At 43.3% G+C, this 61,365-nt stretch overlaps 2 protein-coding genes across 3 annotated transcripts; both read left to right on the top strand.

The window, feature by feature from the left end:
- Positions 1 to 4,620: 4,620 nt before the first annotated feature.
- si:ch211-161h7.5 (uncharacterized) lies at positions 4,621 to 14,670 on the top strand. The gene is made up of 7 exons (XM_063206266.1): positions 4,621 to 4,720; positions 5,426 to 5,570; positions 7,877 to 7,990; positions 8,280 to 8,424; positions 9,227 to 9,375; positions 10,485 to 10,624; positions 13,716 to 14,670. The coding sequence occupies exons 1-7, from the start codon at positions 4,621 to 4,623 to the stop codon at positions 13,868 to 13,870; spliced, it is 948 nt and encodes a 315-aa protein (XP_063062336.1). The 3' UTR covers positions 13,871 to 14,670.
- A 2,690-nt stretch (positions 14,671 to 17,360) lies between these two features.
- Positions 17,361 to 34,445, top strand: si:ch211-161h7.4 (titin). Of its 2 annotated transcripts, XM_063207469.1 has the most exons (17): positions 17,361 to 17,456; positions 17,792 to 17,835; positions 18,009 to 18,067; positions 18,167 to 18,258; positions 18,484 to 18,571; positions 19,331 to 19,471; positions 19,720 to 20,380; positions 21,904 to 22,143; positions 22,508 to 23,580; positions 25,599 to 26,066; positions 26,453 to 26,956; positions 27,300 to 28,053; positions 28,682 to 28,755; positions 28,942 to 29,088; positions 30,309 to 30,472; positions 31,214 to 31,307; positions 32,576 to 34,445. In XM_063207469.1, exons 1-17 carry the CDS (start codon positions 17,433 to 17,435, stop codon positions 32,674 to 32,676), a joined length of 4,728 nt encoding a protein of 1,575 aa, XP_063063539.1. In that variant the 5' UTR covers positions 17,361 to 17,432; the 3' UTR covers positions 32,677 to 34,445. The 2 variants fall into 2 exon arrangements, with proteins under 2 accessions (XP_063063539.1, XP_063063540.1); XM_063207470.1 differs by lacking the exon at positions 18,009 to 18,067 and having other exon boundaries at positions 18,183 to 18,258.
- Positions 34,446 to 61,365: the final 26,920 nt, after the last annotated feature.

Raw genomic sequence — 61,365 nt, 5'->3', positions numbered from 1 at the left:
GCTGTCGTCCGCACCTTTGTCTTTCTTCAGGAGTTTTGCTCGGTGCGTTATTCCAAAAGAGTGATTCAGGGAGGAGAAGGAGCTGAACGCAATTCAGAGAAACTGCATTTGTTCTTTCTTTATTCTTGTCTTTTTAATGCAGTTTCTCTGAATTGCATTCAGCTTCTGTGTGCGACGCCTTCTCCTCCCTCCTGATGTCAGACCTGTGAAGCTGTACTGGCAGTGACATCAGTAGCCGCTGAACTGAATACCTTCACTTGAGCTCAATAGCTGCTGTGTGAAAGTAGAAACGAGACAAGGCAAGCTTGGTGGTGTCTTGGCTCATTGTTTGTGATGGCTGTCCCCTTAGGTTATAATGCATAATAGTTTCTCAATGGGACCTCTACAGCCTCACAGAGGGCGTTAGGGAGCCCTTGGGGGGTGTTGAGAAGAAGACAGCTGAGAGTGAGATAGGGACACTCAGTTGCAATTGGGGGGCATTCATCTATTTTATTTTTAATATGAAGGGGGTGTTGGCAGGTTTGTGATGAGGTCAAGGGGGCTGAATAACTCGATCTGTTGAGTTCAATGGCATGGTTTTGAAAAGTAGCAAGACAAGCTCAGTGATGTTCTTGGTGTTGATGGCTGTCCCCTAGGTTAAACCAACGAAAATGCATGACACCCCCTTCCCTTACCCAGGCCAAGTGCAGGACACACATGTATTCATGAAAAGAGAAACTAGATGTTAGCCCACAGAAAATTCCAACGACCGTCAAGATTGTATCTAACACTGTGTGTTTCAATAAAACCTTATTGATAAATCTGTGTGTTTTAATAATATCTTATCAGGTGTTTGCAGTGCACTGGGCCACAGACTTGTATTTTCTTTCAGTCCCCTCAGATCTGCCTGCCCCTGAGTTCAACTTACTGCTTTAAGGCAAAGGTTACATTCCCAAGGTCTTTTCTACTCAGGTATGTGGGGGAAGGCATCCGGCTGGGAAATTATAACTGTATAGCTGATATCAGAGTAGCCATGGGCTGCATACAGGGCCAGGTTAACACACAGGCTAGGCAGTGGATGGTAACTGCATTACAGAGGCGGTGGGGGGAGGGGGGTGTCTACAGCAACCTATAGCCTAGGGGCCCAGTACCATCTTTATCTGGCCCTGGCCACAGGCCGCAGCAGATCTCTCGTCTCTCTATAGCCAGAGGTCTCTTTAGCCAGAGGTACAGAGCTGATAGACTATCAGCATACATGATAGGGCATACTCCTCTGTGTATCCTAAGGTCAGATGTAACACACACACACACACACACACACACACACACACACACACACACACACACACACACACACACACACACACACACACACACACACACACACACACACACACACACACACAGAGGCGGAGTCTGGAGTTCACAACAATACTGTGCGGATGTGTAGGATACAAAAAGAGTAGGTCATACGTGCGATGCGGGATACATTTTTACTGTTTCATTTAATTTGTTGTGTTTTTTTCACATTAATGACACGTTATAATTGCCGTAAATATATTGATTGAAAAAGAGTTTTCAATCCATGGGGATACAGGTTCAAATCCAGCCTGGGTCATTACCAACCCACCCAGTCCTATGGCGTAAAGGCACAAAAATGCATGGGTGCCAGATTCTAAGGGCCCGACAGCTCTGTCAGGGCCCTGGAAGAATGCTGATAACATAATTTGTCATTTTGGGGGCCCAAAATTTGAATATTTCATGGGGCCCAATTTTTTTATCAGTGCCGCTGCAAAAATGAAATTAGCCTACAATATTTTTGTAAAATTTAGTTTGTAAAAAATAGAATAAATTCCAACTCAATTCAGTTCAGAATAACATGGTCAGCGTTTACAATGGCAGGTCAAAGAGAGGCTAAATCTCGTGGAAGATAACTGCCTCTCTTTGTTGGGCACTCCCTGCCCAAACATTTATACATGTTTTATTACCAAGTGTTACTCTTACATCAAGGGTATTTTTTCATAAAGGCGGCTATAGGCCTACTGTTTAATATGCGTTTCATAAGTGCCCTAAACCGCATGATAAGCTTTCATAATACACATTTATTATCGGGATGTCAGATCCCTCACGTGTGGATGAACCGCCCCTCCTCGCAACTTACACAACGCAGGTGTTTAAATAGCCAGCCGCACCACCTTCCACAGAATAGCCTATCCAACACACACAAACTCTGCGAACACCCGCTTCTCACGACGAGACGTCTGGAACACAAGGTAAGGCATTCCTATAAAAACTCACGCAGTGCTTAATATTAATATGAAATGTTTACATTAATGTGACTACCGGCATTACCTGAGGTTATGAAACTAGCCCTGTCCATTGCTGCACGTGATACTATTGAACTTGTTGCGGCTGTCAACAGGTTACGGAATACATGCGTTTGACATGGAAGTGTCCTGGGGGTAGGTGTAGGCTACTTGGCCTGTTAGTTATCCGAGAGTTGACTAAAATATCAAAACTATAGAAACGTAGGCTGCAGAAATGTGTGTCTCTCGTAGTTCACGTTTTGATGTTGGGGTGTTACTTTGTATACTGACAATAAAGGCTTTCTATTCTATTCTATAACAATAGGCCTAGGCCTATGCATTTTGTTTTAAGTTGCCATTAAATGAAGCAACGTGTTGAATGAACCGTTAGCCTACTTGTAGGCCTAATCTTAATACACAAACGCAGGAAATACTCGGTATTCTGTAGGCCTTCCTTTTGGAATAGCTCATCATGTGCTCATGTTGGATATCATGTCTTGGGGGCAGAGTCAGACCACAGCTGTGAGGGAAAGGCTTTTTGGCTGACACATGCTTAAAAAGAAGGGGCAAAATAATGGCAAACATGCAAATCAACCCATTGTGTAAATATTGAAAGATCATAAGCATTAACTTCTACATGTTGTTGACCTTTTGTGAAATCTACCTGACTCTGGGCACATCTGCATTTTGCACTTTGTCTCCAAGTGCCGTCTTACAATGACTGCTGTGTGAAAATACCTCTACTCTTCTTGTGTCCTGAGTGGATGTACAAATGACACCTCACAATGCTGGCATGTCCAATAACCTGTATTTGTAGGCGACTACAGGATGTCTCCTTACAACAGGGATGGGCGTTTGATCATAAAGAGGGCCGGCATCTTTTTTTTTAATCACCACCATCGCAGGGCCACATAACCACGACCTTGAGAGAATCTCAATAACATTTTCTTACAAGATACAAGATATTTTAATTGTCATGTGTATATATATGAAACATATATATATATACAATGAAAAGCTTCCCTGCTCTGAGAGTCATCTGCATTTATACCTGAATGTTTATATGAGTGATTCATCAGGTTGGGACGCATGTGGCCCCCGGGCCTCCAGTTGCTCATACCTGCCTTACAATGTAAGAAGCAATACCAACCTCTTGAATGGGTGATCTGATCACCACTGTAGGTAGCTGACGTAGAGCCTTTGGAGAACCTTTGGCAGGCGTTGAGAGCAAGACAGCTCAGAGTGAGGACTCAGTCAAAAAATTGGTGTGTTGGAAAGGCCCATTCAAAATGAATGGAAGCCGTCACATAATTCAAGAAATCTGTGCATTAATCATTCAGAAAAGTATTGTTAGGCATATTAGTAGGCTGTGCTGTTATCGTAATCTTTATCATGCTGTTGGTATGGGCGTTGGAATGTTAATGATTAGGTCAGGGGGGCGTTGGCGTGTTTATGATCAGGTCAGGGGGGCCTTGGCATGTTTATGATCAAGGACTGGTGAGGGGGCATTTCATCAAAAAGTTTGAGAACCATCTACAGACCTACAGTCATGTCTCTTGTCCTCCTCTGCCAGGATGGGTAGATGCTACACTGTGCAATACAAAGTGCAGTAACTACGTATTGTGTCAAAATTGAGTTTTGACCGAAAATCCATTTGCCTTTGTAGGGCAGTACAGTCTCTGGTCCTCTTTACAGTCTAATGTCTCTTGTCTCATGTTCTGTCCTACTCCTCTTTACCAGATGGGGTGGGTGCCTCGCTTCCACCACCATTCCCATCTGCTTATTCACATCTCACAACACAGCAAAGTAGCTCCGCTTTATTCTATAGTCGAAAGTCTCTTGCACTCTTCTGCACAGGATGGGGCACCACATCAGTGGTAGTGTTGTGGTGTTCATGAACAAGTCGATTCTTTTGAACAGTTCCTAGAAGTGAACGATGCGAACAGATTCACGGCTGGGGGAGCCACTCTATCGATTTTTCGTTCATTTTTCAGTCGTTTTAAGCATGTGACTTGGGGGGAAACTGCCTCAGACAGTGACAGAAACAGTCTTTAGAAGGAGTAGGAGAATCAGTTGTTGTTTGGACAAAATGGCCTAGTGGTGGAATAAAAAAAGGCTATGTTCTTAACACTGTATAAATAATTTAAAAAACATGCAAAAGAGCCAGTTTTTTAATGGATCTTTGAAAGGAAGAAGCTACTATGATCCATCTGGATCCTCTCAAAGAGCCAGGAATCCCATCTTTAGTGGTTGGCTCGCTGGGTGAGATATACCTGTAGTCATCTCAGTCTCATCATGTCTCTTGTATCATGTCTGTCGTCCTCCTCTTTTCAGGATGGGGGACCACAGCTACGGGCGGTTGGCGCTCATCATCATCTCTGTCTGTATATTCATCGTGGTGTTGGGACTTAATGGAGCAGCCGGACCTGGACTGCGTAAGTCACGATATAAAGAAAAACATATTATTTGGTTTCATTGGACCTGGACTGTGTAAGTCACGATATAATCAGAGCATGATTTGGTTTCATTTGACTTTGACATCGAGTGCTTAGCCCCCTCATGTAGTTTGGCACTTACAATGATGTCAAGTCACAAGTAAGATTCAAGAGTAAAGCACACACACAATACCTGCTGACACTAACCTACTCTGTATCTCTCTCTCTGTCTGTCTGTCTGACTGCCTCACTAACTCAGCTCTGTCTGTCTGTCTGACTGCCTTACTAACTCAGCTCTGTGTCTGTCTGTCTGTCTGTCTGTCTGTCTGTCTGTCTGTCTGTCTGTCTGTCTGTCTGTCTGTCTGTCTGTCTGTCTGTCTGACTTACTAACGCAGCACTGTGTTTCCCCAGCTCGCTTGCTGAATGGCACGGGGGACATACAGACGTGTATTGCTGCATCTTAAAACAGCACACTTGTGTCAGTGCACAAGACGTTAAATGCATAGTGCAAACAATGCTCTGAGGTCTTCAGTGCGTAGAGTCGTGTCGAGGGAAAGATGGACTTTCCATGCACTGAATTTTCACTGTGAGCGCCCTACACACTGAAATATAGTGCCCGCAGTGCACAAGTGCACCATCTGAGACACAGCATATGACACTAACTGCTGTAAAATGTATTTCTACCTGATGTGTTTCCCTATGCAGCTCCCTTCCTGAACGGCACGGGGGACATATCGGACGCCTATGACACCCAGATCACCCCGTCCGGCTGGACCTTCTCCATCTGGGGCGTGATCTATACCTGGCTGACCCTCATGCTGGCGTACATATGCAGCATGACCTGCAGGAGGTAACAGATGCTGTAATAGTAACGATAATAATGATGATAATAATAATAATAATAATAATAATAATAATAATAATAATAATAATAATAATACATCAACGTCTGGCTGACACTCTTGCTGGGATACCAGGGAGCATAACATGTAGATATGCAGAAGGTACTCTATATCAGGGCTGTCAAACATAAGGCCGGGGGCCAGATGCAGCTCGTCAGACAGTTTAATCCAGCCCCACTTGTAGAGAAAAAAAGAATGTCAAAATAAGAAGTAAATCTCTAGCCCATTACACAATTTGCTGCAGTTGCCTGAGATTTTAGGTCTTGAGAACAACTTTCTTTTTTTTTGGGTCACCATTTGCAGATGATGCTCCTGATATACCCATTGCCATCCACGTTGAGATGATTGACTAGCAATGTGATTCCATAACGAAGCAGAAATTTGGGACATTGTGCAGTTACATTGCTGGTCCGGCCCACTTGAGATTAATTTGGCTGTATGTGGCCCATGAACCGAAATGAGTTTGACACCCCTGCTCTATATGACTATAATAATGATTGTGTACTGTAGACCACTCTTCAGCTATCTCTACTGTGATATGCAGGTAACAGATAATGATTTCAGCCTTACAAGAGGTCTTAACTGCACAGAGATCTGCTGACTGATAAGAATGGAGTAGTTAACAGTCTTGAGCATATGCCCCTCACCCCTCATATGCTGCAGTGGTCCAGCTGCCTGTAGAAGTCTATGGTTATCTGTAGTCCTCTATGGCTATTCCTTGGACTGTTATGGTCTGTAAAAGTCTGTGGTTATCTGTGGTTCAGATTTGCATCACTGAGGTGGACATGGGTGGCCCCCTTACATTGCCTTGGTCATGACCCTTTGACCTTCTGATTATCTTTTTACCTGCATGGCCTCTCCTTTTACCTATGTGGCCTCTACTTTTAGCTCATTAGTAAGGAATTGTATTATGGCAGTAAGTGGTCTGGTCTTTGATGGTTGTGTGTGTGTGTGTGTGTGTGTGTGTGTGTGTGTGTGTGTGTGTGTGTGTGTGTGTGTGTGTGTGTGTGTGTGTGTGTGTGTGTGTGTGTGTGTGTGTGTGTGTGTGTGTGTGTGGAGGGTGTAGCATCACATCTATAATATTTATTCATTTTTAAGTAAGGGGTATATCTATCCAATAGGGGTAGTATTACTGCTGAATGGTGGTGTGGCAGGGCCAAGAGGGAGGGTTGTGTGCACTAAACAACACTGGGCTATATCTATGTTTACATGTTCCCTAGTTCAGTATTGTATGTTTCTTGTTTGTTTCCATGTGGTCCTTATGTCTTGTCTGTTTTTTTTTGTTCATTCTCATGTCCACACAAAATCTCTCTCCTGTACAGACAATAAAGGGTAATCTAATCTAATCTAGTCTATAATCTAATCTAATCTGGTTTTACTATATCTGCAAACTAATTTTGTATATACATATGTAGAGGGTCTGCACATACGTACATAATTGAGCACATGCATAATACCTAACATTTGGCCCAATGTCTTCCATCCCGATTGGATTTTTAAAATTATTATTACTATTATTATTATTATTTTTACCTTTATTTAACCAGGGAACAAAATCACATTGAGAATAGAATTCTCTTTTTCAAGTGAGCCCTGGCCAAGTCAGCAGCGCACATTACATTGTTACAGACAGGACACAGACAAAACAGAAAAGATAAAAATGGATGAAGGGATACAATTTCGCAATAAAATAATAAACATAAAACAAGATTAGAAGGAGATGACAAGATTAAAAACAAGTGCAGACAGATTTGATAGTGTCATTAAGATATGATTTAAACTCAACTACAGACATAAAAACAGCAAGCTTAAGTGATTTCTGAATCTCATTCCAAGCAGTTGAGGCACAATGAATAAAAGCATTTATTTGCAGTTATTAATTTGATTGCACCTAAATGCTAACGATAGCTAAAGAGGTCAAGTCCATTGGATTCAGGCCCAGACTAGCATGTGCTGTATGGAAGAGGGGACACTTGCAGGCAGGGCCATATTATCGCACAGGCTAGATATGGCCACAGCCTATGGGTCCCCACCTGCCAGGTCAATAATAACAATAACCAGGAAAGCACTCAGAGAGCAGCCCCTTGTGGCCGGCCACACACTAAGCAACACACAAATACAGATAAATACACAACAAACTCAAACTATCACATAACCTCCTTGGCGAAGGTAACAGCAATAATATTAATTATGGTAATAATAATAATAATAATAATAATAATAATAATAATGATGGTAATAATGTGTGTTTCAGGAATGCCTATGGGTATATGTACTGCAGTCCTCCTCTGCTGCCATATGGGTTCTTCTGCTGCTGGCTGTTCAATATGGCAATCAACATCGCATGGCTCCTGCTCTGGGACAGACAGTAAGTGTGTGTGTGCGTGTGTGTGCATGTGTGCACGTGTGTGTGCATGCTCCTGTGTGAACAGTGTTTTGCATTTACAGTATACTGTGTATTTAGCACTATATATAATATAGTGTACTGTATACAGTGTATAGTGTATTATTTTATTTACGTTTTAGTTCAATTTGTTTCCCCAGATTAGAAAAAATCATTCGAGTCTTTGTGACGCCCATTGCCATTAAAATGTTGGCAAATGTATAACAGCTATGTTGGCTGCAGTGACGTGTTTAACCCTTTATTTACCCTCCAGGGAGATGATCGCGGCATTTGTGGTTTTGGCCTTGGTGGCCTTCTCCAACTACTCAATGATTTTCTTCACCTGTGTGGGGCTGAACTCATACGGAGCCTGGCTCAACAAGTACCACAAGGTGGACCTCTGGCTCATGAGGATACTGGTTAGAGATTACATTACATTACATTACATTAAATTACACTTAGCTGACGCTTTTTTTCAAAGCGACTTATTATTATTTGCAGGGTATATTGGTGACAGTCCCTGGAGCAATGTGGGGTTAGGTATCTTACTCAAGGCCACTTCAACCATGGCTAGAGGTGTAGGGAGAGCTAATGGTGGGTTTCAAACCTCTAACCCTCTGATTTTAAGAGCATGTGTTGAAAACATTAGACCACGTCTGCCCATAAGTTGATGGCACACACTAGCATAGGGGGAAAGGGGTCCATCTGATCATGTAACTTCCCATCCTCGTGTTGTGCCTCGTTATGGATGACCGTCTGTGAGTGTGTTTTTCTGTAGATTTGTTGCCATAGAAATCCATAGGATTTACGCTTGGGAGACATACAGGGGAAATGAGCGGGGCGAAGAGAGGCGAAATTCAGTCTACCATTCTGACAGCTCAACCGTCATCAGGTCGTCGCGGCGAATCAAATGGAAGGAAACAGTTATGGTGTTGATTTGATTAGCCACCACAGGCAAAATGTCCTCTTCATTTGCATAATATTAAACTTGGTTGAATATTTTTGCATCGCTTTGCTGCTGTTCGCTTGCCTTCACCTCCGTCATAGGACTAAATGGCACTAAAGTTCGCTTCGCTTGGCCAAATTCATGTGTCCCTGGCATTAGTTCAATTTGGATGGTATTCAGGGTTCTTAAGCCTTTTTGGGCTGGAAATCATCAGTCATATCTGCAACCCTGACCGTATGGATGATCTAATGTCTAAATGATGTTTCGTTTCCCAGGTCCTGAATGGCATTGGGGTGTACACCGCATGGACCACGATAGCCACCCTCATCAACATGACCATCATCATGGACTACAATGGAGGACTGACGTCATTGGATGCCGGCACCGTGTCCCTCTCGATCCTATCGGTGGAGGTCCTCCTTTGGTACATGTCTCTCTCAACCTGCATTTCAACCTTAGAAGTCTTCATCAGATTCTACCAGCACAGACTGAGTGACTAGAAATCCAGCTGTGATTGTATAGTCACTCAGGGAGAATCTGAAGAAGACCCCGATGGCAATCAAAAAACGAAAACAACATTTTGATAACTGCGCATTTATAAATGTATAACCGTGTGTGTCAGGGTGCTGGATTAACATGTGCCTTACCTCCTGACCATCTACCCAGTGATCCTTGTTACCTCCGCCAAGAAGGTTATGTTTTCGGTCGCATTGGTTTGTTTGTCTATTTGTTTGTTTGTCAGCAGGATACCTCAAGAACTCATGAACTGATTTGGATGAAACTTTATGGAGTTGTTGGAAATGTCCAAAGGAACAAGTGATTAAATTTTGGTGGTGATCTGGATCACGAATCGGAACCAGGATTAAAAAAAAAAGATTCTTCACCATTGCTAGCCTAGAAATCTGGACGCCCCTAGCGACCGCAAATTGAATTGTGGGACAGGGCGAATTTTGACATTCCAGTTTTAACTCCACAAAGACAAGGCAGAAAGACATAAAGTTAAAATAGGGTTTAACATAGTCAAATGTTCTAGATCAGTGGTTCCCAACCTTTTTCTTCAGGGACCCATATTTTTACCATTGTAAGCTTTGGTGACCCAATCGCGCGAGCACACGCACATGATACTCTGTTTCCAGTGAAAACTCCTTAGTTATCATGTTATTCCTCATTTTATTCCTTATGTCTTCAGTCAAAGATAGAATAACTGTTAAATGTATCCCTTACATTTTGTTGCTTCTAAGCATATATTAGTTTAAATGCTTTGTCATTTATTTAACCTGGGCTATATATGGTATTAAAATGAAACCCCTTAAAATCAAGAGGGCTCCGCGACCCACTGTGGATCTTTGGCGACCCATAGGGTGGGTCCCCCGACCCATAGGTTGGGAACCACTGTTCTAGATAACCGTTTCCTTGGCGGAGGTCTGCACTCTCTGAGTGCATTTCTAGTCCACTATAATTTAATGGGATTCAATGTATTTGTAATGTACTGTATAATGAATATAATAATATAATATAAATTATGTGTTTCAGGTTTGTCTTGGAGAACACGATATTGGATAAGCACGTCCGCTACCTCTTGACTATCTACCCCGTTGTCATTGTGGCGCTCACCGGAAACATGACCAAGAACTTCAACCCAGAGGCCCCCAGCCGCAATGGCATCTTCATCGGTAAGTATAAATACACATACTGTAACGTTTCAACACAGGCCGTAGTCTCATAATGACACAGGCGTTAATACTTTAAACTGAGTCTTCGTGGGTGCATAGCAACAGAGTATAAACACACATACGTATAAACACAGGCCTTTATACTTAAAGTTGAATCTTCATATATAATAGGGTCAACAACATGTTTTTGGACTCAGACGCCAGGTTGTACAACCACATGTAATTCCCATGAATTACTTAGTAATTGGTAATTAATGTCTTTTAAAAATTACCTTTGAAATGTTTTGAAATTGTGAGGTATTGAATAATAAAACTTATCATCAATAACATCTTGCCTCACATCACGAGGCCACAAGCAAAAGGGGAGGAAGGGAGGTACGATACTGAGTTGCCCTTTCTCCAGACTGGCCCCACCTCGTGGCTACTCTAGCCTTGGTCTCATTAGCCGGGCTTCAGCGGCCCGGGGCCGCCCGGGGCTCAGGAGAGTGGCCGGCTCGGAGCTGCCGGCCCCGGGCCATTTTTTGCCTGATCGGACTCATAGCCGACCCCAGGCACATTCAGGTACACGCCTTGTTTGTGAAACGTCAGTCGGGCACAGCCCACTTTCGCCCCAAATCACAGAAGGACAACAACAGAACAACGACAAAGAAGGAGAAGAAAATTGAGCAAACTCTGCTGGAGCAGGTCGCCGTTTGGCTCGTAGCCTACGGACAAAGACGACAAGAACTGCAAAGAAAATGGCTTGCCTTTCAAGAACAGTTTTATTACATGGCAAAGTTGTCGATTCAGAAGCTGTATGGGACGCAGCGCATGTTAAGAAGACAAAGACGCATGAAAATACGAGCAGCTCGACAACTGAGAGTGAACAGAAGGAGACGTGCGAACATGCCCAGTTAATCCCCCCAATCGCGCACAGAAGCATGAGCCCCGGACATAGCGAGACATGAATGTGCAGGTAATTGAATAAGTTACCATGTGAAAGGAGACCAAATCCCGGAGACATAGCACCTTCATCAGTTGCTATAGAAAATTATGAGCCCCGGACATAGCGACACACCCCCTCGTTGCGGCGTGCCACCTGTCTATTCATTCATGTTATTTCCATCCATTTGACATTAAAGCCCTTGTGTAAATTTCAAACTGTGTTTGGCGATCTGTCTGAAACGTGCGATATAGCCTACCAGACCTTCGGCGATAATAGCGCAAAAGCTAAATAAGCTAAATAATAAATGTCATGTGTGAGTATTTGTGAGACACTTTTTATTGGTGTCCAGTGGAAAGCATGCCAAATCACGATAATGGCACAAGAGTTGGCGGCTAAAAGCAGAAAAAAGCCGACATGACTTAGCTATGACATCCCAAGTTTAAGTGTAGTGGTGCCCATGATGCCCTGATAACAACAAAAAAAGTTATGTTGGCTAAATAACTTTAAAAACACAAACAGAAGTGCCAAGGTTGCATCTTATGAAATTATGCCATAAGAAAGCCAAACACCCCAAACTAATGCTTAACCATAATTTGCCCAGAATTTAGCGATAAGTCCCCCATGCAGCCACATTATTACACAGAGGTTGACCCCGCCTCCGAGCCTCGGCGGTGCTTGATGGCCCCGGATGGCCCATCGAATTCGACGGGCCAGGGAAAGCGGCCCTTAGCCCCACAACCTGGCCCGGCGGCCATCTTTAGCACCTAGCCCCCTTTTGATGAGATCACCGTCAGCCCCCTTTTGTCCGGGCCAGCCCGGGGCTGGCCCTGCAATGAGACTAAGGCTAATGTCATTGCAGTCCAGCATTCTCCATTAGTGACTATGTATATCAGGCTAAGTTACAGGGTTCATTTCATTGTCCAAACTCCCTTCCTCCATAGTGCTTGTGGCCTCGTGATGATGTCGCAAGACGTCATTGACGATAGAAGTTTAATTAAATCTCTTGCACAGGTCATCTCCTCATTTGCAATCAGGATATTACATTGAACGGGGAATTGTCCTCCAAAAGTTGTTCCTGCCTCCAAAATTTGTTTCTGGGCAGTGGGGACAGGGAGACGGGGTGTCAGCGAAGCACTAGTCCACAAGTGCAAGTTAAGAGCAAGAGTTTGTGTATTGGAATGTACCCACTTAGTTGCTTTGTGCTTCATGTCTATAGCTTCCAACCCAAACAAGTGTTGTAATAGAGTGAGATGCAATCTCTGTCTGCTGCTGCCCTCCCACTGCCCTTCGCCTATTTACTATATATGCGTCTTCCTACAGACCCGGTTCTGAGGGTTTTGCGTTCTACCGAGGCGTGGCTTCACTTTTTTTGATCTTTACTCCGCCCATCTTCAGTTCTAACAGGGTCGGTTTTAGAATCGCCTCAGACGACACCTCAAGACAATAACACCCTGACCAATGAATATGCAACTGAATATGCAGAGAAGAGGACTTTCATTAGATTTTATAGCGCGTTTCAGAGGGTGTGCATGCTTTGAAATTATGATAAACATCTCCCCGAAAGTACTATTTGGAAGACGGGACGTCTTGCTATGAATTTGCGTTTGCAAATGCACGTTGGCTAGACAGAGGGAAGGAAGGCCTAGTTACTATGGATAAAATCTAGCCTACAGTCCTACCTCAATGTCAAATAGCCTGCAATTCACAAGAAGACTGACCTTGCCATTTGAGTGCGTAAGGAGTTACTGTTATCATTTTGATGAAGACTCTTTTGCTCCTGCTATTAGCCATGGTGTGAAAGCCATGAACATGGTGTTATCATGGCCACTCGCAGCGACTGCTCACTCTACCTATGGCCCAGGTGAAGATCCTTGTTGTATGTGAATGCATTCCAGACAGCTCTGTTAACCCTCTGCCAACTTTCATGAATATTCATGAAGCCTAGAACAGAACACGGAACTCAATATAAAAGAGACTTATGTCACAGCACTGTGTACAAACAGTAAATGAGTCTATTAGGGTTGGAATGACTGACCAGTACTAGATTTAATTTGGTTTGTAACAACTCTTTTTAAAAATCTCTCTCTCTCTCTCTCTCTCTCTCTCTCTCTCTCTCTCTCTCTCTCTCTCTCTCTCTCTCTCTCTCTCTCTCTCTCTCTGTCTCAGCTGTGCTGCTGGCTCTGGCGTGCAGCCTGTTCCTGGTGCGTGTGGTGCTGGTTATCTGGAGGCATTTGAAGAGGCCAATCTATTCCAGCATGGCCACCGCCGCTGACCTGTCACCCTTGGACATCGCCGAGAAGCAGAAGAAGATCTATGCCTAGAAGATGGGTTGACCACTCCAAGGATATGAACATACCACGTTGACCACTCCAGAGATATAAGCACTAAATGCCACTTTGACCACTATTCCTTTGTATTGGAGTGAATGCTTCAAGTCCGATAGTCGCTATGTTTAGCCAGTATATTGCTGCCATCAGTTGCTGTCAATGTGATACCCACAATATCCTGTAAAATATCATGATACTGGCCCAAGATGGTGGTGCCCTGGGTTGGACCATGCCAAAAGTTTGAACATGGGCTGGATCTCATTAATGGCACACTTGTGCACTTCGGGCACTATGTTTCAGTGCACAACTAATACGGCATACGCACTGAAACATGAACACTAAAGTGCACAAGTGCACCATTTGAGATTCAGCCATGGACTATAGTGTTCATATCTATGGAGTGGTGTGGAGTGCTGCGGTGTCAGTGTGAGCTACCCGTCGACAGTGATGATGGGCAATCTGGATTCAGAAGCTACAGTCCAGTGCCACAAATTAATGTTTTGTTATATGTAATAACTGACAAAGGTAATGACAAAAAGTATTTTATTGCTGTATATTTTGTACACAAGCTATGATATTTTTTTGAATAAGTTCTGTACAGACGTGACCACAGGAACAAAAGTGGTTGTTATTGTTGTTGTTTTTTTTTTGCCCAACCTTCACTTTTTTTGCTGTGGTTGTGGAAATGCTACTGACTTCTGACTACTGGTTATGTAAGTTTGAAATAATTAAAAGATTTTTTTTATTTGTATACATGAAATGTGTTTTATATGATCACCTGATATTGTGTTAAATAAATTCAAATGTATTGCTATTTTATGTGTGGTGTTTATTATTACATGTTAACAAAAGAGAGAGAGAGAACATGGCTGTGTGTGTGTGTGTGTGTGTGTGTGTGCGTGTGCGCGTGCGTGTGTGTGAGAGAGAGAGAGGGGAAAGGAAAAAGGGAGAGAGAGAGCTGTGCTAAAACAATGTTTATTTCAAATTTCTGTACGAATATACAAGCCCAAATTTGAGGCCGAAATAAGTGTTCTGTGTCCTGTAATTGTGTATTATATTTTCCATTCAAATATATGGAATATTTTTTTCCTATTTAAAAATTGCAGTCTGTGATGTATGGACCAGCTGAGAGATTGAGACTTCAACCCAGTGAGAGTGAAATGCCAGAAGAGAAGCAGGCAGACAACTAGCCTATGTGATGGTTGTAGATATATGAGTCATAATTTAGCAATGAAATCAATGTAGTGACATAATAATAAGTGCTCATTTGAAAAATATTTTACTAGTAAATCAATTCACTGAATATGTATGCATAATCTATAGTCAAAATATATCAGAAGTATTATTTGGGTAATAGAATACTTTGTATTGGACTAAGGAGTATGGTCTTAGACAGGATAAGAATTTAAGAGAAATTGAATGCTTCGCTAAGTTTCAGAGTGTGTAAGAGAACAGAGCATGTGTTCTTATTTGTGTGCTTGAGTGTGTGCCCAGAGTTTCGCTACCCCCACTGTCTGTGTGTGTGTGTGGGGGGGTGTTTGTTTAAGTATGTGTCTCTGTGTCCCAGGATGTTTAAAACTACTGTGTGTTTGTGTGTTGTAATAAGATACTTTTGTTTTATAGCTATATGTGATTAATCTGATGACTTGTAGACTTTTGGATATCTTTAAGTTTGTGGGATGTGAAAACTTGATGATTTGATGCTAAATACTTAATGAGTGCCTTAACTGGTATGCCCCCACACTGACCACCTCAAAGGTCAGAAAGGTCACAAGGAACTGCCAAGCTCTACATGATGAATAGGCAATTGGTCTTAGAGGTTTGGGCATCTGTTTTTCAGTATGTGTAAGCGTTAACCAGGAAGATGGACCAAGAACCAGACCCCACCAAGCGAATATCAGGATGACTACAATGGACAAAGGCCCAAGGGCTGGGCCAGACACTCAGACACACCCAAGGAAGCAGTTTTAAGCAAGAGCACAGGGAAAGATAGAGAGTTCTGATCTGTTGGTGGTTAGGGTAAGATGGAAACTACAGAACTCTGGCAATGCTTTAATCATTTAAACATTAATGTATGACCTTGTATTTTTTATATTGGAAGAATAAACCGGCTTAATTCGAAAATTGGACACCGCGCTCTCCGATTCTTTTTAAAATGAACACACAGGACTCCGGTTAGCACCATAGCCTTTCTACCTATAGCCGTCCCACAGGCTATTCGCCCCATTATACAAAATTTGGCCGCAGTTCAATGGATTTGCATTAGGGGCGCTGTTCAGACAGAGCAGATTGGGGTTCCCCTATTGGGCTGGGGCTAATGGCCCACAATAAGTCCTCCCTAGCAACTGAAACCTGGACATATTACGGTCGTCTCTGACTGCAAATTAAACATTACAATTTAAAACACAGTAACCTAGGAGTTATATCCGTCTAGTTTCTTACAGCTTCGACATTTGTGAGTCAGTCTTCACTAGCTTCTAGCTAAGGAAATGACGACATCCAATTGGTGAATGGGGAACTAAACCGGATGCTAACGTCGGCGAGACGTAGCCTAGCCACAAGCTAACTGACAAACTGACAAACGTGAGGCCAACAACTCGGCCGATCGTGATGTACGCCACAAATAGACCAATCGACCTCATATTTAGACACTACAATGTTGATTTCTGCCTTCGATTTTCATCAGTTAAGAAATCTAGCGTCGGATTAACACATTTTTAAGGTAGTAAAAGCGAGTTGTCGCCATGTTTGTTTTCCAGAATCACCCGGGTACAGAGCTCACGTGCAGCATTCTGGGTAATTGAGTTTCACGTTATTCATGCACAAAATGCGTGTTTTTAAAAAAATGCAATGACTTTAAAAAATCAAACCAAATGCCATTTGGAAGGGCAATTTACACTTCCTTTAGGAAAAATAAAATGAAAACCGGTGACCTTCCATATCGGACACATCAGTTGCGTCTATTGTGGAGCTTCATAGGACCCCCATTCATTCTGACGGCTCTCCTCTGCTTGAACATGCCGCCCCGTGGACAGTACCACCCGGAAGAAGCTGCCAGTTTGGCCTCTCCTCTATAAATCCTCTCTGTTAGCACATAGTAAGTTTTAAGGATGGTTTACAAGATAATATTCAAGATTTTGAGTAGAATAGCTGGAATCCAACATGGGTCGTGGTTTTTGTTTTGTTTTGTGGTAGGCCTACAGAAATGCACATCAGATATTTGTATATAAAGTGCTACCCTGACAGGTCAGACCATTCATTTTGAATTAGCAGGCTTTCTACTTACCCCCCCCCCCCCCCCTCCCCCTCCCCCCCCCCCCCCCCCCCCAAAAAAAAAAAAAAAAACTTCTACAAAATAAAAATAGGCCTCCATTTCAGTAAATCTCCAGTAGGGGGCCACAGAGCATTCACGTGGTTCGGCACTCGGAAACTGCGCGACATGTAAGCCCTCGAAGAAGAATGACAAAAGTAGGCGCCAGTGTGGTAGCTAGGCGCGTTGTGTTGAAATGGCGGTAGTAACACAATAAATAATTCGCACCACATGTAGTTTTAAACAATGGACATCAAAGCTTCAAACATGGTGAGAAATATGCGTCACATTTTTCATTTTGCTCTGGAATTAATCTAGCATGGTGGACGTTTTAACAACATGAGCTAACTTTTGGGAAACTGTTGGCTAACTAGCCATTGCTAGCAATTTACAACGACCAGTTTGTTATTGTTTACATTTTAGCGCCCTATGTGAATGACATAGGATTGGAACTGATAATGCATTCGACTGCTTATTACAATAAAGTAATAACTGTGTTTGATATTGACGCGTGTTGCTATAATATACTAATAAATCTAATATCGCTACCTATGTGTTGTTGGTTTGGTTCTAACTTTGAATTCGCCATTCATATGTGCTTGTAGATTAGAGGGAGGAAGAAACTTCGCTACTTCGCGGAAGAGGAAAGGTAACATCATCCTATGTGCACTAAATATTGAACTACATCTTTTAAAATAAACTGCTTGGTGTTATTCTGTCAGCGAACTTTGACTTTGCATCTGCTGTTTTAACTATTCTTGCGACCGTCAGATGGAATTACGGAATCGCATTGAGACATGTCTGTCTGTCTATCTGTTTCAGGTTAAACGTCCCGAAAATTAATGATGTATTTTCATTGCGGGACGTTGACGATTATTTTGGTAAGGAAACCGACTGGGGTCTCTCTCATTATTGCAGCCTACACTAACTTGCTTGCTTCTACACGTGATAAACTGGGATGCTATTGTTTGCCACTTCAGATTTCACCTCAAATAGTTCCCAAAAGCTGGACAGCGGGTTCCTCTCCCCTCCAGCCAAGACCACAGTGGAGGAGGACGAGGAGGGTGCACTGGTATGCGTTCAGCCGTTTCTTGTCTCGTCTTGAGTGCATGTAATTGAATACTTTCTCTGTCAAGAAGTTAAGATATTTTTTTTTAAATATTGATATTATTTACAGGTAGATGCTAACTGCCTTTTGTTACTCTGTGGCACTGTCTTATGACAATAACATTGTATCTCATTTTACTTTTACCAAGTGGCAATGTGTTGATTATTCCTCTCATTTCCGCTGTTGCAGCAGGAGGATGATGAGGATGAGGCTCCATGTGCTCCCTGTCCAACAGACATCAGCAACACTGCAGCAGATGTAGACCTCATGGAGGAAGGTAATGTAGTAGAGCTACTTGGTGTGCTGTTGAAAGACTGGGTGAAATCACATCTTTCTTTTTTTTACACTGAGCTGATGCTTAAATCCAAAGCGATTTACAGTTCATTACAAGCTATTGGTTACAGTCCTCCCTGGATGAGCAATGTCAGGTTAGGTGCCATGCTCAGTCACTTCAGCCATGGCTAGGCAAGATAGGGATGTGCAAGGGTGGTTTCGACCCAACAACCGACTAATCTTAAGGCCAAGGCTTCCCCTTAAATTAGGTGCCGTGGAGATGCGGGGATTGAACCCTGGGCTTTGTACATGCAAAGCATGCACTCTACCAAGTAAGCTACCCCCATAACATATGTGTGAGCTGACCTGAATGGCATCATCATGGAGAAGTCTCGCATGAATGATAGGGCCCCATCAAGCCGTCAGACAACTACAGTATTCCTGTGTCACAGTAAGCATTTGTAGTTAAATACCAGTGAATCTCAACTGGAATGGTCTTGGGACCCACCGGTTTTCTATGGACATTACGTTGTGACCCAATTTTTATGCTGTCAGAAACTGGTTAATTTATTTGTCAAAAATATAACCATGCATAGCATACATAGCAAACAGTATCTTTTGCAACAGCATTGGCTGACATACAACATGTCTTTCAACTAGTGGAAATGAGTTTTAACAATATCTCACCCTCTTAGACATAACAGTAATTTATTAATTAGGCCTGCTGCTGCTCTTGTCTCAAGTTTGTTTGTGTTGTGTGCAGAGATTCCTTTCCCGCTGAAGACATCCAGCCCCATTGTGGCCCCGAACCTGCCGACGGTGAATGGCCAAGACCAAGACGAGCCTCGGACTTCAGCGGTGACCGGTCAAGACAAGCCTTTGGCTTCAGCAGCAACGGTCCAAGGTGAGCCTCTGGTGTGACAGGTTTACTGCACTGATGCCTGGGCTGGCCCAGACCCGGGGTAGGCATGTTGCGTGGGTGTTTGTACTCTACTTAACCCTATGCTAATATACTTTAAAAAAAAAAAAAATGCAGCAGTAACCCTACCCTGCAGTTTGTATTTGCAAGTGTTGCTTGCTATGACTATTTCCTCGATTGTAAGTCGCTTTGGAGAAAAGAGTCTGCCTAATATAATGTTATTGTGCCTGCAGCATTGGACCGAGACAAGTGTTTGGCCTCAGCAGTGGTTGGTCAACGCAAGTCCCTGGTGTCCGCAGCGAGGGGCCGAGAACAGCCTCCATTGCCAGCAGCAACGGTTCAAGAAGAGCCTCCAGTGTCCACAGAAAGGGGCCAAGACCAGCCTGTGGACTCTGCTGCAACAGCGTTACCAGCGCCGGGCCAAGACAAGCCTCTGGCGTCCGCAGCGAAGGGCCAAGACAAGCCTCTGGCGTCCGCAGCGAAGGGCCAAGACAAGCCTCTGGCGTCCGCAGCGAAGGACCAAGTCAAGCCTCTGGCGTCCGCAGCGAAGGACCAAGACCAGCCTGTGGTCTCGGCTGCAACGCTCCAGGACCAGCCTTTGACATCTGCCCTGGGCCAGGAGGACAATCAGCTGACATCATCTTTGGAACGAGACGATCAGCAGACGTCATCTCTTGGCCAACACGGGCAGCTGATGTCTGCCATCCTGCTGTCTGAGGACGAGGAGGATTGCGTGGAACCAGATCCCCCAGCCAATCGCAAGAAGCAGGAGTCTGTACCAGCCAATCACAAGGAGACTGCACGACAGCAGGAGGAAAAGGAACCTACACCAGCCAACCAGAAGCCCATGGCAGTTCGGGGAGAGGGGCCTGCAGCCAAACAGCCCCCTTATGGGTAAGAGCTGTTCTCTTTTGACTTCTTTTTCTTCTTTTGCATGTTTTATAAAGTTTTAAAGGAGCAGTTGTGTAGGTGTGCATTGTCACACAAGCATATTTCCTACCTTGCAAAGTCAGGTGGTATGTGATATTAGCCAGTCAAACTTGTACCACCACCACGATACGCTTAGCAATCACCAGGTGACAAAAATATGTCTGTGACTGCATGCATGCCTGCGTGTGACGTGTTCAGGACTGAAAGATTTGAGCCCTGGTTCATGACACAAGCAATAGTGCAGTAGGATAGATTTAAAGAACAAGTGCACCATTTTGAACATTAAGCCCATTTTCTGAGTTGTCTGTGATGCTTTAGAGTCCTCTTCACCATTTATTTCATGTTTGCTGCTGTGTCTGTTATTTGGCTAATTTGAATTTGATCTCAACCGGATTTAGAATGGCCGTCTATCAGCATGTCCAAATCCGTTTTTGAAAGCACCCTGAACATTAGTTTTCAAGAATATGCAATTCACCAAGTGTTCATGAGTATTCACCGGTATTCCATGACAATTTTTGTAGTGAAACATGGCTTCTGTCCTGTTTTATGTAGCATTTTGTAGATTTTTTCCCTTTCATTCACAAAATGCAACAAAATGACAGAAGCCATATTTTGCCTTCAAACTTGTTAGAGAATTGCAGTGAACAGCCGTAACCAGTAAGTGATACTTTTGATAATAAATATTTAGGGTGGTTTTTAAGAACCTATTTGGACATGCCCGTAGATGCCCATTGTAAAGCCATTTGAGACAAAATCCAAATCAGCCAAATAATGAAGACGGCAGTTATCATTAGGGGTGTAAATAATCATCGAAATGTATCAATATATCGTGATGTAAGCTTAATCTGACGATTGAATCGAATCACATCGTATGGTGGGGCATTCTTAAGTACCGAAAATAATTGAATCGCTTGCTCCTGCCCAATGTCTCCATAATATAATAGAAGTGGAAAAGAAATTGGAAAAAAGTTAAATCGTATTGTATCGTATCGTGGGGCATTCTTCAGTATCGAAAATAATCACATCGATTAATAAGATATCGATATTGAATTGTATCGTCATGGAGGCTGTGATTTACATCCCTAGTTATCATCAACAAACCAGTAAGAGGGGCTCTAAAACATTGCAGACAACTCAGAAAACGGGCTTGATGTTCAAAATGGTGCACTTGTCCTTTTAAGGTGTAATATTTTTAGTACTGTACTTTATTTCCAGAATTCATGCTGCCCATTCACAGATGTTGCCTTTTACATTCATGGATCTTTATGTCTGCCACTTTGACATTTTTAGCTGCAAAACTGAACTTTGGATGCAAGTAAATGTTAGTTTATTATTACTTTGTAAGAATTCACGAAAACCTCAAATTTGCCAACGAGCAGCACAGTTTCAGTGAACAGCATAGTTGCAATACCTACTCTGGCCACAGTCCTACATGGTGCACCTTTTTAATATTACTCCTGGCTAATAATCACCTGTGCCACCTCTAGGGGCGGCTATCCCAGGAATGTTCTGCCCACAGAAATCCATACCAGGGATGCACAACCCAGGGACCAAGCCAAGGCTAAGGAAGCACAGCCCTCTACCTCCAGGGACATCAAGTCCAGGGATCAAGCCAAGTCCAGGGACTTGCAGCCCACCACCTCCGATGAGGCACAGCCCTCCACGTCCAGTGAGGCTGACTTCCACAAAAGACTCTGGGAGTTCATGATCCGGAAGGACAAGACAAGGTGAGGGGGAAGTAAGGGAGGCTGTTTGGCTTACTGATGACTGTGTAGCATATGGCTTTGCATCATCTGTTAGTTTCAGGCCGACCAGAGCAGTGCCTGTGCCCGCATCAGGTACGGTCAGCACTAAATGATGACCTGCGAACCATTTGCATTCAGACGGGGCTCTGAACTTTTCGGCACCTGACTGTGTTACCTGTATGAACTTGCTGATGTCCGCGTTGTCTGCACAGTTCAGAGAAAAAAACACGGCACGGTTCTCAGTCAGCCTGAATGCGCCATGTGTGGAGTAATAATCATCAGTGTGGTGTTGTTTTAATATCAGCTGGCTCTAATCATCAGTGTGGTGTTGCTTTTTTTCCATCAGTAGGCCCCCGCCACCCCCCAGGCCTCCGTCCCCTGATGACAACGACGACGACGATGACTTCCTCATCCTCGATGACGCACCGATCATCTTCAGCCTCACGCGCAAGACCAACACCACCCACAGCCAAACCTCAAGAACCCAGATCCAGAGTAAGACCAACACTCAGGGACAGAGTGACGATGAGACCCAGGGCCAGAGTAAGAGCCAGACGAGTCGTGCCAAGCAGCCCAGCAAGAAGGCTGACTCTGGAGACCACAGCGGGCCAGACTCTGGGTCTGGATCAGCAGCACCCGAACTCGCCACAGCTCCTGCTTCGAAGAGTAAGAGCCGGGGACAGCTTAAGAGCCAGAAAAAGACGAGCCAGGCCACCAAGGCCAAGCAGCCCAGCAAGAAGGCCAGCGCTGCGGACAATAGAGGGCCAGAGAGGTCTGGGTATAAGGCAGTACCCGAACCGGCTCCAGCTCCCGCATCCAAACCTCGATCCAAAGCCCCCGCCACGGAAAAGCCAAAGGACTGCGCACAGACTGAAACGCGGGCAGAGGAGCCGGAGGGAGGAGGAGAGGAAGCGGGAGAGGAGTCAGAGGAGCCACACGGTGATGACTGGGTCAGGCTTGCGGAGGTGAGATCAGAGAGACAGCCGTCCAAGACTCCAGCTGGTCGCAGCAGGATGGGCAGCAGCAACAACAGCAGGAAGGGGGGCAAGTGGAGAGGGAGGCAGGAGGAGGAGCAGAGTGATGCTGCAGTGCCTTCGCCCCCCGCAGTTTCATCCAGAGTCGCCAGTGTCACCCAGCCCAGGAGAGGGCAGCAGAGGCGGAGGGCTGTCATCGAGGAGGAGGAGGAGGAGAGTGGCGCAGAGAGTGAGATCACCGCATCCAAGGCAGCGGCACGCAAGAGAAGGCCTGCCCCTCCTGTGTCTCCCCCTGTAAGTCCTGCCCAGGAGGAGGAGGAGGTGGAGGAGGAGGAGGAGGCGGCGGCGAGTGGAGGAGGAGGAGAAGGAGAAGGAGAAGGATATTATGTTGATGCGGCTCCACAGTCCATTACGGAGAACTCGGAGGCAGTCGACTCTGACGCAGGTAAAAGGGTTCAGTTCAGTTTTGATCCCTTGTTGGGTTGAGTAGCAGTGATGTGTATTTGTGTGTGCGCGAGTGCATTTCCATTTCCAACAGATTTCCATTCCAGCTTTTCATTGCACGTTTCAGTTCATTCAATAGGCCGGACCGCAGTGGGAAGGTAGAAGGTTTTTAGCTGTCAGTGTCTGCAAGCAAATGCACACAGATTCCAATGGCTAGAGGCAGAGTCACTGCTGTTCACTTAAGATATTATGAATGCTGTACAATACGAATGAGTCAAAATGAGTCAATGAAGGTTTTTTTGGGCTCAGACGTCAGGTTGTACAACCACAGCTCATGGCCATTCATTAACTTGTTATTGGTAATTAATGGACTGCAATGACTATGCTTCTTAGATAATCCAGTAGAAACTAGAAAGAAGAAATATATACTTTAAAGGGGCACTTGTAGTTTGCGCGGTACCTGTGGCATGCCTGTCTCTAAATGAAAGTGAAACCCCAACTGGGAAACTCCAACTCCCATTGTCATTGTGACACAGCACTCCACAGCACACAAGTGTTCACTGCACACTGCACACAACGAAATTGCATTTATGCTTCACCCGTGCCAGCAGGAAGCCCCCAATGGCGCCTCAAGGGGAGCAGTGCGGCAGGACGGTACCATGCTCAGGTTACCTCAGTCATGGAGGAGGATGGGGGAGAGCACTGGTTAATTACTCCCCCCCCCCCCACCAACCTGGCAGGCCGGGAGTCGAATCAACCTTTGGGATACGGCAACCTTTGGGCTACAAGTCGGACGCTCTAACCGCTTACCCATGACTGCCGAGTCATCTACACAGTCATGAAAAAACCCTGTGTAACGAGGCTCGCTGTGAATGTTTTTCATCACATAATGCTAGCATTTGATACAAATGTGAATATGTATCTGGCTGTATGTAAAGCAAATTTTTGTATGAGAGGTGTTTCCCTCGATACTCGTTCGGGTTGCTCTGTCAAAAGTTACATTTGGGGCTCTCTGACAGCGAACCGTGAAGGTGGTCGCGAGAGTCATTACTCACTTACTAATTGTCTCAAATAAGCATCGGCTGACTCGGGACAGTGATTAATTAAACTTTTAATCCTACATATTGCCCCTTTAATCCACCCAATAGTGGCACCACCCTTTGTGCTACTACTAAAACGTCTTTGGCCCAAATGCATCTAGTGAATGCACTTAAGCATTACTTGTGTGGGGTAGAGGCAGTCTGTGCTTTCATGCTCATATGGTGGTAAGAGGGGATAGTTTACTGCAAAGGGAATTTGGTGGAGCGGTGACTGTATTGGCTCAGGTGGTGCTGTACCTTAAATCCAGGGATCCGGGATTGAGGGTTATCCAGGTTGGACCCTTAATCATTAGGCCATGTGGAATATGTGCGCACATCCGAAATCTCTTGTTTGAGCTGACACACAATACTGTCAGATAGTTGTAGAAGGTCGGTCTGCACACTGCCAAGCAAGCTCCAAAAAGGTTAAAGGGACACTGTGTGAGATTTTTAGTTGTTTATTTCCAGAATTCATGCTGCCCATTCACTAATGTTACCTTTTTCATGAATATTTACCACCACCATCAAATTCTAAGCATTCATTATGACTGGTAAAATTGCATTTTTCATACATGAAAAGGGGGATCTTCTCCATGGTCCGCCATTTTGAATTTCCAAAAATAGCCATTTTTAGCTGCAAAAATGACTGTACTTGGACCATACTTGAAAATATTAGTTTATTACTCAGTAAACTTTCATGTAAAGATCAAATTTGACAATAGGCAACACAGTTTCAATGAGCAGCATAGTTGCAGTACCCTTTTTGACCATTTCCTGCACAGTGTCCCTTTAACAAAGCTCCAGGGTGATCGACACGTTGCTGTTGTAATTGAAAAAAGTTTATTTTTTGGAGCTTATTCGGCAGTGTGCAGACCTTCAACAGTTCTTAACATGTTCCCTGTGAGTGAGACAGCTCAAGTGACTGTGTGTCTGTCCACAGGCAATCAGAAGGCCAGGAAGGCCCAGCTGCGGCAGAAGCAGCTGAAGGCCAAGCCCTTCTTGGCAGGCAAGAAGAGACGGCGCCGACAGCACCCCTCAACGCCCGCCTCAAGACTCCACCCATCCAAGCCAGCTGCCACACTGCCACCCAAGCCTACAGCCGCCACCCAGGAAACCAAGCAAGCTAAGCCTACAGCCGCCACCCAGCATGGACACACAGACACCGCTGCGGATGACACGCCATCGCTGCAGACAGATGCGGAGACAGAGATGGACGGCAAGACAAAGAGAGTGGAGGAGAAGAGGACGAAAGAGGGCAAGGGGAGGAAAGAGGGCAAGGGGAGGAAGGTGGAGGAGAAGAGAAGGAAGAGGAAGGGTGTGAACGTGGTGGCATCTGAGGAGGAGACGGAAGAGCAGGATCTCCCTCCAGCCGCCTGTCACCCGAGAGAACACGCGTCTGGTCCTACAGGTAAGAGTCCGCATTGCCCTCTGTTTACTAGGTCAAGTCTGTATAACCACGTCTGCATGCTTCATCATCTGGAGTGGTGCCCAAATAACGAATACAAAACAAAACCATCATGTACAGAACATAATTTCCTGAGATTATCTGTGAAAAGTGATGACCTTGAAGTGAGTTCAGCTGTAGGCACCCCCTGTGCGACCTTGATCTATCCCATCAGTCCTGTTTGACCTCTGCTTGACCCCTCTTTGACTTCTCCCTGACCCCTTGTTGACTTCTCTCCGACCCCCTTTTGACCTCTCTCCGACCCCCTTTTGACCTCTCTCCCTGACCCCCTGTTTGATCTCTCCCTGACCCCCTGTTTGATCTCTCCCTGACCCCCTGTGTGTCTGCAGGTGTGGGCCAGCAGGACTCTCCTGTCTCTCCTGTGCTGGGGAAGCGGAGGCGTAGGCGGCCGTGCATGTGGTGGGAGAAGGAGAGCGATGCCGACAACCCCCCTCCCTGCAGCCCCCCCAAGATGCATAGACGAGAGCAGCAGCAGGAGGGTAAGAAGGAGAAGAAGAAGGGGAGGAGACGGGAGGAGGAGGAGAAGGGGATAAAGAGGAAAGGGGGAAGGGCCTCGAGGAGAGACGCGCCATCGCAGGTTGGGGAGGCCACTGAGGCCCGGGAGAGAGACTCGGCGGAGACTGAGACGGACTCTCCACAGCCGCACAGCAACGCTGGAGGGGCGGAAGGGAGGACTGTGGGCCATGCAAAGCAGAGTAGAACAGCTGAGACTGCCAAGGAGAGGAGGAAGAGGAGGAAAAGGCAGCAGCAGGAGGAGGAGGAGGAAGCATCAGCTCCTGCTCTAGACGAGGCCGACCAGCCTGAAGCTCAGCTGCAGGTCAACATGTCAGCAGGTGAGATGAGTTTAAGACACACTGTGGTACTCCAATACTGACTACACTGCACCCTATCCTCTGGTGCTTAAGTACAGAGCATTCAGCTGATATGATGCATTCGTATGACATGTTGATGTGTGTGTGTGTGTGTGCGCGCGCGCGTATGTGTTTGTAGTGTGCGTGTGTGTCCCAGAGTCTTCCATTGTCCCAGAGCTGGAGCATTAGGTAGTCTTCAAATATAATGCATTCAACTGATTGCTTTGATTTGTCAAAAAATGTGTTTAGTTGAAGTAAAATCTACAATATGTTTTAAGTTGCAATAAGTGAGTGGTGCACATTGTGGTGTGTGTGTGTGTGTCAGAGTGTTCTCCAGAGCCGAAGCAGGTTCATCGGTCCGTTGCTCCCCAGCGGAGGCCGCAACTTGGTAACCCCGGTAACCGACGCCAGAAGAAACCTCAGCCACAGGCAGAATATGACATCATCATTGAGCCCTCTCCCCGCTCCTTCACCCTCACCCCGCACCCCTCTCGCCCGCCACAGTCTCGGCCGCGTGTCGCCACGCCAGGCCTGCCCTCTGCCAACCTCCTCGTCCCTCTGCAGTCCCGATTAGCCAGGACCAGCGCTGACGCTCGCGGTGGCACGGCCCCCCAAAAAACCCTCAATGGCTCCCGGAACCCCCTCGCCCACTTGTCCCACCCAAACCCCCTCGCCACCACCCCCTTCCTGACACGCTCCCCCAAAGGCCTCAAGGCCTCCCTGGACGCCTTCGCCGACATCTACCACTCCGCCAAGCCCCACTCCGGCAAGAGGACCGGGGCTGCGGCCAATCAAAAGATGGCGGGTGGCCGGAGGAGGGCAGCCAATGGGTTGAGGGAGAGTGGGACGCTGCAGAGCTTTGTGGCGGACGGCAGGGATGGTGAGAGCCAGTGGGGGAGCAGCGTGGTGGCGGCCCTCACCCCATCCTGCGGGCAGGATGGGGTTAACCCGACCGCCTCCACCCCAGTCTCCATGTCAACCCCAGGCTACGCCTCCGTCATGAGCGCCACGCCACCGAAGGACGCAGACATGGACTTGGAGCTGGAGGAGCAAGACTCACCTCTGCACAACACCAACAGGTGCCTTTTTTAAATGATGTAAAAACATTGTTTTAATACTCTTTAGAGATGCTCCTATCGATCATGCTGTCTCATGATTGGCTGATATTGAAAAAAAGAGCTTTATTGCTTATATTTTATATATATACTTATATTTTTATGATTTCTTTTTTATATCTTTTTATGGACATTTTGAGCTTTAATACTGTGAGAGGGGATGGGGCAGAGAGAGGGAGACAGGGAGGGGGGGGTGAGAGATGTTTTCTGTATAGGGCTGGGACTCGATATCCGATATACATTTGAATTTACTTCTTTTGATTTCCAAAATTCCAAATGTCGTTGTAGAAATCCACACTCACACAAATGAAGACCCCCACATAAAAATTCAGTATGGGCCAATGAAGCGACAATGAAGATTAGTGCAAAGTTTCATTAAATGTCTAAATTTGCCCACACACCCTATCTGACTCCATTGCTGAGGTGCCCTTGAGCAAGGCACCTAACCCCACCCTGCTCCAGGGACTGTAACCAATACCCTGTACCTTGTACTATAACTGTAAGTCATACGTGGCATCTAAGTGTAATATGTAACCTCATATAAAAGATGTGCTTAGTATGAATGGTGACCTCCACCCTTTGTATTGCACAGTGCTGGATTCCGAAGTGGGCCATCCTCTATGGTGGAGCTGCGGAGCTTTGAAGATGACGAGGAAGAAGATCAGAGTAAGAGTGTGTGTGTGTGTGTGTGTGTGTGTGTGTGTGTGTGTGTGTGTGTGTGTGTGTGTGTGTGTGTGTGTGTGTGTGTGTGTGTGTGTGTGTGCGCGCACGTGTGTGTGTGCACATGTTCCCAGCAGGTGTGTGTTTACAACTATGTGTGATCCTCTACATGTCTGTGTGTGTGTGTTGTAGCGTTGCCGTCCTCCCTCCATTCGCCATGCGTAACCCAGTTGACAGTGGGTGTGTGTGGTCCCGAGCTGCAGCTCTTGACTCTGGACCCGGTGGACAGCAAAAACTTCACAGCATGGATACGCCAACACTGGGCTACCTCCCGCATAGGTAAGAGCACACACACACACACACACACACACACACCTCATAGTTACACCAACACTGGGTGACTTCCTGCATACGTAAGAACGCACACACACACACACACCTTGTAGCTTTGCCAACACTGGGCTACCTCCTGCATATGTAAGGATCATTGACAGTAAATAGAATGGACGCCAAATCAACGCTATTTGCCATTCAACGCTTTGAAGCCAGATTTGGGAACATTCCAACTTACATTCCACCTTAGCAACGCCAAACGCAGGTGCTGATTGGACAACAACAAGACTTCTAACGGTCAATCAAACCATGTTCTGATGCTCATTGGTCAATTTAACTTTTAATATCTCTCTAAAATAAAACATCACCACAAAAAATCACCACCCTGGTAAGTTGGAGAGCAAGGGGACCTACTAGTTGAGCGAAAAATGATCCCCCTGGAGTGGCATTTAAGGGAGATACAGGGTTTTATGTCTCTCATAGGAATGAATGGGATTTGGCCATTTTTTGGTCTTTTTGGGTCCAACCTTGGCTCCAACTTGGCTTCAACAATGAAATAGAATTTTGGCCTCCATTCTATTTACTCTCAATGGTAAGGATGCACACACACACACAATGGTAATTTGTAGCATTGCTCTTTCCCACTGCATGGCATCAAAGATGACCAACCAGCATTGCAGCCATAGTCTGTATTAAAGGAAAATTCCGGAAGTTTTGGCAAGATATCATATCTGATTCTGGTCAAGGGATAATGGCCAATGTTCATGCGGACTGTGCAAAGTTGTTCAATTGTGCTGTTTTCAATGAAAGCGGAAGCTAGCGGGCAAACGTTTCACCTTCTATGAAGCTTTTAGCGTATATCAAAATGCTTCAGAGTGAATTGGATCGCTATTTGGGCACATACAACCCCAATGCGTAATTTTAGCATTAGCTAGCACAGATACATTTGGAGAATTCAGAAACGGCGTACCTAACTCCCATCTTCCACAGACGTCCTTAGAAATTGATAGCCAAGGTCATCCAATATAGTAATCCATTTTCTTTTTTTCCCCAACAAAAACGACCCTCAGGAACTGAGCTATACACATGGCTATGTTCGTTATTGTTTCGTAGCAGACAGCTGACTGGTTTCAACACCCATTTTTGCCATTATTTAAGGAAAAACACAAAACGCACGCACGCACACACACACACATGACAATAATGACTTCTTTCCCATCCTGCAGAGCTTGATGCTCAGCTGTGTGCGGGGCATTTCCGCTGGTACACATCGGAGCGGAGAGCTCTGGGCCACCGCATAGACCAGCTCAGCAGCTCGCACATCAGCGGCAAACTGGTCCTAGGATCCTACATGAGGAAACCAGTACCACACGACCCACACCCCACCACGGTTAGTACACACACACACACACACACACGTCAGTGGGAAACTTGTCCTGGGCTCCTACAGAGTCACACACACACACACACACACACACACACACACACACACACACACACACACACACACACAGGGTGGGGAAGAAGAGATGAGAGATGGGCTAAGTGTATGTGTGCGTGTACTGTAAGTGTGTGTGTTCTGTATGTGTGTTGAAGGGTGTGTGAGTGGGCATAAGGGCCTCGTTAAGAAGTAGGCCTAGAGGCATTATGTACCCCCTTATCTCTTACACGTGGCCTACGCGTGTGAGTGCGTCCATGCATGTGTGCATGTCTGTGCACGCGCATACGTGAGCCGTGTGTATGTGTGGTTTCCCGCTGCTAATCTTTAACCAGCAGTGGTGGCCTTGTGACGGTGGCCATGCACATAAACATCTTCCTATTTGCTATACCTCTTATAAGCCATACATATATACAGCAGGGGTCCTCGCATAGAGTTTAGCATATCCATGGTGTAGAAGTGGTTGTGTAGAAGACTACTGATAGTATGAAGATGATGACGTATAGCTCTCTGCATTGTCACTTGGTTAAGAAAATTAGGGCTCTTCTAATTATACGATTTACCACTACCTCATGGTTAACTTAACCCGGGTTACTACTGAGCCTGATTCTTGGAGTGCCCCCCAGGTCTTTGGGTATGTGTGTGTTTTGGTTTGTCTGACTTTGTGCGTGTACATGTGTGTGTTGTTGCCAGATATTCACCGTCTGCACCGGTTCAGTGCGCATCAGGATGAGCAGTGTGAGGCCAGTGATCTACGATCCCGGACATGTGTTCATCGTGCCCCAGGGTATGTCACTTCCTTACACTTCAAACTCAACACTGAAACTCATATCTTAAATTTAGTTATTTGTTTGACTTGGTTTCTATTTTAATGAGGATACTTAAGAGGAGGGTCTTGAACTCTTAACTGTAAGGCCACCCTGTACCGACCCGAATGACCTTGAACTTCAACTTGATCTTCATTCCGCAATTGTTTTAAAATCCAGGTGGTGTAATAAACCCAGGAACAATACATATCATTGTAAAACTTAGACCCTGAAGAATACATTAAGCTCTACTTTACAAAGGTTTGAAGATATTGAATGTGCATTATTATCAATTATTACACAATGTCACCTTTCAAATTTGACCCCCCCAAGCACCCCCCATCTGACGTCTCCCTAACTTCCTATGATGAGTGGACATCCAAACATAAATATGCCTTGGAAAACTTGGTCTCAAAATGTCTGTTAGAATCCAATGTTTATGAAAACATATTCTTTTTTGACTGTATTTCAACCACAATCTGTATGATCAATCATGATACCCAGATTATGTGGGCACCAGATGTGTGGCTCTGTGACATTCCTACCCTGAAAGACAAGCCTTAGAAGAGAAGTGAGCAGTAGGATACTGGGTGTGATGTGGAACTAGATTTCCTTGCACAGTTCTTGAATAAGTTATGATGCATATTTCTGGAAGGTGAAACGTGTAAACAGTGACGTCACGCAAGGATTCTCTTAAAAGCGGTCAACTCTGCAAACGCAGAACAAAAGAGAGTGTTAGATTTGGTCAAAATCACACACAAGGTTCATTAGAGTAGGCCATCTAGTTTTGAAATTGGGGGGGAAAAAGTAAAAGAAACGCATCATTTCGGGTTTGCCATTACATGCATAGGAACAAAAAAACCTTAAATCTGGCGTTCAATGTTAGGTAGTTGTAAGCCAGTTAGCAACTTGGGGTAGTTGTAATTGGAAATTGCATTGCAAACAACAAAGTAGCTAACATAGTTAGCAAGTATGGTTTCGAGAAATGCACCCCTGTTCTGACTCCTTTACTCTGCGTCTTGTCAATCTGTATCTCTTGTCTTTTCTCCTCTCCTCCCCTCCTCTCCTCTCTTCTGTATAACATGACATCTCCTTCCCTCTCCTCATTTCTCCTCTCCTCTCCTCTTCACTCCATTCCTCTCCATTTCTCTCCTCTCCTCTCTTCTGCCTAACATGACATGTCCTTCTCTCTCCTCTCTTCTCTCCTCTCTTCTGTCTAACATGACATCTCTCCTCTTCTCTGCTCCAGGTGAGGCCTACACCATGGACAACGTGACCCCTGTCCCGTGTGCACTGGTGTACCACCAGATGCTGCCTGGGGGGAAGACACGTTTGAAATACATGAATTAGCCTTGTAAATATATTTTTAATTGAAATTGTTTTAAAAATGTGTTTTTTTTTAAAAGAGACCTTTTTGTAAATAATAAAGAATGAACACACACACACACAAAACGTGATTGCATCATGCTGCCACTAGAGGTCAGTAAAGGTCCATCCCATCCAATCAGGAGGCATGTGAGGTACACATAGTTCCATCCAATCCCATTCATTAACAGGGTTCCCACTGTAATTCCCACTGGAATGTCATGGCAATTCAACAGAGGTGTTTCCAGTCATGGAATACATCCTAACTATTATTTAGTTGCACAACCATGGTTTCTGATTACTGCTTTGACCAACTTCTGGCAACAGTCAACAAGTATTCAACAGGCAATCGTGCTACTGTGCACAATTAATGTGCGTGTCTTGGTTTTGCTTCATTGTTGGTCCGATTTACCACATGCCAGTGGTCATGGATCAGTTTGAGTACATCAGGGTACTGGAAGAAGTCATGTTGCCCTGTTCTGAAGAGGGAGTGCCATTGAAATTAAAATTGGATTTTTCAACAAGGCAATGACCCCAAACACACCAACAAGCGAGCAAAATCAGACTAAGACCATCCAACTAATAAAGCTCCCTGCACAACTCCCAGACCATTAATCCCATGATAGAAATTGTGTGGGCTATCGTATAAATGCAGTTCATGACACAAAACCAAGAAAAGCAGAGGAATTGTGGAATGTAATGCAATTGACCTGTGCTGCAATACCTTTTGACCGTTGAATTTGGAAGAATTTGTTAGTTTGTACAGAACATTTTTTAGTTTCCATAGATGGATGTAAATACAGCTATTTTTTTTACATTGCTTCTTACATTACATTTCTTCACATTCTATGAAATATAAAATTAAATTACTTTCACCATTTTTTTTTGCTTTGAAAAAGAATGTGTGCGTGTGGGACTAGCTTCAAACTGAATATTAATAATATGAATAAGTTTTTGGGCAAAAAATATACTTAGAAAAAAAATCTATATATTATTGTCGGCAGCTCCATTGAAATCCATTCATTTTTCACTTGTCTGTGGTGGTACTGCAGCTAGTTAGCGATAACGAGCAACTTCCACCCGTGAAACTTCTCTATAGAGATTATCTGATGACGCACAGGCTAGATATGGCTGCAGCCTAGGGGCCCCCAGCAGCCATTGGCCACCCAATCGGTCAAAGCCAAGGGCCCTTGGCCATCCAGCCCTGACTACATGATCTTTTATGTGTCTTAGGAAGGCGTATGATATGATCAAAGTCATGAATTGTTGCTGATTTTCAAGATTAGGCCTAACGGAAACACTTAAAGGTGCAGTATGTAGAATTGTGGCCAGAGTATGTAGGCCTACTACAACTATGCTGCTCATTGAAACTATGCTGCCTATTGCCAAATTGTTTATTTTCATGAATATAAACTTATCTTTACTAGTATTAGCAAAGCACAGTAAGATGTCAATTTCTGGAAATTATTTAAATAATTAATTAATTAAATCATTATCAACAAAATGTTTACAGATGTTTATAAATGGGCAAGAAAAACTATGTTAGCACAGCAGACACAGCGTAGTTGCATCGGTCCCGTAAGTTTCTCCTCCAAGGACTAGAAGGCATGAAACCACATAAAACTTACACAGTAGATATTGATTCCTACTCCACTGTGCAGTTGTAGTTTGGTTATTAGTCATTTACAAACAGTTGTAAATGCTTTGTTAAATGTTGATTATTATTAAATGTAAATAAAGTGTTTATAAAGCTGTGAATAGATAGGCCTAGTTGTTCTAAAATGTTACCCAAGTAACGTATGTGAAAAAGCAGCATGAATTCTGGAAATAAACTACTTAAACAATGTTTAAAACCATGAGATATGGCCCTACCGTGGCGCTAACGGTAGGGCACTCGTTAACTACTCGACTGACCTGGGTTTGATTCCCTGTTTCTCTCTCCCAACTCGCTTCCTGTCTCTGCTTTATACTATCCTGTCTGATAAACACCAATAAAGGCGTATAAAGCAAACCTCCCAAAAAATACTTAAAAAAATAAATAAAATAAAAAACACGAGATCTACACTCTGTCTCTTTGAAAATGCTGTTTTCACCACTGGTGAGAATTCTGTTCTGGAGTAGGCTATGCTCATTAAACTTCAGATCTCTCCTCAGATCAGCCCACCACTCTACACGGCAGCTCATTTTAAACGGCATACATGAGTAACAGCAATCTTAAGAGCTCTTTTATTGCTAATTTATTGTGTGCATTTAATATGCATAGAACGATCTGTAAAAAGCAGCGTTTTAATCCTTAAGCACAGCAGAGAAGTGAGATAGTGGAGCAGAGGAGGTTGAGGCCTGTTTCACTCTGCACTTCAGGGGAGATTTTTTTTTTTTTAAAGCTTGAGATAAGAGGCTGCCACGGGTCGAAGGCCTCCTCCGATCGTAACCAACGTGTGAAAAGAGGAAAGACACCCGTAATGACAGGAGCTATTGAGCGATAACTTTGGAGGATAAAAAGAATCTTTGCAGGGCTACACCCAGCCGTGTCCACAACTGACTGATGATGGAGATTCCGATCTGAGTAGCAACTGATTAGCCTACTGTGGTTAAGGGTGGCTCGGCTTCCTGTGTGCACGGCCATATCACACGGTCGCTAGGAAGATAAGCCATCGGATCTCACCGTGTGATTTCTGAGAGAGAGATGTGGTTCATGTTTTTGAATAAATGTATATGATGATGGCATCAATAAGAAGCACATCCCCATGTGTAGACACACACACACAAACTGCCATTTTGTCACACACATACTTGCCATTTTGTGAGTTTTTTTATGTTGCAGAAGTCACATGTCCGATTGCTTCCAACATGTCATTGATGGTTTCGATTTTTTAAGTTGTCATCAGTGGTGCCAATCTGGAATTGGTAACATCAGGGTTCCATCTAAAGTTGGAGTTGATGGCACCTGCTGTGGCATGGCATCTCCTCACCTTTCCCTTCCTATGTCCTCCTCTCCTCTTCTCTCCAAGCAGCCCTCCCTGTTATTAATTGTGCTGTCTCCAAAAGCATCCTGTTGTTACAGCGACAAAACATTTATAGCAGACGACAATCAGCAATTTGTTGAAAGGCCCCCTATATGCCTTCTTCTTGAAGGTTATTCTTATTATTCAGACACAACCCCCCCCCCCCCCCTGCTTATAGCCTACCCACTGACCCTCCCTTCACCTCTCTTCTGCCTGTACCTCACGTGCCTGTAGGGGTGACAGTGACTGGGCCTGTGGCGGTCACACTGGCGAGGTTGTAGGGTGAACTAAGGTAATTTGGGACATCAGCCAAATTGGGACAAATAAGGTTTTGGGTTGTTTTCTTTCTAAATATTAGCAGCCAATCACAAAATGGGATGTAATATTGTTACTGCAACTGTCATGTATAAGGGACAATAATTTTATTTGGTGTTAAGTATCATAAAAGAAATGAGCAAAGGTTTGAAGTGACAGTGGATCCAACACTTGTCAGTTTAGCTAGCTGACATGTCGATTATGCTATCAGATCATAAGGATATTATGGCTGAATTAGTGATTATATGGTACAAAATATGATTGAAATATATGTTGTTTTACTAAAGGTTTAACTCAATATCAAAACATTTACACATTTGTCTTTACTTTATTAAGGAGACATACTTTTAGTAAGTATAGTGGAGTGAGCTAATTTGGGACAATATTTTAAGCTAAAATGGGACAGTTTTCTCATAGCAACAGAATGGGCTTCTGTTAGCTGTTAGCATAACATATTAGCACGCCATAGGCCTGTATTGTAATATGCATCCCACATGCTAATGGCCATGGCCACAGTCACACATGCCATACTCCTTCAATATTCTCTTGAAATGGAAATGTTTCAGGGATGTTATATCATTTTTTAAATAGTTAAGATCCTAGTCTACTGTTAACAAGAGAAAAACGATATTATTCTTCAGTTTGTGCAAAAATAATGATAATCAAACAGACTGTCCCATTTTACATTAAAGGGTGTCCCAAATTGCCATAGCATTTTCTCATACAAAGCATGGTGTCTCACTATCTTTAAATGTTAATATATTATAAAATATCATACTTCAAAAACTAATTCCTACATGGAAATGTACCCAAGACCCATATGAAGACGTACAATTACTAAATGTTGGTGTATTTTAAACTTAAAGTGGGGTTTTTTTGCGATCTACCAAAAGTGTCCCAATTTACCATAGTTCACCCTATAATTTCCTCACATTGTTGCATAGCACTTGCATTTAATCTTAGACAAGTATCTACATATCAGTGTGAAGAGCTCATTCATGAATGCATTTCTGCACATTAATCACAATAAGCAAAATGCATTATCCACACAATAGGCACTAGTAAGCTCCACTCTGCTGTAGTGGTGGCCACAGTGCTATTGCTGATGGCACAGGGACAACCTGGATGAATGGAGAGGTTAGGTTGGCTGCGATTAGCAGGGGTTTTACGATAACATTCACAAACATGTGACTAGCACAACACATGCTGTACAATAACACACTACAGTGATTTGTAACGGGATGCAATTCTGTTTGCATTAGGATGTCCCGAAACGCAATGGTCATTTCAACGGTCATGTGTTCCTGTTGATAGGCCTCTCTCTCTCTCACACACACACACACACCTTTGTCTTACCGAAGGGTTTTGGAATGGGGCTCCTTATCAAACATCCTTGATTGGATAATCAATGTGTCCATCATCTTTACTGACATGCCACTTCAGCCACTCACATTGAACTTGAGCCATGACGCACACCCTCATGCAGCCAGATGCTGTTCCATCAGGCCTAACCCGGCTTTCCTCCTGCGTCACTGCGTAATACACACAGACACACACACACTCAAACACAAACAGATTCTGCTATTGTTGGTTGAAAATATGGCCACATACACAAACCTGTGCTCATACACACAAAGATTCTGCTATTGTTGGGTGAAAACATGGCCACACACTCAAACTCACAAACGTGCACACACACACACACACACACACAATGGTATTGAGCCCCTCAGGTCTCTCTCAAAACGTAATTTCAGCTGAGAGGAGCAGACAGGCTCATCTGATAAACCCTCAACTATCTAATTTGTTTTCGTGTTTCTGTTTATTCACTGAACTCCACAGTGTGCAGCTGGGTAGCATGTGGCATTAATTTAAGTGGCAGGTTTTTGGAATGATAAAACAGCAACAGAGTCCATTTCAGAAGTAATTATAAACAATGGGCAGGGACGTATGAAAGGTCTGTCCCATCCTGAGGCATAGCCGTCAGAAGAGGGGGGGGGGGTGGTGTAGAGAAGAGAGGAGTGGAGGAGGAGGGCTGTGGCGAGAAAGGGAGGATTGAGGGCAAAAAGGAGATGAGAAATTGAGAGGAGAGGACACTGTCTGAGCTTGTCGTCCTCCAATTTAAGCTGTGTTGGTTTGTTTGTGTTGCTGCTGCTGCTGCTGCCTCACTGTCATTTCATTAAACTAAAACCAAAGCTGCTCATCTATTCAGAGCCTCATAATGAAGTAGCTGTGTCATGAACCAAATGATGAACACAGTCCTCTGGAAAACAGAGCCAAAAGCAACCGCTATATTATTAGGTGCAAACACACACACACACACACACACACACACAGCCCTTTTTCCAAAAGTTGGGAAAAAATGAAATATGTCTAAACTTGTATTTCTGTCTCAGAATGGAATGGTTGTGTTTTCACCAAACAGTAGCAGTGTGTGTGTGTGTGTATGTTTCTTGAAGCGCATAGGGAAGCGTAATAATTCACAAAACACATGTTTCCTCACACAGATCCATGCATCAATTTGCTTTATAACTCCTCCCAGACAGCTGTGTTTGTGTGTGTGTGCGTGCGTGCGCCAGTTTTTAGACATCTGAGCACTTAGTAAATCGAGACTTGATTATGGTTGCATAGAGTGTATATAGCTTTGACATTCAAATATACTGTGTGCTGGCCAAGAGTCATTTCGTAAAATAAAAAGGTTGAACTGGTTTAACTCTGAGTACCTTTTTTTGGAAGGAAGGTATGTTGTTTTAGGCAAGGCACATTTAAGTTGTCATCCACGGCGCCGGTTCATTGGAAAATGAAAAGTGTGTGTGTGTGTGTGTGTGTGTGTGTGTGTGTGTGTGTGTGTGTGTGTGTGTGTGTGTGTGTGTGTGTGTGTGTGTGTGTTGGTACCCATTTTCAAACTCTTTATAAGTGTTTATAGCCTCCCATAGAAGACCTGTTTCAGTTTGAACTCTGCCTCATGCAATCACTCTATAAGTGATATTCTATAGTGAGTCATGTTCATGAGTAATGTGTTTACCTGATAGGCTGCTGAGAGGGTACATTGAAATGCCTGGTGACATTTATGTGGCGCATGATGATAGTGTTGTGTTGATACAACACAAGTGCAGATGGGCTTTAGTGGTTGTGTGTGTGTGTTTGTGTGTGTGTGTGTTTAAGTATGCTTGGTATGTCTCTAACTCCGGTGTCTCCACAGCACAGGAAACACTCATAAGACCATAAGGCGCAGGCTCGGACGGACGGACGGACACACACACACACACACACACACACACACACACACACACACACACACACACACAGCTAAACAACTGGGCTGTACTGCATCTTCAACAACATATTACAAAGTTAACAACAGATTCTATATTCCTGCCATACATCTAAGTTGGTCACACACACACACACACACACACACACACACACACACACACACACACACACATACATACATACGCGCGCACACACACACACACACACAATTTCCCTCTCACCTCTGGTGCTGCTTCCTCTGCATTGGGCTTTGATCGGCTGCTATAATCTCCTTCTCGGCAGATGATTATCCACTTCACGTGTGTGTGTGTGCGTGTGCGTGAGAGTGAGAGAGAGTTCATGTACGTGTTTGTGTGTATTTTGTGTGTTATGTGTGTTCTTGTGTGTAAATTGTGTGTGTGTCCACTTATCCATTTCACATGTTCGCTGCTCCAGGGTGATAAATTAACCCCCGAATTAACCCTTGCCTCACCACGGGCGATCAGACCTGTCACAACGGCTCAATGTCATTGGCAGTCATGGGTAAGCGGTTAGGAGGTCAGACTTGTAGCCCAAACGTTGCCGGTTCGACTCCCGACCCGCCAGGTTGGTGGGGGGAGTAATCAACCAGTGCTCTCCCCCATCCTCCTCCATGACTGAGGTACCCTGAGCATACCATCCCACTGCACTGCTCCCTAGGGACGCCATTGAGGGCTTCCCCCTTGCACGGGTGAGGCATAAATGCAATTTTGTTGTGTGCAGTGTTCACGTGCTGTGGAGTGCTGTGTCACAATGACAATGGGAGTTGGAGTTTCCCAATGGGATTTCACTTGACTTTCATTGGCTGCCGCAGTCAAACGCTGGGTAGGCTAGTAAGGCTGCTGTTTCTTTGAGCTGCAGGACATTATGTTACGTGTATATGAATATATTTATTATATTTTTGGGATTTTTAGCCTTCATTGAGATAGGACAGTTGAAGATCGTGACAGGAAATGAGAGATGGGGAAGAATCTGGAAATGACCTCAGGCCAGAATTGAACCCGTGTCCCCCGGTGTAATGGTAAGATGCACTAGCTCACTGAGTCCCTTGGCCCAGTATGTACACTGTGTGCAGAATTATTAGGCAAACATGTTTTTGACCATATCTTTTTTATGCATATTTTCCAACAGCAATCTATCTGAACATGAAAACCTATTGGATTTAAGCATTCCAGGCCATGCATATTTGTATAGGCCTAATTATTATACAAAGGCCCCAGTTACAGCTGAAGAAAAATAGCACAAAAGAACAATGCTGCCACCACCATACTTTACGTTAGGTATGGTGTTATTGCAGTGATGTTTTGCGCCAAACATACCCTTTTGAATTATGACCAAAAAGTTCAATCTTTGTGAGGTAAATTTAGCAAAAACTACTTCTGTAATCTCCCAAATGCATGTGGGAAGATGTGTTATGGTCAGGTGAAACCGAGGTTGAACATTTTGGACATAATTCCAAAAGGTTTTTTTAGCACAAAACATCACCGCAATAACACCATACCTAACGTAAAGTATGGTGGTGGCAGCATTGTTCTTTTGTGCTGTTTTTCTTCAGCTGTAACTGGGGCCTTCATTAGGGAGGAGGGAATTATGAACATTTCCACAGGGGCCGTGGTAGTGGCACAAAATCTTCGGCCCCCCTGGTAGAAAGGTGAAGATGCAGAGGAACTAATCTTTCAGAACGACGATTTCTCTAAGCACACGCCCAAATCTACAAAAGAATGGCTTTACCAGAATAATATTGAGGTTTTGGAATGGCCCAGACAAGCCAAAGGTGCTGCAACTAAGTATTAATTTAAGGGTGTGTATATTTATGCAACCATGTTAATTGAAGTTTTTTATTTTCTATTGTTTCCATTTAAAGCTTTATGCTTGTTTCTCAATTGCATTGTACAGGTTAATAGTTTAGATTGAAGGTGGAAAAAGCTGTGAATTTATTTATCTTTCTGTCATATTTTTTTACATCACAAAAACCTGATATTTGAGGAGGGGTGTATAGACTTTTTGAAGGCACTGTATGTATGGTGTGTGTGTATGTGTGTGAGAAAATAAAACTTTTACTTTGAAAGCTACTTCTCTTCTCCTCTTCTCCTCTCCCCTCCTCTCCTCTCCTCTTCTTCCCTCATCTCCTCTCCTCTTCTTCCCTCCTCTCCTCTCATCTCCTCTCCTCAGCAGCTCCAATCATCATGCAGAAGGAAAGGAGGACCTATTTTCACCATGCTTATATTCAGGTGTGTGTGTGTGAGAGCGAGAGAGAGAGAGAGAGAGAGAGAGAGAGCGAGAGAGAGAGAGAGAGAGAGAGAGAGAGAGAGAGAGAGAGAGAGAGAGAGAGAGAGAGAGAGAGAGAGAGATTGGTGTGTGAGACATGCGGGCAGGAATGAGCCTGGCAGATTTGGGGTCCACTTTGCCGCTCCAAAACCCCTGAGCACACCAGTAGCGGAAGCATGCATAGCAACCACGCACGCACGACCACACACACACACACACACACGCACACACACACACACACACACACACACACACACACACACACACACACACACGCACACATTTTCACAGGTGGTTACTAAACATCAGATTCCAGTGTGTGTGTGTGTGTGTGTGTGTGTGTGTGTGTGTGTGTGTGTGTGTGTGTGTGTGTGTGTGTGTGTGTGTGTCTGTCTGTCTGTCTGTCTGTCTGTCTGTCTGTCTGTCTGTCTGTGGTTGCTATGCATAATTCCACTGCTTGTGTGTGTGTGTGTGTGTGTGTGTGTGTGTGTGTGTGTGTGTGTGTGTGTGTGTGTGTGTGTGTGTGTGTGTGTGTGTGTGTGTGTGTGTGTGTGTGTGTGTGTGTGTGTGATGGTGGATTTGCCAAACAAGTTCCCCATGGAGACAGAGGGAATGGAAGAACGAGGGAAAGAGAGAGGAAGAAGAATGAATTGGATTCTTTTCTATTTCTTTCTCTTTTTCTTAATTTTGTTCCCGGTATGTGCCCGCATCACATTTCTTCATGTTTGTGGGAATAGTGTGATTTTGTGCCACATTATAAACTATGCAATTTCCTGTGCCTGAATGGGTTTGTTTGTGTGATCTACTATATTCTTAATTTATATTACAATATGTGTTTCAGGTTTAATGGCTCCTGCATGTACGGAAAATGGTTTGGACACACTATTGGCCTACAATCCAACATCACACACTCATAACTCATTCCCAGGTTTCTGCTGTACCAACACAAAATATAATGGCGGTAAAACTTGTACATTACATTAAATGTAGCGCTTTTGACCAAAGTTACTTAAAAAGACATTCAAGCAAGTACAGAGTGAGGGGTCAGTACAGAGTAGGGCAGTATACAAGTAATGTAGAACAGATAGAGATCAGAAAATAGTGGAGGACCTATGAAATGTAGTGCAGGTAAGTACCCATGATTAGAGGTGAGTGCAGTTAGTCAGGTTATGCAGGGAAGTTCTCTCGGAAGAGATGAGTCTTCACTAGCTTCTTGAAGGTTGAGAAAGATGACCCTGCTCTTAATTGGTAGCTTATACCACCGCACCATTGAGGGACAATGACAGAGAACCGTTTGGATTGGGATCACCTTGTGTGAAAGGCTAAACCGTTGGTATTGGAGGAACACAACACCCTGGAAGGAACATAAGGCGTTAGCAAGTGATACCATACCATTTCTGGAAACAAGCTAATTTTACCCCTCCCCTTGAGGTAAATAATTGAGTTACCCTTTTCCTGTTCTTCCAAACGGTTTTTGAGTCTATTTGGGAGCCAACCCTTTCTAACTTGGGGTCCACTTGAAATGTTCACAAATGTCCAGGGCGCTCCTCGGGAATCAATAAACAAAAAAAGAAAAAAAAAGAAAAGAAATTAGACAGCAGCCACACACACAACATTATTTAGGTTTTTAGAAAATGATTTCAAGGCCCACTTGGACTATCTTTGTGGCCCGCCAGTGCGCCTGGCCCATAGTTTGAGATTGGCACATGGACGGACAGAGGACCACAGAACTGTATGCCTTTAGCAACCTTAGAAGGTGGAGGCATCATTTCTGAGGCATGATGATGGTGCTGTGGCAACACGAGATCCATTTTTAGAGTGATGATGCAATAGCCTTTTTAGTTTAACGACGGAATAGGTTTTAGAGATAACGTAATGACGCAATAGGTTTTTGGATATTGCTACTGAGGGAGTGAACTTCAAAATGACTTTGTATGTCATGAATGTTAGATTGACTGTGCAAGTCTTTGCAGGAGGGAATTTAGGGCCGGATCATCAAAGCCGAGAGAGAGAGAGAGAGAGAGAGAGAGAGAGAGAGAGAGAGAGAGAGAGAGAGAGAGAGAGAGAGAGAGAGCGAGCAACACCACACTGTGCCAACACCACACTGTCTACACAGGTGAGCAGTCATATCAGCAGATGCAAAGCTTACGTGTGTGTGTGTGTGTGTGTGTGTGTGTGTGTGTGTGTGTGTGTGTGTGTGTGTGTGTGTGTGTCTGTGTGTGTCTGTGTGTGTGTGTGCACCACCATCGGCTACAGGTGAGCTGCGGTTCTGCCAGCTTTGAGGTTGTCTGTGACTCAGATGCTATTTTTAAGACTGACTCTCTCTTTCTCTCTCTCCCTCTCTCTCTTCCCCTCTCTCTCTCTCTGTCTCATTCACATACTGCATCCTAGAGTAAAACTCTTGTATTCCCCTCTGCTTTTATCAGCCGTGAGCGATTTGATTCATTTTGAATGTTCCCAAAGGTACGTACACATCTCACTTAATTCTTTTCATTTCTATTCTGTCTGCTGTCAGCCAAATAGGTTGGCAAGAGACACATTCTCGCTCTGTAACACATGCACGCGCGCACGTACGCATACGATGAGTGATGAGTTGTCAGTGCCTATACTATACAATGACGTGTGATTAGTTGTCAGTGCCTATGTACCATGCATGTGAAGACAAACTTGAATGTTATTGCAATTCAAACTCCACTTTAGAGTCTATGATGGTCAGTGTTCTAAACAAAATTATGACCGACTCCAAAGAGCTTAATTTGGCAAGAACAGTGTCCGAGACAGTGGTGAGACCAAATCAGCTCTCATAGCAAGGGGCTTGTGGCTCTGGGCTGGTGGCTCACTTAAGCACTGTCAGTTAAGCGCTAGCCTGATTGTTATCGACTTTCATATCTTTCATATCGACACTTGGTCTGACCAAGAGCATAATAATTAACATTTCCCAAATGGCATGGTTGACCCGACTCCATAGGTTTGCTACTGGTTGACTGGTTTCCATCAAAGTGGGTCTGAGTTCCCGATTTTACTGGAGATCAGAAACGATATTTACATTGCTCTTAAGGTCAGATTAGACTTCTGCAACTGCGCTCGTCAAAACTCGCGTGGGAGTGGCCACGAACCAACATTGTATTCATGCATCTGCGAGTTCTGCGAGGTCCGAGGTCTCGTCGCGAGCCACATTTGAAATTGCGCGATTAGGCTACTTTCACTACATTGTAAGTACTGCGGTCATTATTAAGCAATGTTGCTTTCTATCGCGGTTAGCTAGGTATTTTCACACAAATTGCAAAGGCAATGCACTGGTATCATTATTTGACATACCCAGTCTGTTTTCACGAGCAGAAAATGCAAGCATGTAAAGACAGTTGATTCTGCCGATGTGTGTTTACATTCGGTGGAGGAACGGTAGTAAAACCACAGGCATTGTGCCACGAGTGTTCAACTGATGCATTGTTTGTTACTTGGCTTGTAGCTTCGTGTATTTACACACATTTACACACAAGGCATTAATAACGTTTTTGGCAGAATACAGCTCTGCTCTCGCAAACTACTGGCATTGCGCTGCCACAAGAACAGAACAAGGAAGTAGCGAGACGACCAATCATAGTGCCTTTTTGTCTGCGTACTCTGCGTCCGTCCGACGGATAGTTAGAATTTTTTCGAGGCGCTCGACGACGGGCGCAGAGCCTCTGAGAGGGGGGCGTGGACTCGCATAGACAGAAAACGGACGGACGCAGATTCTATGCGTCCTAAGCATAAATCTAGCTTTAGCCTGACTAGAAGTAATGCCGAAGGCGTTGCGTCACTAGAAGGGCGTGGCCTGGCTTGTTAAGCACCGCTCTGATATGGCATGAGACTCCGGCTATTGACTGGTGAAGAGTATTCAAGCTGGCTCTTTGTGAGAAGGAGCGAACCATTATCATGACTATCATACAGCAACAACAGCAGCAGTAATCTGCATTATAAGCTACAATACTGTTCATCAGAGAGTGGCCCAAATAACAGCATTAGCATTCAAACAGCTCCAGCATCACAGTTAACGGAGGACTGAGTGTCCAACGGCGGCTGGTGTGGTGCAGGGTGAGATGCTATTGCCAGACTACATCGCCTGCAGCAATAGAAATTGGCATTACACATAACTATAGTGTTAAATACAGAAGACAAGCAAATAATGGCATTAGCATGCAAATAGGGCCGGCAACAGGAACGGCATTAGCGTTAGCAGTGCCAGCTGCTACAAGAGTGCCAACATCGGGAGCTAAATCACGCCTGAAGCGGTGCCATCTGTTAAATTCACCTGCAGCTTCCAGCGGCTTTGTGTTGGCTCTGGGAGGAAACAATCCCTTGAACAGAAGGCTCGTTTGGTGGAAAGTAACTTACAAAGCTCGGAAAGAAAGAAAGGCAATCGAGTTAAAAGCCCAGACGGACAGTCAGGCAGGGACGGATACACCTATTAAGAGCGCTGGCAGCACACCCATTCAGACAGTGTGAGTGAGTGAGTGAGTGAGTGAGTGAGTGAGTGAGTGAGTGAGTGAGTGAGTGAGTGAGTGAGTGAGTGAGTGCATTCATGTGTGTTGGAGCCATTGAGGCCGCATGTAATGGTCTTGGGCCAGGGATTTTCAGGAGGAGGAACAGCATGGCCGTACTGCCCTTGTCTCACCGGAATTGTCTGTCCTTGGACAGGGCAACAGGTCTCACCTGAGGTGTCTCCCCTTGGACAGGACATCAGGTCTCACCTGAGGTGTCTCATCTGAGGTGTCTCTCTTTGGACAGGACATCAGGGCTGCTTCTGCTGTGTAATGGCCTTGGATGGGGGCCAGGTATAGCTGAGAGGGCAGTTTAGATGTCTGAATAATTGCTTTGAATGTGTGTAAAGCAATTTAGTGTTGGAGTTGAAGTGTGTTGAAGCTATGAAGTGTGTCTACAGTGTGTGTGTGTGTGTGTGTGTGTGTGTGTGTGTGTGTGTGTGTGTGTGTGTGTGTGTGTGTGTGTGTGTGTGTGTGTGTGTGTGTGTGTGTGTTAAATGTCACCAGGCATTTCAATGTAGCCTCTCAGCAGCCTATCAGGTAAACACATTACTCCTGAACATGACTCACTATAGAATATCACTTATAGAGTGATTGCATGAGGCAGAGTTCAAGCTGAAACAAACCTTCTCTGTCAGGTATGGCTGTAAAAAGAATGATAGAGACTTTGAAAATGAGTACTAACACACACACACACACACACACACACACACACACACACACACACACACACACACACACACACACACACACACACACACACACACACACACACACACACACACACGCACAGTAAGTGCAGATGGACTTTAGTAGTTATCAACACAACACTATCATCATGGTCCACATACAGTAAATGTCACCAGGCATTTCAATGTAGCCTCTCAGCAGTCTGTCAGGTGAACACATTACTCATGAACATGAATCACTCATATAGAATATCACTTATATCGCATGAGGCAGAGTTCAAACTAAACTGAAACAAGTCTTCTCTGCTAGGTATGGGAGGCTATAAACACCCGGAATGATAAAGACTTTGAAAATGGGTGCTAACACACACACACACACACACACACACACACACACACACACACACACACACACACACACACACACACACACACACACACACACACACACACACACACACACACCATTGCGTTCCAATGGAGTGTGTAGGCCTACGGCGGCTGACATCCGCCTGACCTTCGCTCAAACAACATCCCTTCCTTCCAGAAAACTACTCAGATTTAAAATCAGTTGAACCTTTTTTTCACAAAATGAATCATGGCCAACAGAGATTTGAATGTCAATGCTATGTACGTAATGCAATGATATGTAACTCAGCAACCATAATCAAGTCTCGACTTACTGTACTAAGTGCTCGGATTTCTAAAACTAGCACACACACACACACACACACACACACACACACACACACACACACACACACACACACACACACACACACACACACACACACACACACATCTGTCTGGGAGTTAATGCATATTGATGGACGTTATGGTCTGGATGGGCAATGTGCCTGGATCTGTGTGAGGAAACATATGTCGTCTGAATTATGAACGCCTCCCTATGCTCTCAACGACACACACACACCCACACACACACACACACACACACACACACACACACACACACACACACACACACACACACACCCACACACACTTGAACACGTATAGAATTGAGGGTTGAGGGCAATTTTATCACGATGATCTGAGGAAAGCATACCCTGAGGAAGCCACACGCACTGGCACACACACACACACACACACACACACACACACACACACACACACACACACACTCTCTCTCTCCCTGAGGATGCTAAAGCTCCATATGCTCTTTTTATCACATGCTTTTTATTAGTGTGTTCAGTTAGCCTACTGTACCTCAGCGGTTCCCAAACTTTTTATGTGGGGACCCGCTTTTAGACCTAAGAATGTTTTCGTAAACCTCTCCCCATTTTCTTAGGCATTTTTTTCATTGATATTGCTAGATTTTCCATTAATACTTTGTCTGCTAATATGTATTACTAGAAATTCACAGGAAAAAAAACATGCGAGTGAATACTTTTACTAACCAATTTGTGAAATTATGTGAGCTGTAACCTATGGATTTTTTGTTCTTATGCAAATTACCTTTCTGTCTGTGACTGCCCAGCAGTACTTCTCTGACCCCCTTAAAGTGTTTATGAAACGAAAACAAACGGTCATTCCCATTAAAGCCTTATTTTTTCTGATAGCATCGATGAGACTTTGAACCCAATCATCCTGGAGGAACTTGTGAAAATGGCAACTCAAAGTGTGAATTCTGTGAAATTTGGTGTGACTAATGAGCTGGGCTGTGACATCATAGAGGAGAGTCCCTGGTTTGCTAGTATGGCGATCTGAGAAAACAACCCACATTTGATGGACCCACATCTTATAAAGGAACCAAAATTCTGATACAAACATCAGCGTGTCGAAAAACCACACATCCAACCTCATGAGAAAAAAAAACAGCAGCAGAAATCTATTTCAGAGGCACTGATACATCTGCAGAAAGTGACATGTCTGACAGGCGAAGTGACGATTGTTGACATAGCCTGACAGTTAGTTTTGTTTATGGTTACGGTTGCTAAGGGCGCTTTGCCATGACCCACAGATGACATGGCGTGTGTATTTGTTGACAAATGGGGGGCATTTTGATTCTATTGCGCGATATAGTGTGATTGAAATGCGTGTCCCTCAGCCGGACTCTGAGGACGAGGTGTGTCCAAACGTCAGCCACACGTGCACCACAATACTAAAAACAAACAATCAACGCTTCAAAGTAGGCCTACGCTATGTGCATCTCCGTTTATTCGCTAAGCAGTAGCAGGACTTTTTCTAGGATTTTTTGGCATGAGGGAGCATCATGGCAGGTTACAGGGGGTGAAGGGGGGTGTTCCCCCCATGAATGAGAAATTTATTAGGGGCGCTCAAATATATATATATATATATATATATATATATAAAAATAAAAGTATGAGGGTGCACCCACGGAGGTATGAGGGTGGAGCGCCCCTATTTCCCAGTTCAGAAAAAGCCCTGAGTAGCCCAATCTGTGAGTTGGCTGTCCTCGACTGAGAGCACCACGCTGATGTGCGGATATCCTCCCAAAACCAATTTATTGACCAGTTGAATGGCAATCAACAAAAAGTGCATATTCCGAGAGCATTCGCATCGGTTTGGCATGTAATGTGCATTACCCTTTCCTGAAAACAACATACAAAGCAGATGGACAAGGTAAAACGAGTAGCCTAAAGCAAAGCAGTGCACTCACCTGTCTTCGTGCCCGAGCAGTTACAGGGGCAGTTTCAGTCTGCAAGCCGGCGATGTAAATTGTTGGAACTGCTTGAGGCAATAGCATTCTCTTCAGTCCAACCATGCCCGCGACCTCCACATTTGTGGTGAAGCACAAGGGGTGGAAATGTGCCGAGCACAACAGTGACCACGAGCTTGCTTCAAAACCACGCATTGGATCCACAGAGCCCTAGCTTGATTTAGCCTTCTCCTTGTCGGCCAGAGTTCCATCATTCTTCACAGAAGGGAACTTGTGCACAGATATTCCTTCTGTCAAGTAGCCATTTTTGCAGCTGGCACCGTTTGGCCCTCCAGCAACACACTGCTTGACACTGCGCTTTGTTTTGGTACTAGCCGCCATTGATCTGAACAAGGTGGAATGAGGTGAACTCACCCCTTCTATGTCACGCATATCATTTGCATAAAATTTGCATGTCACCAAAAAAACACTTTTTGGGAACGTTTTAACATGACTTTTAGGACAAAATATCACCCAGACAGATCCCATTTTATTCACAAGGCTTAGAACTTTCAGAATCTGTCCTGGAAATGGTCAAATTCCTTTACTTTGTTTTCGTTTCATAAACACTTTAAGGGTCCCGAGTCCCCGACCCCCAGTTTTGTCTGTCATTTATTTGTTTATGTCCATTTTAGTATTTGTATGTCCTGTATTTCCATGTGAGAACATTATTATTAAGGGCCAAGCAGCGAAGCTTATAGTGTTAGTAGTTTTTTTCTTCTCCTTAGTAAGTCTATGGCAGCCCACAGAACCGTATGAAAATCGGCACCTGGGTTCTAGACCCTCTCAACATTCCCCACAAGAATTAATAGGTCCCCAGCACCAACGCTCTAGCGCCACCAGCAGGCCAAAGTTGCAGGTACATTTCTGCTTTTGACTTTTAAGCTGCAATCATTTTCCGCCTGCATAGTTTTTCCGACATTTTGGATTTTGTGAAAATCAATAAATTGCTCAAATTTTGTTTAAGATTCCTGTAAGTTGGTACACATGATCTTTGGACCAAGATAAACAAAGGTTATTGAGTGGATTTTGCACAAATGTTTTCGTTTGGCCGTGAGAGCCAATCAAAAACGGCCTAAAAGTCGCCAATCTGGAAGTGAGGTCATATCTTGGGAACCCCTTCTCAGAATCTTCTGAAAATTCTCACACATGTTCTGGTCTATGTCATGACCTACCACAAGAGGTCTCTAGCTCAAACTCTTCTAGCGCCACCAACAGGTCAAAATTTTAGCTACATTTTTGCCTGCAACTTTTGAACCATACGCTCAATTTGAAATCTGGTAGTACCGTTGGAGTCCTCTCATAAAAAAAATGTTGGCCCAAATGTCCCGGCAATATGACCAAGCGCTGTCTCTACTTCAACACTTTCTCTGGACATATTTTGTTCATGCTGGAGTATCCTGTTGGACCTGTTTCATCCCTGCTGGAATTGTCCTTTTTCAGTGGACTGTTCAATTGACAGGCGCCTGTGAAGCCTCCACTTTTGCTCGCAGGAGTCACGGACTCTGAGAGGGATTTTGAACAGGGAATTTTCTGTTGTGACCTAGGCCTAAGGTCTTTCTTTCTTTCTTTCTTTCTTTCTTTCTTTATTTATTTATTTATTTATTATTTTATTTTAGAGCCTACATAGATCCAAGCTGTCTCTCTGCCACAGAGAGTGGTAATCAGATCCCCTCACCAACCTGTCTCTCTGCCACAGAGAGTGGTAATCAGATCCCCTCACCAACCTGTCTCTCTGCCACAGTAATCCGTGCCTTTTATGTACCAGTGAAATTATGCCTTAAAGACAATGCAAAATAGCTGTAAAATAGCTATAAATGTCCCAATAAAGAAACTTGTTGTGGATAAATATTGAAGTAACGAATATTTTAAAACATTTTAAAAAGCTACCCTGAGTACAGAAAAACATGCATTTCAAAGCTGTCACAGTGTGATGGATTATAGTGAATAAAATCCAAATTTTTTACACTTTTTGTGTAATTCCATATCCTGCATTTAATTTACACATTTTAAACATGAAACATTGGAAACGTATGTCTGTCTCCCAGGTCAAAAAATGTTGTACTTAAGTGTATTAAATATATTTAATTTTCGATAAGTATATTTTAAGTACACTATATTTTTTAAGTACAGTACTTGAATATGTTTTTAAAAATATACTTATAGTTGAGTGTATTTCAATCACATTTTAAATACATTTATATTTTTAAAGTAATGTACTTAAATATAGTTTTAGAAAATATACTATTAGTGTATTGTATTTTAAGTGTATTTTAAATGTATTGGTATTTTTAAAGTAATGTGCTAAAGTGTGGTATTAGAAAATATACTATTAGTGTATTGTATTTAAGTGTATTTTAAATGTATTGGTATTTTTAAAGTAATGTGCTAAAGTGTGGTATTAGAAAATATACTATTAGTGTATTGTATTTAAGTGTATTTTAAGTGTATTTGTAGTTTTAAAGTAATGTGCTTAAGTGTGGTATTAAAAAATACACTATAAGTGTATTGTATTTAAAGTGTATTTTAAATGTATTTGTATTTTAAAAGAAATGTGCTAACGTGTGGTATTAGAAAATATACTATTAGTGTATTGTATTTAAGTGTATTTTAAGTGTATTTGTATTTTTAAAGTAATGTGCTAAAGTGTGGTATTAGAAAATGTACTATTAGTGTATTGTATTTTAAGTGTATTGTAAATGCATTTTGTATTTTTAAAGTAATGTGCTAAAGTGTGGTATTAGAAAATATGTTGTTAGTGTATTGTATTTCAAGTGTATTTTAAGTGTATTTGTATTTTTAAAGTAATGTGCTAAAGTGTGGTATTTGAAAACATACGATTAATGTATTATATTTTAAGTGTATTTGTTTTTCAAAAGTAATGTGCTAAAGTTTGGTATTAGAAAGTATATTTGAAATGTACTTAAAGTTAAGTATTTTAGTATAGGATTAGTAGGATTTTAGTATATTAAGTACGCTTGTACAAAGTTTGATTTTAGTACCAAAAAGTCAACTTAAAATGTGTTAAAGCTCTACTTAATTGTTACTTACTTACTTACTTACTTTACTTTATTTGTTCAGGACATTGCACATTAATGAACATATACATACATGTACATATATGTAAATATGCCAGATTGTAGCCCAAGGGCTACTTTCCATCTGGTGTCCAATAGGCAGGCTAGATGTATATAAGCAATAGACTTAAAAATAAAACAGACTGTTAGTAACAAAAGAAATAAAACCCACTACAGAAGCAAAAGGCATGCATGTAAATAAAAGGAAAAGAGAAAAGGAAAAGGTCCCAAAATAGGGCCATGTGTTATGTGAGTGTGTGTGTGCGTGTGTGCGTGTACACTGTGTAGAGGCTCAGACCATCAGTGTGAACATGTTTGTTGGGCTCGAAGCCACTTTTTATACTCCATCTTAAAGGTGGCTAAAGAGGGACATTCCCTTATATGCAGAGGAATAGAGTTCCATAATATGCCGCCTTTAGTAGATAATGCATTTTGACTGAAAGAGGTTTTCCTGAAAGGAATCTCTACATCTTTATTGACCACTGCTCGAGTTACTCGTGTTTGACGATATTTTATAAAATCCTGTAAACAAGGTGGCGCCAGGCCATGCAAAGTCTTATAAAGAAGACAGCTATAGGAGAATTTACAGAAATTGTCAAAACTCAATAGGTTGTACTTATCTAAAATGTTACAATGGTGGTATGAAAGAGGTTTTTTATCTAAAATTTTAAGTGCTTTTTTAAATAAACTCTCCAATGGTTTGAGAGTAGTGGATCCCACCATGGTCCAGCTAGTAATGCAATAGCTTAGGTGAGAAAATATCATTGCATGCAAGTATGTCATTATGTAATTATATTTCAAATGTATTTAAGTATACTATAAGTTGTCCCAAAATAACACAATTTAAGTATGTACTTCTGTAGCATGCTATAAAGTGCTTTCTTATGACCTTGAAATAGATTTGTTGCATACTTCAAATAGTTACACTTAACCATATGTTTTAAGTACACATTAAACATCTTTTAAAGTGAATTAGTAAGTATATTTAAAATGTACGTACAGTTAAGTATGATTTTAGTATATTAAGTACACTTGTACAAAGATTGATTTTAGTACCAAAATGCCAGCTTAAAATGTGTTAAAACTCTACTTAATCATATTTCAGGTGTATTTAAGTATACTATAAGTTGTCCCAAAATAACATTCTTTAAATACACACGTTTGAAGTATATTTTAAATACAAAATATACTTATTAAGTATATTAAGTACACTTTTTTCACCTGGGTCCTTTTTAACCATCATTTTAGTGTATGTTAACCTAGGCGTATTTATTCATTACGCTTTGTAACATTAAATAACCTTCCACCTTCCATTTTGTTAATGTATTTTCATGGTAAAAAACACCATATTGAAGAGCACACCCAGATCTTAAAAAAGCATGTAAGGCCTTACCTATTAAACGTTTAAGCACAATACTGAAGTCTGTACTTAAGTTGTGTTATTAGTGTATTAAGTGCACTTTAAAACATATAAAAATTAAACATATAAAAGTGTCTTTAATGCGACAAAAGCATACCACCACCAATGATTTCTAAGTATTATTATGAAGTATATAAAAGTATACATAAAGTATAAAGTATACTTAAAGACTACTTAAATACTTAAAGACTTAAAGACTTAAGACTATTACTTCAAGAAGGTAATGGTGTCTGTTGAAGAACAGGCAGTTGTGGTCTAGTGGTTAGAGTGAAAGCCAAATCAACCCGTCATAAGGTTTTTGAGCGACCATCTCACTCTCCTGATCTCAACATCATTGAACCACTCAGTGGAAACCTCAAATGTGAGGTTCCAGCAAGACACCCAAAAATATTATAGGAAACAACCCTTCTGCCAGGAAGAATGTGCTGTTTTGTCATCTGAGAACATTAAGAGCCTTATCCACAACTACCACAAACAATTTAGAGCGGTCCTTGATGTTAAACAGGGCCATATTCAGCATCAGAAACTAGGGTAGCCTATGTAAACTTTTGAACAGGGTCATTTGGGTAGTTTGGGTTGTGATCATGCTTTTGAAAGAGTAAACACAGAAGATTTCTAATAAATGTCTTAAGCCAGTCACTAGCAATGAGTGAAAAAAAGGTTTTGTGTAATCTTTCATATTTTGTGAAAAATTGCAGAGAAAGCGTATATTTTGCTGGGGTATGTAAACATATGAGCACCACTGTATAAAGTACTTTCTTGTGACCTTGAAATAGATTTGTAGTATACTTCAAATGCACTAAACTGCATGCTAAAGTACACATTAAACATATTTTAAAGTGAATTAGTAAGTATATTTGAAATGTACTTAAGTTTAAGTATGATTTTAGTATATTAAGTACACTTTTACAAAATATAATTTTAGTACAAAAAAGTCAACTTAAAATGTGTTTAAGCTGTACTTAATCATATGTCAAGTGTATTTAAGTATACTATAAGTTGTCCCAAAATAACACAACTTAAGTATGTACTTCTGCAGCATGCTATAAAGTACTTTCTTATGACCTTGAAATAGATTTGTAGTATACTTAAAATACACTAAACTGCATGCTAAAGTACACATTAAACATATTTTAAAGTGAATTAGTAAGTATATTTTAAGAGTAGAGTAGTTTATTTGTCACATACAAAGCCATAACCAAGGTTACAGCTTGTAGTGAAATGACGGTTCTGGTAAAACTCCACATCGTGCAGAAACAAATCGTAGATTAAATGTCAACATAAATACACATATTAAAGAAATAAGTAGTAGGCCTATAGAAAATGTCCATGGTGTCAGATTGTTCATAGATGTGTCGATCGAGGCGAGAGTTGGACGCATCGCTTTACAAAGCAGACAGCTGTGCGGTGTCCGAGGCTCCTGGGTGGATACGGTGCTAGATGAGACGGAGACTACATCGCGGGTGGCAAAACTGCAGGCTCTCACCCCACGCTATACACGGTGATGGTCTCCGTATTCATCTGGTGTCCGCGGACCTCTTGTAGACAGTAGTGCGAGGCTTGTCGGGATGATGTTCTTTCTCTGCCGGGCCGGTTGGTATGCGGTATTGGCTATGCGCATTCTGATCTCCATGGAGTTCCGTTGCGCTGCGGTGATCCGACAACATCGATTTCGATTTCAGGTCAACAAAAATGCAGACAGCAATAAATAGCACTAAAAAGTGCTGTCTAGAAACACATCGTCATATCTGTCCAAAATATAGACTTCATATGGACTAAGTAGGTTTGAAGAGATGAAAAATTGCACGGTTTTGACGGAGTTAACAGAGAGGCAGCCAAACAATGCGGCGCCATGGCAACAACGTACTTAAGTTAAATGTACTTAAGTTAAGTATGCTTTTAGTATGTTAAGTACACTTGTACAAAGTTTGATATTAGTACAAAAAAGTCAACTTAAAATGTGTTTAAGCTGTACTTAATCATATTTCAAGTGTATTTAAGTATACTATAAGTTGTCCCAAAGTAACATTCTTTAAATACACACGTTTAAAGTATATTTTAAATACAAAAATACGTACTTATTAAGTATATATTAAGTACACTTTTTTTTTTACTTGGGCTGCCATGCTAACCCAGTATTAAAACTGCAAGAAACTGATCCGGGAGTGCAGCTTTTTTTTTACCATACATGAACTTTGCTGTTTGCTCGCACCCAAAGACCTTGTAAGAAACTTTTCGCAGTTGAGCGCACTTTTTCTACCAAATAAAGACATGAAACATTGACATTATTTTATTTAAAATAAGCATTAGTCATGTCCACTAGTTTTCAGTAGTTACCTTAACACATTGCCGCTGTGATTTGTTTGGGGATTTTCCCCAGTCACAGATTCAATAGTAAGTCAGTCCCTCCAGAAAATCGCGATGTTGCGATCGCGTCGTTTTTCGCAACTTCAATGAATTCCCGCGAATTCTGCGCGAGAGCGCAACTTTAACCAATCACCGCGATTTCCCGCAACTTTGAACACTTTGAACCAATCCATGTTGCGCTGACTTCACTGACGTCGACAAACTTCCTTTCAAAAAGGATAATACAATAAAAAATACAATCAAAAATTAACCTAGCAATCAGTCCCAGCACTTTACTATGCATGTACAAAGTTGTCGGTGAGGGGGAAAAAACTAATAAATACGAATGTAGGAAACGCCATGTTCTCATTGCGCGTCAGCTCGCATGGTCACAGGAGGGAAAATGTATGACTAGTCTGGCATAACCAATAGGCCTACATGTTTAAAATGTGGTAGGCCTACATAAATATATAATTAACACTTCATGACAGTCATCTACATTACGCCAAGTATAGGGCTCATACAACAAGATGTGTTTTCTTTTTTCTAAAGCGGTCCACCTGCTGGACCACTTTGGTGTTTGACTTGTGCGCATACAGAAGGCAACATTTTCCCTCCGAATTGAGATGCGCAAATGCCTTGTCCACAACAAAGCAGTAATTTCCATCCTTCATTGTGAATGCTGCGTGCCTGGCCGATATAGTAATCTCTTTCGCGCAAATTGGGCTATGGCTGGATACGAGCACTTGGTGACCGTGGTGACCTTGTCGTGAAATCACTTTCGTACCGCGCGTCAAATTGGGCTATGGCATGAATACGAGCTTTGGTGGGAGTAAGTTACTACTTCTGTCGCGCGGTCAAACGACAAGGAGACACTGAACATGATAGCAGATAACCAGAGCAGACACTTTGAAAGCTGTCACAAGGAATGTGGAGTAACTGCTACTCGCAAGTCACTCCTTCCTCTCTTCCTTGCGATTACGGTATTGATTGACATCCGTTAATTTAAAGCCGGCTGCGTTCTGCGAGGCGACGTGGTGTTTATATAGCCTAGATAACAATGTCGTCGTCTTTTATATTCCCAAGAGCACCAAAATTAAAGACACAGCAGGCTTCTGAGCATTATTCAGCTATTAACCAACTTCACAAAAAGAAATCTGTGAAATCCATCCACGTTACATTGATGAATGGTCCAGCCGTTAATTTAAAGCCGCTGACGGCGCGGGAGAACAAAAAAAACCTAGGCTATGCCTTCTTTCGAAAGCGACCCCTCTCTGCTTTTATGTGTTGCTGTTTTTGACAAGCTTGAAAATTAAACGCCGACACAGGCAGGCTATGTGTAGCAGACTACTCACATTAACCAGGATTTCAGTCACAAGAGCCTCTTCAACTGGGTGGACATGCCCAATTCCGCCCGCCTACTTATAGTTAATTATGTATCCACTTTTTTAAGTCAGAAATGGATATCGACATGATACGAAGTTTGTATGCTTACAATTTGAAACGGTGATGACATTTAAAACAGAGTCAAACGGCCATAGCCTATACAGCATTGTAATGAAAGAGATGGAACTTTTCACGACGACATTCAAAAAAAAAACTAAAAAACAAAAAAAAAAAAAAAAAAACTCGCCCTGGCAGCTTCCCTGCTTTGCCTAAGAACCAAAATTATAAATAGAAAAAATGGAAATAATATAAAAACACCAGAGGACTGGAATGTGGCAGTGTCCTTTACTTTCAAGCGTGGGGAAACACATTAAAAATCGCAACAAAAATAGCACCTTTCACTTCTTGCTGCAACAAAATCGCAACAACACAGTAAGAAGCTCCGCAACTTTTATCGCGATTTTCTGGAAATCCTCGTGCACCATCTGGCAATTCCGACCGCGCTTTTTTGAGAAAATGCCCGCGATTTCCTGGTGGGACTGGTAAGTTACAACCCGTCTGTCATTCTGAAGGACATGGGGAGATGAAAAACATGTTCTCTGATAACTGGGTCAATATTTTTGACAAAACCATCACAGAGGCCAAGAGTGGTCACTCTTGGTACTCAGTCCTGTTACCTAAATTATGTCCCTGCTTTTTTGGTATATCACAACAATGTGCAAATTGACCTAGCATTGTTAACCTCCACAGTGCTACATTTCACGTTTTTGACAAATGGTTTCCCGTTACTTGAAATTCCTATTCATTCCAAACTCATTGCTGAAGTTCCTGTTATCAACAATTCATTCCTGTTACTAGATCATTTACTCAAATATGTTTCTTTTGAATTTCTAACTTCTCAAAGTTATTTAAAGTAAACAAGTATTTTTTTATTAAATGAAGGACATTACAGGATGAAAGCAGAGGTGATGGTTCACCTAGATAATTAAGGCTTGTAAGTAGACCTTCAAATATCTGTGCATTGTCTCCTCATGTCATGCAATTTATTGTATGACACTCTCACATACACCATAGCTGGCATGTCTTGATCTCCAATGCGGGCATGCATGCACATGTCCACACACACACACACACACACACACACACACACACACACACACACACACACACACACACACACACACACACACACACACACACACACACACCTGTAAGCTTTGCATCTGCTGATTTGCTAATACACACACACACACACACACACACACACACACACACACACACACACACACACACACACACACACACACACACACTTCTGCCTCTGAAAATTCTTACCTCTTCAGTGTCGGCTGATGGTGTGCCTAAGTCTTTTACCCGCGGCAGAAATTTTGATTGCATTTGCATAATGTCATGTCGCTGTCATGTTACCGATGACAACACAAGAACACACAGTTCTGTCTGCTCAAATGATGACAAGAGCACTTGACACTTACTTGCACACATGCACGCATACGCACAGTCCACACATACACACACACACACACACACGCACACACACAATGGCAGGAAATGGCAACTTGTCTGGGGCCGCCATCCTCTTGTCATTCCAAGTGTGTGTGAAGATTAATGTGCTTGTTTGTTTCCCACAAACTGTGTTCAACCTTCACAACCTTGACCTCACACAGACACACACACACACACACACACACACACACGCGCGCGTGCGCGCGCGCACACACACACACACACACACACACACACACACACACACACACACACACACACACACACACACACACACACACACACACACACACACAGACACAGACAGACACACACACCGACATGTTAAACCAGCGTGTTCTGCTGTAAACTACTGTCTGGACAATTAGCTTTTATGGAGATGTGTATCCCATCAGACAATTAAAAAGCGTGTGTGTGTGTGTGTGTGCGTGTGCGTGTGCGTGTGTGTGTGTGTGTTGATGAGTGTACTGTAAACTATTGTATGGATAGTTTTTCCCCTGTTCCAGGTTTTCTCTGTTAGCAAATGACTGGCCGACTGAGGCCGACTGAGAACCGTGCCCGTTCCCTCACCTAATCTTGAACCAGCCAGCGTGTTCACGCAACAGATCTTAGATCTTAGATCTCACATTCGCAAAGCAGAAATGTTTGCAATGCCAAATACTTGGTGAACCGTAACGACAACGTGGACGTCAGTAGGTTGATTCGGGTAACAGTCACATACAGAAAAGTTCACAGCGCGGTATGAACACGGTTGGTTCACAGGTAAGCACTTAAGCAGAGATTCTTTAAGTATATAGAGATATGCCAACATAATAGGTTTCTATGGGCACCTAACACGGCCAGGTTCCGGTCTGCCTAAAGGGGCATGTCATAATGCTCCTAGCATTGAATAGAACAGTCCTTAGGTCTGCCTAGGTCTGCCTAAGGGGGGGGCATAATAGAACCAGGAAACAATGGGCCAATGGTACCTCTCTCTCTCTACTCTCTCTGCTTACCGGTAAGTGCCGAATTTAACTGGCGCCGCGGGCAGGGCATGGCTCTGCTCTGCCTGAAAACAGTAGTAATGCAAGGACCCATGGAACATGTGGTGTGACTACTGGCCTGTAGTCACACGTTTTAAGTAGTGTAGTCTAACTTCATTTACTGTATGTAATTACTGTGTGTCTGAGCACTGAACACAGGTGTGTGTGTCTGTGTGTGTGTGTGTGTGTGTGTGTGTGTGTGTGTGTGTGTGTGTGTGTGTGTGTGTGTGTGTGTGTGTGTGTGTGTGTGTGTGTGTGTGTGTGTGTGAGAGAGAGGGAGGTCATGTGAACCCAGTGAATACAACTTACAATTCCCCAATATAGAGCTACAAATCCTACACATCAGAGCTGCTCAGCTCAACCACATTGTGCTCAAATTTCTCGAGTTCTTGCTCACTGAAAACTAAACTAGTGTATTAATAGATTTAGTTTCTGCCAAATTAATTTATTCACACTGGCTAGGCTTCATTCAAATGCCCTGAAGTACTAAGAAGAGCAATGAGATAAGATTAGCTTTTAGAGACGTAGTCTGGATGTTGAACAACATTAAAATGACATGAAATTGAAATCAAAATGACTGAATGAGTGACTGAAAATGGAGTGTTGTACAAAACAACATCATCTGCCACATTTTCTGCAGTATGTGTGAGTGTGTAATTGTGTGCGTGCGTGTGTGCATTCCTGTGCTTGTCTCTGTGTCTGTGTGACAACAGACAGTCACACATTGATCAGATTGCCAAGAAGCCCACAAATGCTAATTTAATCCACACCACATCCTCTGCAGTGTGTGTGTGTGTGTGTGTGTGTGTGTGTGTGTGTGTGTGTGTGTGTGTGTGTGTGTGTGTGTGTGTGTGTGTGTGTGTGTGTGTGTGTGTGTGTGTGTGTGTGTGTGTGTGTGTGTGTTCATTTGTGAGAGAGAGCGAGACAGAGGCAGAGAGAGTACGGATTAGCCTCTCAGTGGAGAGAGAGAGAGTTGGTAGGGGCTGGACACACACACACACACACGCACACACACACTCACACAAGCAGAGATGAGGCAAAGCCACAGGATACGAGGGCCAGCGTAGTGCTGAGACCAGGCGTAGTGATGACATAAGGCCACAGGACACAAAAGTCTACATCGTG

Source organism: Engraulis encrasicolus, chromosome 9 (assembly GCF_034702125.1).
Source record: "Engraulis encrasicolus isolate BLACKSEA-1 chromosome 9, IST_EnEncr_1.0, whole genome shotgun sequence".
Taxonomy (NCBI): domain Eukaryota; kingdom Metazoa; phylum Chordata; class Actinopteri; order Clupeiformes; family Engraulidae; genus Engraulis; species Engraulis encrasicolus.
The sequence above is the reverse complement of the archived record's forward strand: the minus strand, read 5'-3'. Positions and strand labels throughout refer to the sequence as shown.

Coding starts and splice junctions, on each gene's coding strand:
- si:ch211-161h7.4 (XM_063207469.1), top strand. CDS start 17,433: ATGGACATCAAAGCTTCAAACATG. Junction 18,572..19,330: donor TGTAGACCTCATGGAGGAAG/GTAATGTAGTAG, acceptor TGTTGTGTGCAG/AGATTCCTTTCCCGCTGAAG. Junction 28,054..28,681: donor CCTCTGCACAACACCAACAG/GTGCCTTTTTTA, acceptor TGTATTGCACAG/TGCTGGATTCCGAAGTGGGC.
- si:ch211-161h7.5 (XM_063206266.1), top strand. CDS start 4,621: ATGGGGGACCACAGCTACGGGCGGTTGGCGCTCATCATCATCTCTGTC. Junction 8,425..9,226: donor TCTGGCTCATGAGGATACTG/GTTAGAGATTAC, acceptor TTCGTTTCCCAG/GTCCTGAATGGCATTGGGGT. Junction 10,625..13,715: donor CCGCAATGGCATCTTCATCG/GTAAGTATAAAT, acceptor TCTCTGTCTCAG/CTGTGCTGCTGGCTCTGGCG.